Here is a 72089-nt window from a genome sequence, read left to right on the forward strand (position 1 = left end):
TAGAATGAAGACTTCTACTTCCCAAACCTAGGCTTATGTGCCTCTGCTGTGCAGGGCTTTTTAAAGATATGTTTTAGGGTATCTTGTAATACAAACAAGAAATCTTGTAATATAAAATAAGAACACAGGCCGGGCGCGGTGGCTTATGCCTGTAATCCCAGCACTTTGGGAGGCCCAGGTGGGCAGATCACCTGAGGTCGGAAGTTCGAGACCAGCTTGACCAGCATGGAGAAACCCCATCTCTACTAAAAATACAAAATTAGCCGGGCATAGTGGCACATGCCTGTAATTCCAGCTACTCGGGAGGCTGAGGCAGGAGGGTCGTTTGAACCCGGGAGCCAGAGATTGCGATGAGCCGAGATGGCGCCATTGCACTCCAGCCTGGGCAACAAGAGCGAAACTCTATCTCAAAACGAAACCAAACAACGACAACAAAAAAGAACACAGAGAAAAGGGAAAGTAAAAACTGAAAAAAAAAAAAATAGCAAAGAATAAATGAAAATTGTAATGCCTGATTACTTTTTATGTTACTTCCTGTCTCTGAGCACATAGTAGTTCGAGGCTATAAAATTAATATAAATACCCAGATCCTGATCAGTGGCTGATGTATAAGCATGGAATGTTTCATTCTTAAAACCACTTGAGGAAAGAGCTATTTGTGTAATTATAGCTGTGCTTCCTGTCTAACACTGGTACAGGCAGAGATGTGGAAGCTTTTTCCTTCAGACACTAAGTACAGAACTGAGTTTTAGGAAAGAACATGTACCCGTATTGTGAAAACACTTTACTCTCAGAGTGAGTATTCTCAACACTAACCCTTTCCAAGTAACTTCAGCCCTTCTGGAGAAATTGTTAAATATTAGAGATAACACTGGACAGCTGGTCAGAAAACCTAAGTTCTTGCCAACTAGAATCCATGAGACAAATAAAAAGACAAGTGATGGAAACTCATGTGGCCCATTTCCTTTTCCGTAAAGTAAGAGGTTTGAATTAGCCTAGTAGTTCTTGACTCTGGTGCATGACATATAGCACAGCATTTTACGAATGCTGGTGCCTGATCCAAACTCCAGAAATTCTGATTTTATTGGTCTGAGTAAATTTCTCCAAGTAATGGCGATACCAGGCAGTTTTAAGAACCACTGGGTTAGGTGACCTCTGAAATGCCTCTAGCTCTGAGATTCTATGTTATTTTGGTTCTGTTTTTCCTTCCAAGAGCAAACCAGGGAGGGGATACAATATTCCACCTCCCGCTTTCCTCCTCTCTTAGTATAACTTGCTGACTTGTAATCGGGGTAGTGATTTTCAAATTTTAGTGACTAGTAAATAGTTAAAATGCAGATTACTAGGCTTCACTCCATGAAATTCTGATGTGGTAGACCTGGGGCATTGCCCAGAAATCTGTATTTTTCACAAGCATCCACATGATTCTGAGGTCATTGATTGAGAACCAAATTTTGAAAAACACTGTGAAAGGCATGATTTGTAACCTCATGGATAAGATTTTGCCTGGGGAATCTCTGGGATCCTGATTCACTCTGGAACACGACTTTGGCTACATTGAGAAGTAGGTGCAGTGACTCGAAGACCCAAACCTCATAGCTCCGACGCCCCTCTTCTTTTAAGTTTCAATCAGGTAGCTAGGGTGCCGGCTTTCATCAAAAGTTGCTCTGAATATTCAAGTAACAATAAGAGGATTAGAATCCAGAGTAGACAACACCTTCTATAAACAAATAGAGACATAAAAAATGATAATGAAAAACTGGGCAAAAGATATGAACACGCAACTCAGAAGAACGGACCCAATGATGAATATGCATTCACCATATCAGGGAAATAAAATCAATAAAAAAACATGGTATCATTTTTCACCAATCAAGTTGGCATGCATTTCAAAAGTTTGGTAGTGTCAAGTGATTACTAGGGAAACTAGTGCTGATACAGTCATGGTGTAATACAAACTGGATGAGCCAGTTTAGAAGGTAATTGGGCAGTGCTCTTAACTAAATATGCTCTTTTTCTTGATGCTAAAATATAATTTTACTTCTTAAAATTAACCTGAGAAATACTGGAACATAAACAAAATAAGTATGTTCAAGAATGATTTTAAAACAGAAAAATGATAACCATGTGTATCTCCATAAAGGAGCAAGTGTCCAAATAAATTGTGGAAAAATCTTACTAAATATTACACAAGAATGAGAAGAAATGAGGTAGATCCATATGTACTAGCTTGGCAGATCACCTAGAGCTATTGCTGAGTGTAAAACCTAGTTACACAATGGTATTCATCGTGATAACTTGTCTCCAGAGTGGCACCATTAATTCTTTCCCTTGCCATTTCCCCCATCAAGAGGCTGCATCTATTTCTATCCTTCCTTTGAATCTGGGCTGGTTTCAATGAATTCCTGGACCAGAAAAGTGTGGCAGAAGTCATTCTGGGTCTTAAGCTTTGCAGGTTCCACCTGGCTCTCTTGGAACACATTATTGTAACTCTTGCTCCAAGGGAAAGTCATCTGCTCTGTAAGAAGTTCTGTTGTCCTGAGAATGTCACGTGGAGAGGAGATCACAGCCAACCTTGGCTATTCCAGCCATTGATGTCACCCCAGCACAGGCAATAGACATGTGAGTGAGGCTGCATCCTGGACATTATGGTCCCAGCAGATGCCATGTAGAGGATAGCCAAGGTCCTGGACATATGGCCCCAGTCAAACAATTGCAGCCATCCTTATCCTTCTGAGTCACCCAACTGAAGTTCCAGACGTTGTGGAGCAGCCACACTGTTCCTGCTGTGCCTTGCCCTAATTTTTGACTCACAGAATTGTGAGCATAAGAAATGTCAGTCTTTTTACAACAGTAAGTTTTATGTGGTTTGTTATGCACCAATAGATAAACAGAACACTCACAATAAGACCATTGTGTTTTAGAAAAAAAAAATACTAAAAAATATAATATACCATTATATTTGTGTCGCTATATGTATATATACAGTCTAAAAGGACAGACACTAAATTGATGACGGTATTTACTTCTGGGTCAGAGAGGAAGTCAAGCAGGAATGAACAGGGTGGTCCTTTCAAAGGGACTTTAACATTACATAGAGTCACGATTCTGCCAGGAAGAGAGACACTACTGGGTTGATTTAAGCAGGAGGGGTTTGATTTCAGGTAGGTGTTTACAAAAAGGACAGGAGTAGTGAAGGTCACAGAAAGCTGACACTAGTGTTCAGGTGTGCCCCTGATTCAGTGAGTTGCAGGAAAAAACCTGGGATGGTCCCCCCTGCTTGGAGGGGGAATGTCTGGAGGCTGCGGCAGAGTCTCCTAGCTATGGGAACCTAGACACCTGCCCTCACTGCCGAGGAGCAAGGATCTGAGTTCCTTCTCCCTTCTGCTTTCAAGCCTGGGCTGAGTGCCTCCTATTGATGAAATTTAACCCACCAGTTGTGGAGGTTTAGGGGTTTTTCTTTTTTTTTTTTTTTTTTTTTTTTTTGGGAGACGGAGTCATCGCCTCTGGTCGGCCGTGGGTGCTGGAGTCCAGTGACCGGACTCAGCTCACTGAAAGCCTCCGCCTCCCGGGTTTATCTATTCTTCCTGCCCCCTCAGGCCTCCCGAGTAGCTGCGGACTTACAGGCGCCCGCCACCGTCGGCGCCCGGGGGCCAATTTTTTGTATTTTTTTTAGTAGGAAGACGGCGGTTTCACCGTGTTAGCCAGGATGGTCTCGATCTCCTGACCTCGCTGGAATCCGGGGGGCCCGTCTCAGCCTCCCAAAGTGCTGGGATTACAGGCTTGAGCCACCGCGCCCGGCCAGGGGTTTCTTTAGAGCCTAGTGGAAGTCCATAGGGAGGAGGGCTCACAGTAGCTGCTTTACTCCTTCTTTCCTTCATTTGTAGTGTTTCGTGACACGTGACAGATGACATGTTCCCAGTACAGTGGATGTATGCATTATTTTACCTACTTTAACAAAAATCATCTTTTCCAATGGATCAGTGGCTTAAAAGAATTCCTACAAAGCAACTATAATACTAATAGTGCGAGCATAGCTGATCTGTGAGAAAATGGTGGCACTGACACTTTTTACTTGAACTTTTTTACTAGAACTTTTCCTTCCACATTATGAAATTCAAAACAGTGATAATCAAATCTTATATTAAAAAATTTAAAATTGTTAAATACACTATTTGAAATATAGGGGGATGCACATATTATAACATCTTTCTCTGGAGTTACTTTTTCTAACTATTATACCCATTAAAACCAAGAGTCGAAGCATCCAAGTAAATTCAACAAAGATTTAGGCCTTTAAATTACAGTAAGCCAAGAAAAAATAATAGGAAAACAAGAAAGGTGGTCTTGTAGCATTAAAAGAAGATGTACAATTATTGAAAATATTTTATCACATCTTTAGCTCTTTTAAAACTCTATTCTCCTATATTTCAAAATGTTCCTAAATACTTACCTATAAATAAGTTATGAACATGGACATAAATGTTCAATCATATTGAAATCACAAATTATAATATAGCAACCAAAAATATTTCTGTGCCATTATAAAGGAAATAAAATATATAATTAAATATATTTAAGTTTCATCTTCATTTCATAATATCCATTTTCTATTTTCAGTCAATATTAATACATATACATATTTGTAGTTATAAAAAGTATCTGTATATTACAGATGAGTGCTTGTATGTTTCTTTTGCTGGAGTACAAAATCAACTTGTTTGAAGATCTATTCTAGTCCATGAAAATGCCTGGTTGTGGCCTAGAATATAATAGGTGGATTTCTTTGATGTTGTTTAGGCTTCATTTAAATGCAAGTAGGCACTTCTCCAGTTTGGAGTGGATGCCCACCATTGCACTCGTGTGTGTGTGTGTGTGTGTGTGTGTGTGTTGTGTGTTCGTGTTCTACAGAGTGTACAAGAAAACAAACAAACAAAAACAAATTCAATTTAGTTATTTGGTTAGCAAATTCAATTTTCTGATTAACTGTACTCAAGTCATGGTGAGGGGATAGAGGACACTGGATTCCTGCCTCAAAGGAGGTTACAATGTCACTGTCATTGTGCAGAAAGTCATAAACAAGCACATGTGTGGTATAATAAAGATATTTTTATATCTTTATTATAAGTATGTGTTTAGTCTAGAGAGGGTAAATATATTGAAAGCTATGGGTTAGAAACGAGACTCAGTCTAGTTACACAGTGCTGTGTGTTGCTTTCCTCCTCTATAAACATAATAACATCTCCCTATACACCTCACAGATCACTGCAAAGTTAAAATAACAGTTGAGAACCTAATGTAACATATACAAATAACAGGAATTATATTTTAGCTTAGAAACCTACTTTCTTTTAAAGGTTTTAGTTTGATTTTTTTCTTTTTTCCTGCAAATGGAAATGATGATGGTTGGATCCCTGTTTTAAATCCAGGCTTAGTCTATTGGAGCTTTTGGAGACCTTAAATTTTAAGCTATTTCTATGTAAGATGGGGTGGCAGTGCGGGATATCTTCTGCTCATGAGCTGAGCACACTTCAGGTTTCTTTTGAGAATTGTTATTTTTTTACTTCTTTAAAGATTGAGGGAAAACTCTCTTAATAATGCATGTTAATTAATTTATAACTCTTCTTGTTTTAGAAAAAGTTTTCCAAAGGAAAATATTGAATAAGCTGGGGTTTACTGACCTCTGATGGCTGGACTTAAAATTGCTACTTTTATCATGCTACTTAAGATGACTATGTAAAGTTCTTTCTGGAAACTGCCCAAGTCTAGGTTGTAAGGCAGTCAAGAATCACCAGACAAGAAGAGGGACACCACAGGATGTCAACTAGTTAACCTTTTTTTCCTCAAGCAGGATTTATTTAGTTAATTTTAGGCTGAGGCTTTGTTAAATCAATGGTAATTTATTGAAAAACACTTCAGTGTATAAGTCAGAGTATTTCTGATCAGAAATCCAAACTCCATAAGTGGTTAATTAGCATTTAAAAGACTATCCAGAAATGCACACTAGAGAAATGGCTGACTACAGCATTTCAAATATTGCTATCTAAATCTGCAATAGAGTTTGTTAATTAGCATAGTGATATTTAGAACAGTATTTCTTTGGAGATCTGAAAGCTTCAGAGAAATGTAGTTGGCTGGAAATATTGTATAGGCATCTTAGCTCTTGCATGAACAGGGTGTAAGAATCTGACAATAAATGTTTGTACATGGAGCAGAATTAAGTCTAAGCCTTGCTTTCATTATAGTGTACCTGGTAGCAAAGATATAAGGGAGCAGATAATAGCTCTCACCTACTTCTAATATTTGGAGGCATCCAGAGTCACCAAAGAGAAACTGACTATTGTGAAGTGGCTAGATTGACTTAGCTCAATTGTAACAAGCCATCCATCATATTCCTAAAACTTTACAGAAGAAATGATTACAAAAGCTGATTTGTACCATTTCCCTATGTTTTATACCATATTTCATCAGGATATTCCTCCTAATTTTCACCCCAAATCACATGTGTTAGAATTTAAGCATAGCCCCATTGAATACAGATAAGGAGAGAAATGAACTATCCCCAGCCAATATTATATTTTTCTGGTAGAATTAGCTTAAAAAATATATCTATGGCCAAAGACACTTAATTTGAATAGTAGTTAAGAAGATGACATTGCTTTTTGCATGGCTAAATATAGCTGGGAAGTTGTTCAGATGTCCTAGGGGACACTACTGATAGCCTAAAATGCAGTCAGCATTTTGGTACACAAGAAGCTTGTATTATGTCAGTGTCACTATTCTGTCAATTTACTGGAAGGGAAATAGCAATAATAAACTTGACATATTTTATAAAAACTTTGTTTCATATAAATAAGTATATACTTTAAACTGGAGTTATATCACATTTAAAAAAAAAAATGGACTCATACTGCTTTGAAACCAGGATCCAGTACTAACAAGTTGACCTTGAAGGCATTAGATTAGGTCTCAAGGGATCTCGTGACCTCATCTCCACTCCTTTCTCCTAATTTTGTCTTCTCTGCCGTAGCCTCCCTAATTTAACTTAATAATGTCACATGAGGTTCTTACAATGTCTTCAAGCAAGGCAGGAGTAACCACAGCAAAGACAGAAGAGACCACTTCTGCTGCCATGCTAAGCTGCTTTTGAGGCAGCCCCCAATAATCCCCACCTCCTGGTATTTACACCCTCTCCTTGTGTGTAGGCTGGGCCTAGTGACTCACTTATATTCAATAAAATATGGAAAAAGTGATGGAATGTCATTTCTGAGATTAGGTTAAAAAGAGATTGTGACTTCTGTCTTGGACAACCTCTCTGGCTCTTTTGCTCGCTTGTTCTAGGGGAAGCCAGCTGCCATGTTGTGAGTTTCCCTTTGGAGAGATTCACGTAGCAAGAAACTGACCTCTCTGGCTAACAGACAGTGAAGACCCAAGGCCTGCCAACAGCCTTGTGAGTGAGCTGGGAAGTGAATCCTTCACCAGCTGAAACTTGAGATAACTATAGCCCCAGCTACAGCTTGATGGCCACCTTGCAAGAGACCCTGAGTCAGAAGCGCCCAGCTATGCTGGGCCCAGATTCCCAACCCTCAGAAACCACGGCATAATGAGTGCTTGTTGTTTTAAGCCACAAAGTTTTGGGGTAATTTGTTATGCATCAGTAAATAACTAATGTAACTGCTAAAGGAGACTTAGGAAGTTTGGGGAATTCCAAGTGCTCAGAGTCATCTAAACCCAGCCAGCAATCCTATTCCAGTTCTTAAGCTTTAGTTTTCCCAATCAATCTCTTTATATTTCACGGAAAGAGCACGATGAGCCTCCAAGTTAAACTGAAATTCTAATTCTGTACTCTTCAGGGTCATATTCTGATTGATTTTCGTGTACACAGCCCTATGGTTATGAGAGATTTGTTGAGTCCAGTCAAAGGAGGAGGTCTTTGGTTTTCTGATCATGTTTTAAAATGAAAATTAAAAACCTTAGCTTGTTGTCTTCTAAGCTCTTTAGGATGGTTGTTGTATTCCCCATTCCCACTTTAATTGCTAGATAATCTAGTAAAGCCATGCTGGCAATAGGCACTTCATCCTAGCAAACCACAGGTGAATAATTTAAGCAACCATCTTGCAAACACATGGCCTACAGATGTCTCATTTTTCATGGTATCCAGACAATCCCTGTCTTCCAATCCAATCAGATCTGACAATTAATTCTACATTTCTATCCTTGAGAGTCTAGTCCTTGCAACTGCTTCTGGTAAAGCCTGTCTGTGTTTAGTGCAGGCATCAGTAATCACCCTAGGTATTTACAACAGAAAGAGATTAAGACAGGGTATAAGGTGCTTAAAAATTATTGGAGAGTCTGAGGAAATGGAAGCCAGGAGGCACTGCTGGGGCTATTGAGTTCAAGAACAGACTGGGCTATTTATTGCTTAACTTAGTCATTCATACGTGCAACACATATTGATTGAATATCTGTTAAGAGCCAGGTACCCAGGTATTCTAGGCCTTAGGTGAATACGACTGAAAAGTCCTGTAATCTCATGGAGCTTATATTATAAATAGAGATATAGCTGCTTTATAGGTTGATGTGAAATTAAAGAGCAGAGGTTTGGAGGGGTTCCTTAAGATTGGGTATTCAGGGAGATTGCTTTTGAGAGGGTGACATTTGATAAAATTTCTGATCAATGAGAAAGAGTCAGCCATGTGAAGATTTACTAGAAGGGCATTCCAGGCAAACAGAGCACTTTGTGCAAAAGCTATAATGTAGGAATGAGCTTGCCATATTCCAGAACAGAAAGGAGGTGATATTGTCTCAGTAGGCAAGGGGCTGGGAAAATGGCAGGGAGGAAAGTCAAGGGTTTGGCAAGGAATACAACATGTTGAGCTTTGAAGGCCATTATAAAGTGAGTTTTGTTCTAAGTGTAGAGGGACGTGCTGGAGGTCTTTAACAAGGGGAATAACATGATCTGATTAACCCTTAGAGACCATTCTGGCTCACTTGAGCTCTTATGTCATTTTTAAAGTACTCGCATTTGTACTTGTTCTCATCGCCTAAAGAGTGTTACTTTAGCTACTTTAGTTTAAATAGTGATATATTAGTATGTTATTTTCTTCTATGAGAACAACTCTGATATGCTTCCTGTTTTTAGACTCATATGTGCTCTGTTTGGTCAATTTGCTTATAACATTTCCAAAATTGCGTTGTTTCTACTGTTTGCTTTGTGCAAGTATTTTATAATGGCTCTTGGCCAAAAGCAATGTCTTTTGTTGATATATGGTGTTTGAATTTAGGACTGGAGACTGTAGTAGTTGCCTAAGATCTCTAACAAATGCTCAATACAAATTTCAATGAAACTGAAATGATGTGGGATTTCTATTTAGCATCTGTTATTAAAATCTAGAGTGAGCTAAGAAAACCTTTGAGGTGACTTTACAATAAACTTTACTAAATGACTTCAGAATTTGATAATTCATCATCAATAACCATCAATAGTTAATTGATTATATTTGAAAATCAATTTCTTAATTATTGCCTCCTCCCCTTCCAATTACACGTGTACATACAATTTTACTTGATTTAACTCACTACTTCAATATCAATTCTTTAGTTATTTCAAATGTCTTATCATAATGTAATTTGGGTACTTGACAAATATTTTTGAGTATATACTGCTATATTCCAGGCACTTTGCCAAAAACAAGACAAAATCTCGCATGAAGTTTACAGTCTAATGGGAAGAATAGTTACTCAAGAATATTAGGTTGCTGCAAAAGTAATTGCGGTTTTTGCCATTTTTAAAAGTAATGGCAATTACGTTTTTTAAACCAACCTAGCAATTAACTATAATTGTTGAGCATTGTATTGGGGAACCTGATGTGGTCCTGGGGCTCCTCTGAGGAAGAGATATTTACCCTGAGATCTGAACAAGACTCACTGGCCTCATGAAGAGGAGTGTGGAGTGTCCACGCAGTAGGGGCCCAATGGTGAGAACTCAGAAACCCGAAAGCATTAAGGTTTTGAAGGACAAAAAGAAGACTGTGTAGTGGTGCAAGGCAATGTGATTTCTTTGATGTCCTTTAGAGCAGAAAAACTTTTTGGCATTTATTTTAAAATTGGTATGCACCTGGGTGTGGTGGCTCACACCTGTAATCCCAGCACTTTGGGAGGCCGAGGCAGGTGGATCATTTGAGGTCAGGAGTTCGAGACCAGCCTGGCCAACATAGCAAAACCCAGTCTCTACTAAAAATACAAAAATTAGCCAGGCATGGTGGTGGGCACTCTAGTCCCAGCTATTTGGAGGCTGAGGCAGGAGAATTGTTTGAACCCAGGAGGCAGAGGTTGAAGTGAGCCGAGATTGCACCACTGCACTCCAGCCTGGGCAGAAGAGCGAGATGCATTTTTGCTAAATTTAGCATTTGGAAAATCAGTTTTTCTGTTAATTTTATGATCAACTTAAAAATTGACATATGAGTCTAATGAATTTAAACTACTACTTTAGAGAGGCTTTTAAATACTTTAAGTAAATATCATCAATTTACATTTATTTTTTAAGTTCAGGGGTAACAGTGCAGGTTTGTTACATAGGTGAATTTGTGTCATGGGGATTTGTTGTATGGATTATTTCATCACCTAGGTATTAATTCTAGTATCCATTAGTTATTTTTCCTGATCCTCTCCCTCCTCCCACCCTCCACCCTCCAAAAGGCCCCAGTGTGTTGTTCCCCTCTATGTGTCCATGAATTCTCATCATTTAGCTCCCACTTATAAGTAAGAACTTGTGGTATTTGGTTTTCTGTCCCTGTGTTAGTTTGCTAAGGATAATGGCCTCTAGCTCCATCCGTGTTCCTGCAAAAGACATGATCTCATTTTGTATGGCGGCATAGTATTCCACAGTATATATCCAGTCTATCATGGATGGGTATTTAGGTTAATTCCATGTCTTTGCTATTGTGAATAGTGCTGCAATGAAGAATACATTATGCATGTGTGTTTATAATACAATGATTTATATTCCTTTGGGTATATACCCAGTAATGGAATTGAGAGGGTAGAATGGTACTTAAATTTACAAGAAAATAACAAACGGCTCCATTAAAAAGTGGGCAAAGGCCATGAACAGAAACTTTTCAAAAGAAGCCATATATGCAGCTAACAATCATATGAAGAAAAGCTCAACATCACTGATCGTTAGAGAAATGTAAATCAAAACCACAATGAGATACCGTCTCACACCAGTCAGAATGGCTATTATTAAAAAGTGAAAAAATAACAGATGCTGGTGAGGTTGTGGAGAAAAAGGAACGCTTATTCACTGTCGGTGGGAGTGTAAATTAGTTCAGCCATTGTGGAAGACTGTGTGGCGATTCCTCAAAGGTCTAAAGCCTGAAATGCCCTAAATTATTGAACTGCAGTTATAAATTTCATTTTTTCCATGTTGCCCTGTAAGTAACTGTTTACTCTTTAAGATCACTGTTTAAGATAACTGTTTATCTCAACAGTATAAACCTGCTTAGGATTTTAACTATTTCTTGACAAATTAAGCTCTCAGATAAAGGTGAATCTCAAATTCACCTTAAATTTCCAAAACTGTCTAAAACTTACCCTAATGGTCATTGTTCAACTAAAATTATAAATCTAAAATTAATGATTCAACCATAGATGTTATCCAGAAATTCCAAGTTGTGTTGGTCAATAGTTGGCCCATTTTCTTCCTTGCTCTGTGCCTGAGGAAGTTGCCTGGCATGGTCTACATCATTAGGCGGCCACGTCCTCTGGCTTCTGGTAGGTTTGACTAATGGAGCGTACCTGTTGGAGAGCAGCTCTAGAGAGAAGAATAAGGTCTGAGTACATATTTCCCCAGATAGAGCTCTTTCTACAGAGTGACTTCTAGCTGATTTCCTCAACTTAAGTTCCCTCAACTGAGACTCTCAGATCATATCAGAGGAACTCTCCACAAAGCCTTCTCTGTCCCTTGGCTGCTTTTGCAGGCTCAAAGGTTACAGGACTCCTCTACTATTAGCCTTACAGTATTACACAAATCCTTGTGAGTTTCATACACCACAGCCACACCACTGTAAATAGTCTCTTTATCAAGCTGTCAAATTATTCTATTCTGCCCTTTGTTTCCTGCCAGGATTTTGACTAACACAGCAATTGCTACAAAGAGTGACCCTCAGGAAACAGACCTTCAAATACGATTGTGGAGTTAGGTTGCTCATATATTTAAGGATTTCCTTATTGGAGTGAAATGAAACAGAACATGTGATGGTACATGCTTATTTAAATGAACACGAGTGAGATAAAATGTAGGCAGAAGCTGATGTGCTGAAAGATCAAGTGGCTGTTACATTAGGTCATTATGAGGCATCTGTTGGCTTCTTCTGGTAACCTAACAAGTGAACCGAGTTGTAAAAGGAGAAATGGAAAACTAACTATCTAGTTGAGAGCATGCATGGAAAATCAGACAGCCTCATGGACCTTTGAAGAAGTCCCTCAGCTCCTGTAATTGCAGGGTAGATATGGCTGAGGACTAAGAACCAGACCTGATTACAAAGGTTGCAGAATTGCAATGCCAACACATGCTCAGCTCTGACAGGCCTCTTACATAAAGGGAAGTGAAGGGAAGGGAAGAAAAGAGATTTAAATTCACGTAGATGAAACTGAGAACTTCACACCCTTGGATCGCCCTGAATCTCCCTTACTAGCAGAGGCAGCCTCCCCAACTCCCATCTGAGGGAACTAGCCTTCCCCTGTATAATTATAGTCTACAAATAATTGCCTAGCAAGCCGATACCGATTCACCTCCATCACTCTCTAGGCCCACGATGAGAGTTAGATTTCACTATATCCCAAATGGTGAAACATAGGCCTATTCTGGGAAGAAGGAGACTATGTACTGAAAAAGTTACAAGTACTTATGAATCTGTATCAGCAAGAGTCTGGGGAGCATATTAGGGAGTGGATTTCAAGGGCATTAGACCAAAAAGAATAAAACTTAAAGCTTGATGAGACAGAATATATTAACCTGGGAACACTCACCTGGGATTTGGGATTTAATGTGAAAATTAAGCAGCCAGGAACGGTGATAATTGTCTCCTAAGCTGATTAATTGAAGCCTGCACTCAAATGGACCTGGAGATAATGGACAAAGATGCTGCAATGGAATTGGGTTCCCTGAGCTCAGTGGGAACAATGGGACCCCAGAATGGTGGAGACCAGGTAGTGCCGCTTAAACTTCAAGGAAAAGATGAACACAACCACCCTAAAAGCTACAAGAACAGAGTGATGAAGCATTCTTACCTGAAAGGATCACTGGAAAATAAGTAACAATTAATCATGGGATTTCTAGAAGCAAAATGGGCTGCTACTCAGATGCTCTTTAACATAACAGATTTAAAAAACTCTATCTGGTGGACAGAACTCTAACTCAAGTTGCAATAATGGTGATCCATGGAACATTTGCCAGTTTCTAGTCCTAAAGTAGTTAAGATACAAAACCTCCGGACTGAGGGGAAGGTCAGTCTCCTCACAGGCAAAACCCTGCACTGTGGCCATAGGTGCATACATGAATCTTCCTTTAAGATGTTACCAGAGGTAAGGCCGGGCACGGTGGCTCACGCCTGTAATCCCAGCACTTTGGGAGGCTGAGGCGGGCAGATCACGAGGTCAGGAGATCAAGACCATCTTGGCTAACATAGTGAAACCCCCTCTCTACTAAAAACACAAAAAATTAGCCAGGCATGGTGGCGGGAGCCCATAGTCCCAGCTACTTGGGAGACTGAGGCAGGAGAATGGCGTGAACCCGGGAGGCAGAGCCTGCAGTGAGCCGAGATCGCGCCAGCCTGGGTGTCAGAGAGAGACTCTGTCTCAAAAAAAAAAAAAAAAAGATGTTACCAGAGGCATCTGCAGCCATTTACTATGGGGACTGTGCCCTGGAGAAAAGGAGACACCTGGAATTCTAGGGGTTGTTTTATACTGGCTGATTGATGATAATCCTTGGAGGCCCCAAAAGCCTCTGAGAGTCTTCTTATCGGCGTAGGTTCTTGTGGAGGTCTGGCAATAAATGCAGTTGTGACTGGAGTCTGTTTCACAGTGGTGCCAGTGGGACTGTGAATCTGTCTTGTAGTTATTAAACTAGTCTTGGGATCTATAGAGGAATAGCTATGGTTAGCATCTGGCAGAATCCCAGCAGTGGTCCTCCGACCAATGAAGTGACAGTTAACAGTTAGAAGGGCCAAGCAGTCATCCTGGAACTGCCTCCATCCCCACTAGAATAGAAATTCAAAACCATATCACATCCTTGGGGGAATTAGAGTGCCACTATCAAAAAACTGAAAGACACAGGGATCATGTCCCCATTTAACTCACCTGTTTGGCTAGTGCAAAAACCAAGCAGATCATGGAGAATGGCAGCAGACTATCTCACACTTATTCAGAGGGTGAAGCCTATCAAAGCTGTGCTTTTGGATGGGATAGCTTCACCCCAAATAAATACAGCCTTTGGCATCTGAACCTAGAAAATGCTTTTCATTCTCCAAATGTATCAGTCAAAACAATCAGAAGCAATTTGCTTTGATGTGGTAGTGACAACAGTCTAACTATATGGTTTTACTTAGGAATGTGTCAACTCTCTAGTCCGTATTAAATGATCTAGAGGAACACTGATTGTCCTAAAAGCCCATACCCTATTATTTTGGCCCATTACATTGATGACATGTTAATTGGACTTTGTGAACAAGCAGTAGCAAGCACCCGTTATAAGACACATTTGTACCATAGGGTGGAAGATAAACCTTGCAAAAGTTCAGGGGTCACTATATCAGTGAATTTTCTAGGGGTCTGGTACACATTGGGATATCCCCTCTAAAATGAAGTACGTCTGTACTATTCATTGCCCACCGCAAATAAGAGTCATGATGCTTATCGAACATCTTTGCATTTCAGAGGCTGATTTACCACAATTTGAACATGATCTGACGCATTTGCCTGTTAAGTCTGATATTTTGATTGGAGTCAGAGAAAAGAAAAGGCTCTATTGCAGGCCTAGGCTGTGTTAGAACTTACTTTTCTATTAAAGCCTGATGAGTCAACCCAGTGATATTAGAAATGTATTCTTCATCAGAGATGCTGTATAGAGCCTCTGGCAAGTCCCAATAGAATAATCCCATCAGGGAACCCTAGGACTTTTAAGCAAAGCCTGTTCTTTGCTACAGACAACTGCTCTCCATGTGAAAGGCAGCTCCTAACTTTCTATGGACTTTGATAGAGACTGAATATCTGACTAAGGACCGCGAAATCTTATGAACTTGAGCTGCTCCTCAGAAACTACTTGTCATCTATTCAACAAAATGAAAAGGTAAATTGTGCTGTATCATTTCATTATTAAAAGGAAACAGTGGCCGGACGTGGTGACTCATGCCAGTAATCCCAGCACTTTAGGAGACTGAGGCAGGAGGATCACTTGAGATCAGGAGTTTGAGACCAGCCTGGCCAACATCTTGAGACCTCGTCTCTACTAAAAATACAAAAATTAGCCAGGCATGGTGTTACACCTGGCCTGTCATCGAAGCTACTTGTCATTGAAGCTACTTAGGAAGTTGAGGCAAGAGAATCGCTTGAACCTAGGAAGTGGAGGTTGCAGTGAGCCAAGATTGCACCACTGCATTTTAGCCTGGGCAACAGGGTGAGACTCTGTCTCAATAAATAAATAACAAAATTAAATAAATGAAAATAGCAGCTATGTGATGCTAAGTCAGAAAATACAAGACACTCAGATTTTTATGGTATCTCCTACTGTTTTATCATATTTTTTAAAATGCAGACTGTGATAGTTAATTTTTTTTTTTTTTTTTTTGAGGCGGAGTCTTGCTCTGTCGCCCGGGCTGGAGTGCAGTGGCCGGATCTCAGCTCACTGCAAGCTCGGCCTCCCGAGTTTACGCCATTCTCCTGCCTGAGCCTCCCCAGTAGCTGGAACTACAGGCGCCCGCCACCTCGCCCGGCTAGTTTTGTATTTTAGTAGAGACGGGGTTTCACCGTGTTAGCCAGGATGGTCTCGATCTCCTGACCTCGTGATCCGCCCGTCTCGGCCTCCCAAAGTGCTGGGATTACAGGCTTGAGCCACCGCACCCGGCCGTGATAGTTAATTTTATACATCAATCTGACTGGTTCAAGGAATGTCCAGATGTCTGGGTAAGCATTATTTCTGGGGGTGTCTGTGAGGGTGTTTCTAGAGGAGATTAGCATTTGAATCTGTGGACTCAGTAGACTGCCCTCCCTAATGAGGGTACGCATCATTTAATCTGTTGAGGACCTGAACAGAACAGAAGGGGGAATTCCCACCCCCCACCCTGCCCCTTTTTCTGGTTAAACGCTTGAGCTGGGACATCTCATCTCATTTTCTCCTGCCCTTAGACCAGGATTTTATACCATTGGCTCCCCTGAGCCATACATACATACGTGTGTGTGTGTGCACGTGTATATATATCCATATCCTATTAATTCTGTTTCTCTGGAAAACCCAGACTAATACATTTACCTGTTATCTCAAGGGGAGTTCCCAGTAGCTCATTCACAGTCAAAGAAAAGTGTGTTGCCATTCACATGTGTTAGCACCAGCCAGAAATGGATGACCACTGCTTCTCAGTGCTCCTGACAGACAGAGGTGAGGGCAAGACTTCTTGTGCAGACTTTTGAGCAGAATGTCTAGTTGTCCAATTTGTTTGGAAAGAAAAATGACCTGGTTCTATATTGATCCATGAGCAGTGGCTAGTGGATTGGCTAGCTGTTCAAAGACTTGGCAAGAAGGGGCCATTTACCTCCTTGTATCCAATTACCAGAAGGGCACCGTGTTACTGTTTTATCATGGGGAGAAAGATTTTATCATGGGGAGAAAGGGAATGCATAGTATTGGACTACCTTGTAGGACTCCTTTGCCCGATAGTTCTGGTCAATGAAAATACGGTGCCAACCCAATAGAAAGACCATCAAAGATGCAAATCCCTCAGGCAAATGACTCTGTGTAGGGAAGGTGCTAGCAAAGAGTAGGGTAAACATTAAATGGGCCACAGAAGGCAGCTGTGATCACCACCTTGGGTCTGTGAGCAGCTGCATAAGCAGGGACTGTACTAGCTACTGTTTATATTCATTCATTCTCCCCTCCCCTTTCTCTCCCTGTTGACTAATATGAAGCATATTGATAGTGGCAAATGTTTTAGATTCCATGTGGGGGTACACATGAGTTAACAACACCATATGTTGATATTTCACATGTTTTCTATTTGGAGGTACAAGCTTTTTACAAGATGGAGGTACAAGCTTTTTACAAGATGGAGGATAAGAGCCAATCCTGAGGCACAAAATAGGTTGGCTGCTTTCTGTTTGCCTGTTCACATTCCCTTTCTACCCCTTTCCACCATATACTTTGTCTTGATATGCATCAATTACACCAGGAAGAACTCTTTGTCCTCTGGTGTCAGGTTCCTGTTCAGTCAATGAGAACAGGCAAAACATTTGAGAGAGGGAGGTCTGGGTCTTTATTTCCTGGCTTCCCTCTTCAGGATCACTTCTGGCTGAGTGCAACCTTTAAAAGTTGCAGTTTTGCTCAGGGGGCCCTCCAGACAGTCCTCTCTGCTTCTAGATTTCAGCAATGACCCCTTCTTCATACTCTTCAAGCCTGAAAAGGCACTTGCTACTGTTACTAGCTTCAGAGTACTGTTAACCCCCTTACCATGACCCCTTCACTAACCTTCCTCAGACTTTTCCAGTGTGAGTCAGCTAGGTGCTTCCTACTGATTTACAAGTCTAGTTTTTTAGTTATTCTAATATGCCAAATTCTCTTCAGTATTACAAATGCTTTAAGTAGTAACTATATCAAGATTAAACCAATGACAATAAATATTTATTCATGATCTTAACACAAAAGTATTAATATTCTTCCTGGAGGAAAAGGTACTTATTCATGAAGTCGGCTATATATGGCTGCATAGATGGTTTCCTAAACAACTCTGGGGACAACACTCATATTAACTAGTATGAAAGAGGCACATCCTGTAGTTGGGTGCCACACAGCTCCCCCACAATTGCATGTGGTGGCCCTGGGTCTGTCAAGGATATGTTTTGGTTATTCCAAGAATTACAAGGTTACTCTTTCTTGCAAATTGAGGTAACTATCCCAGCACACTGAGGGTGCTCATTGGCCACATAATTTTGGATTGGTCTTAGGTATGATTCTCTCCTTGTCACTGACCTATATGAGCCATTTATTTTTTATTCTGTGACTTTCAAATGGTGTGATCTTCCAATACACATGTCCCGGATTCACATTGAGCATTATCTAATTTTTCTGTCTGATTTTGAGTCTGCAAGTCTCAACCCAGGTGATTTCACCAGTTGATTGAATTAAACAAATCTCTTTATTGTCTGCATCATCTCAGCTCTTCCTGGCCAAGCCACAAGCCTTAAGGCTATCTAAATGTCCTTAGTTTGAATCCTGAATGTCTGTATCTGTGAATGTAGCACAATAATGGTCACGGATGAAGGTACAGTGACATAAAAAGAGGCTGAACAGGGTCCCGGCACTGAGAAAGGTGGGTAAGATTTTGAAAGGCTTGAAACAGGAGGCCAACTTGATCTACTGTGAGTTCTAAAAAGATCTTCCTGGCTGAGGTGCGAAGAATGAATTGGAATGGAGCAGGTGGGAATGCAGGGAGATGAGTTAAAAGCCTATTGCCAGGTCCAAATAGAGAAAGAGTGGCTTGGATTACTGACAATGGAAACAGAAAAGTGGATGGATTTGAGAAAGATTTTGGAAATAAAATTCATGGAACTTGGTGGTGACTGGATCTAGGGAGTAAGGAAGGGGAGATGTAAGGAAAGATGGCTGAATAGCTGGTAGATTGTGGTGATGATGGCTGTGCACATTGGTGGTAGCAATGATGAGGCAGGGAAGGGAGAGAATAGGAGCAAAAAAGGACCATGAATTCAATTTGAGGTGCCTATAAGAAAGAATCCAAGTGATGAGACTGAATAAGCGTGAGATGTTTGGTTGGAGAAATGCTAATGGTAATCAGAGCAAACATAGAGTACTTAATTTTTTTAATGTAGTCCTTAATAAGTGAGGGTGGAGTGCAAGAAAACAAGGTAAAATAAAGGCAAAAAATCATTTGTTCATCTCTCAATGCCTATGTTCATTCAAATAGATATCGTTCAATTATCCAGAGTCTTGTGTATGCAGATACTATTCTAGATTCTGAGTAAAGTGGTGAACTAGAGAAAGTTCCTACCCTTAAATTTCCTATTCTCAGTGGAAATAAATTCACAACATTGAGATTAAATGGTTAACACTAACTTTAGGGAAAAATATACATATCATATTTGGTTTTATTTTATTTTACTGTTTTAGACATGTCACATTTATTTTGATTTTCCTGTTATTTTGTAGGACTTTGTCTAAGTGTGCTATTGGCTAATAGTTCATAAGTTCATAATTTTGCTAGTTTCTATAAGATGTTTATATTTGTATATCTAGAAATGTTGATTGGTATGGTATTTCTCTTATAATTCTTGTTTTTTTTTTTTTTTTTTTTGAGATGGAGTCTTGCTTTGTTGCCCTGCCCAGGCTGGAGTGCAGTGGTACGACCTCAGCTCACTACAACATCCGCCTCCCAAGTTCAAGAGATTATCCTGCCTCAGCCTCCTGAGTAGCTGGGATTACAGGCACCCACCATCATGTCCAGCTAATTTTTGTATTTTTGTAGGGACGGGGTTTTACCATGTTGGCCAGGCTGGTCTTGAACTCCTGACCTCAGGTGATCTGCCCACCTCGGCCTCCCAAAGTGCTGGGATTACAGGTGTGAGCCACCCAGCCTATATTCTATCTTGAACTTTAATAGCAGCAAAAATCCTCCTAGATAGTATCTACTAGATGAAGAAATATGTCACCAGGAGAGGTGATAAACACATTTATGACCCAGCCTGAAGGTCTTTGTGGGACAGGTAGACTTTGAGACTTTTAGTGTGATAATGATACATTGTTGACTATTGTTGATAATATTAACTATTGACTATTAAGTTGTTAATAGTAACTGGACAGGGAGGGATTCATCCTGCCCAGGCAAATCCAAATGCTAAACAAACATTTATTGAGCATTCGGGTGTGCCAGGCATTAGGACAAGAACTTGGTCTACGAGAAAACTCAAAAGTTCATAATTCAGACAGAATTTCTTTCCTCAATATCTGTCCACTAAACATATAGCAATGAACCCTATCATGTGATTTATAGTGCACATGGCTGGAAGCACTCGCTCATATCCACTCACTCCTACTTGGTTTAGGAGCATCACTTACTTTTCATGTCTATATGATCCTTTTGCTTAACATTGCTCAGAAGTGAGCGTCTCATATTAACAAATTTCCTAATTGTTTGGGTAACTGATGCTTAGTCATGTATCAGTCAGTGTTCATTCAGGCAAATGGAAGTTGTTCTTTGTATTTCAATACAGGGGATTAAAGGTTTCATCCCTATCAAATGGGCTAGGGAAAGGGCAGGCCAAGAAGCCCAGTACCTACAATCTCAGCCAGCAGCACTGAAGTGGGTTGTCCTCAAGACCTTGCCACAGACACAGACACTGCTGTGTGCCTCGTATCCACCATCTGGTCAGTGTCTGCCTGCAACTGCCACTCAAGAATAATGGCCTGTCCTTCCCTTTAGAATCTCCCCAAGTGCCCTGTTCCAATTTTCATGTCCCCATTCTTTTCCAGGCAACACTTTAACTTTTATGAAACAGGCTTGATAAGGCTCACTGTGAGTTCAGCTTTCATTGTTATCCAGTCACCCATAGGATCCAATTTTAGATTTGGCTCTCAGAAATCTTAGCTCTGCAGCTACAAGGAATAAAACTTTCTTTCAGAACATAGAAGCTTTTTTAGTTCCTTGTTTGCGAATTTATAGATCTTCCTTCCATAAGCTTCAGTCTTAGATATCCAGCCAGTTCCATTATTGTTGTCAAACTTTCTGCTCGAACATTCTCTTGAAGAAGTCATACGGTCTTTCAACACTTAGCTTTCTTATAGGCTTATAATTCCAGGAAACTAAAAGTGGAAATTAAAAAATTATTTAGCCTCTGCACATTGTGTACCAACAAAGTCTCTTTCTTTTTTTTTTTTTTGCTAGCAATGAGGACATTACATTCTTTAACTCTATTCAGATCAGAGAACTCATCCCGGATTCTCTTCTTTGAGGTTCTGTTTTCCTGAAACTGCTGCCAGTAGCAAAAATTATAAGAGTCAGACTTCAGTCATTAAATCAGAAGTCACTCTGTATAGATGTAACTCATGTGGCTGAACTTATTTACTCGGTTTCCATCTCCTCCAGAGGTCAAACTGATAATGCATGGCCCAAGGTTTCCACCAAAACTATGACCATTAGCATAAACTATCTGGATGACCCAAGGTCCAAGGTAGACGAAAAAACTCTTATCAAGCAGGATATTCCAGGTTCTTAGAGGTTATCTTCTAGGAGTCAGTCAAGGGGCAAACTTTTCTTTGAAACACGCAGGGTCTGTGCAACTCAGGTCTACTGAGTTAATCCTTTAATGCATACACAGAATCACTGAAATTTTTATCTTAAGGAACCTCAGAGATTATCTGGTTAAACCTCTTTTTTTGTAGGTAAGAAAATCAGATGGATGTGGATTTAAATTCCAATTTTACTACTTATAAACTGTGAGGCATTGGAGAAATTGTTTAACCTCTCTGAGCCCAATCTTTTGCACAGATTCCTAGTTAACAAGAGTTATAGTCAAGATGAAGTGAGAACTTATCCAAATGCTTAAGCTAAATTAGTGGTTAAAATATAGGACTAAAAACAATAATTTTTTTCTTATTCAGTAAGTTTATCAAGAGTATGTTATTATACTGATGCAGGTAGGAGAAAAGTTGCTATTCTATTAAAAATAAGCATTTTGATAACTAGCACTGTAGAAAAATTTATGGAAGAAGAGATGTCACTTTGTTTTGGAAAATGCCTTGAAGGTCCCTTTGAGAGTCAAGAGTGAGGCTCTCCAGGAATTAGTCTGCAAAGAAAGAAATGAACTGTTTTGCAAAATAATTGGATGAAATACAGCAAGGTAGGAGGGAAAAAGGAGTGAGAAAGACTGGAGTGAAGGGTAAAAATGAGGAGTTGAAAATATTTTTTGAAGAAGTTGGTCAGTGCCACGTTGTTAAAAGCCTTCAAATCTACATAAATTAGTTTCCCAGAGTCTCAGAGCTTGTTAATGAAAGAGCTGAGATGAAAGATCTTTTTAGAAAACCACATTGCCTCTTTAAGAACCAGTTTTTTTAAAAACCCACTTTTAATATTTAATAATACCTTGGGGTATTAAACAGAGTATACAACTCTTTTGCTAATATTTGAGATTCTCAGAAGCTGCCCACCAAATATCTGGGTTAATACTGTATTTCACATAGTTAATTAAATATTTACTCACCAAAAAAGAAATAGTTTTCAGCTAAGTTTCAGAGAAGGCTTATGGGAAAACAGTCAAGAACCACTGATTACAAACATTGCAAGAGAAAACAAAATAGTGCCTTATGCCTGACTACTTTTGGTGATTATAATAAAAAAATTAAGTTTCCTGAGCTTATTGTTATTGCTTTGCATTGATAAATGCCCGTGGTTTTGTTCAGCTGACATTTTTATGTAGTAACAGGGAAATGTACAACTCTCTTAGTTTTTGGAAACCAACAAAGCCTGGATTTGCAAGTGTGGAGTCGTAATATGCTACACTTCAGTTGAGCCTCACTTTAGTCACACATTTAGAGACAGAATCCAAACACAGAGGACACAAACGATGAAGAAATGGAGACATTTGAAAAACTGTTTTTTTCTTCTAATTTTCTGTTTGGGACAATGAGCATTTTCAGCCCCTGCTTGCTGTGTCTGGAATTGCCGCAAGGGCCAGGCTTTTGAGCTTATATATTAGAAGCAAATCCTCATTTTGGACCTCCAGAGTAAAATGCAGGGCCAGCCCAGTAGAAACAGTTGTTTTCCTTCTAACTGGCTTCCCTTGGAATTTCTCACTCCATCTTTTTCAGCACTCCAATCCCTTGCTGCTACAGACCTTCATCCGCTTCTTTGTTTGTCTGAGGTATGGTGGGTATGTAGCTTAAACTACTGGTCATAATTCTTTACATCTGTTAGTATCCTACATCACTTGCTGTGCTTCATGGTGGATTGACTCTACTTCCCTGCTTGAAGTTGGATTTGGCTATCAGACTTGTTTTGGCCAATGGGATGTCAGCACATGTGACATGAGCAGAGGCTGCAATATGCTTGTGTGATTAGGCTTGTTTTCTACCACTCTTGTCAATGCCATGAAAAGATCACATGCCCCTGGTCTTCTGGTGTGGGGTGACCTGGGCCATCCTGAGCTTAGAGTGAAGGCTAGCCAAACCTAGCTTCGGTCAGCCAAGCCCAGCTGACCCGCACATGTGTGCACAAGAATACATGATTGTTGTTTTAAGTTACTGAACTGTGGGGTGTTTGTTGTTGTTGTTGTTGTTGTTGTTTGACTGTTATGGTAGACAATACCAGAAAATGTAGGAGGAAGGGAAAAGAAGGCAACAAGAAAGAGAAAAAGAGCAAACTGTCCTCAACATCTACTCTGTTCTTTCTTTGGCATGTTGGTTTTACTTTCTAGTCAGCCAGCTGCCACTGGTTGCTGACAGACAACACAGCATTTGATCACAGTCATAAGACTTGTGATTCTATTTATTGGCTTTAGACTAGAATTTTGTATCTGAAAAGTAAAGACAATAGAAGTACCTACTAGGAGCTCATATGAGCATACAAATAATATAAAGCATCTGGGTTCAATAAATGAGAATAGTATTACTAGCAGCAGCAGCATCACCACCACTAGTAGTTGTAGTAGCAGCAGCAGAAGTAATAGTAACCTTGAACTCATCTTCTACATCATCCCACACTTACCCCTGCCAGAGAACTGTGTGGCATTTTCTTACAGGGTTCTTGTAACATCTATGAAGAAACACTGTGATAAAGAAAGATATCCATAGAGTGGTTGTGTGAAAATTTCTTTGAAGTACATGACAAGTTTTCCTTTATCTCAGTCCCATCCTATATTTCTATTTACGCTGAATCTAGGCAGAAAAAAGACAGGAGCCATGTTCGAGGGGACCCTCTTTATCCAACAGAGAGAGACTCAGGACCATGTATCCCAGAATAATGAAGGTCTGGGGGAGGTAAACAGTCAGAAAATTAATAAAAACAACGTTGTGTAATGGGAGAAAGATCCAGACTTGTGTTTGCAACTCTCCCTGAATGCCTATGGCAAGTTGTACTGTAAATCTTTAATAAGATACTGAACCTTTACCACTTTCCTTGTTTTCTCCAATATTAATAACAGTGAAAACTCATGGAAGGGTGGTGATGATGGCTCACGCCTGTAATCCCAGCACTGGGAGGCCAAGGCGGGAGGATCACTTGAGCCCAGGAGTTTGAGACCAGCTTGAACAACATGGAGAGATCCCTGTCTCCATGAAAAAATTAAAAAAAAAAATTACCCGGGTGTGGTGCACAACTGTAGTACCAGCTATCTTGGAGGTTGAGAAAGGAAGATTACTTGGGCCTGGGAGGTTGAGGCTGCAGGAGCTGAGAGCACGCCACTGTACTCCAGCGTGGGTGACAGAGTGAGACCCTGTCTCTAGAAAAACAAAACCCAAAAATCCTTATGGGAAACCTGAAAGGAAGCTCTACATTTTTAGAGGCAGAGGAGGGGAGATACTGAGTGTGTGTGTGGGTTCTCAGTGAGCTGGGGGAAGTGGGCTGAGTCAGAGCTATGGTGATAACAACGGAAGGGAAGCAAGACACCCAGGGTTGGGGTTTTTTCTGGAATAAATACCTACTGGATAGGTAGCCTGACCTCTTACTCTTCTCTTACTCTTCCTTCTCTTGCTCTTCTGTTTCCCTTTCCCACTAAAAATCCAACCTCAGACCATAAAAGCATTCGCCATGGACTGAGAATATGAGAAACCATAATCTCCTTTCTCAGCACCATTGCTAGAAAAACAAGTTTGATTTTCAAAGTGCCAACTGATAAGTATTCTTTTCATCTTTACTGTAATTCTTGAAAATCAAGATCTGCAAAATACTTTGGATGGCATTTGGCCTGGAATGACCAAGAAAGAGCTCCAGGCTGTCCTTGTATCAAGGGGTAGCAACCCCTCTTTAGGGAAGCTTATTCACCGGCAGTTAGGTTCTGACTTATAAAGAATGTCCTTAAAATTAGGCCCCAGATGCCCACTTTGTTGAGTGACTAAAGAATCTCCTGGGGGCCGGGCGCGGTGGCTCAAGCCTGTAATCCCAGCACTGTGGGAGGCCGAGACGGGCGGATCACGAGGTCAGAAGATCGAGACCATCCTGGCCAACACGGTGAAACCCCGTCTCTACTAAAAAATACAAAAAACTAGCTGGGCGAGGTGGCGGGCACCTGTAGTCCCAGCTACTCTGGAGGCTGGGGCAGGAGAATGGCGTAAACCCAGGAGGCGGAGCCTGCAGTGAGCTGAGATCGCGCCACTGCACTCCAGCCTGGGTGACAGAGCGAGACTCTGTCTCAAAAAAAAAAAAAAAAAAAAAAAAGAATCTCCTGGGAATGAGTATACCTCTTGGTACCTCTAGCATGACCTAGAAAGGCAGAAGGGAGGGGTAATTCTGGGCACCTTGTGTTGCTGGTTCCCCAGCTGTCAGCCCAGAGGAAGCAAACTGTACATAAAGAGCATTTAACCTTAGTTTCTCCAGCTCTCACAAATATGAGAGTATACATGAAGGAATGAAGGAGAGGGCTCTGGAATCAGATTGCTCGAGTTGTAATCCTGGATCCTACACTTGCTGTCAAGTGACCTTGAATGATTTAATTCAATTACATCTGCCTCAAAAGTCTATGGACTAAGTAGGATTCATTGCATGGAACTGTGATGGTAGTATATCACCAGTGAAACCTAAAAGACTATTTTATGAGAAATTCTGTAAGACCTTAAGAGCCAGGATCAACGTCTTGATATTTCCTACCACACTTCCCCAAGGATTGGGTGGCAATGCCTGGGAGCTACCATAGCAGCATTGATGTCTTGGGGGAGACTGTGGTGTCTGGAGGACACTGAAGTGAATGGGTAAGTTGTAGAGGAACTGGAACAGAAGGAAGAAGCCAGGGCAGCTTCACAGCCAATTCACTTCACTTGTTTGCGGCAGGTAGTGGAATTCTTTAGAGAGCTGGAGTCCCGCATAGGAAGACAGGAAAAAGAACATGTAAAAGGTAATATTTTGAAAGTAAAGTCCTTCATTTAATCCATATGACAATCTTATGGATTACATATTGATATGGTTTGGCTGTTTCCCCACCCAAATCTCATCTTGAATTGTAACTCTCACAATTCCCAAGTGTTGTGGGAGGAACCTGGTGGAAGGTGACTGAATTATGGGGATGGGTCTATCCTGTGATGTTTTCATGATAGTGAATGCGTCGCATGAGATCTGATGGTTTTAAAAAGGGGAGTTTCCCTGCACAAGTTCTCTCGTCTACTGCCATGTGAGATGTGCCTTTCACCTTCTGCCATGATTGTGAGGCTCCCCAGCCATGTGGAAGTATGAGTCCAATAAATCTTTTTCTTTTTTTTTTAAATAAATTGCCCAGTCTTAGGTATATCTTTATCAGCAGTGTGAAAACAGACTAATATACATACTAATCTTATCCTCATTTTCCAGAAAAGATGTCTGAGGCAGATGCAATTGAATTAGTTCAAGGTCACTTGACAGCAAGTGTAGGATCCAGGATTACAACTCAAGCAATCTGATTCCAGAGCCCTCTCTTTCAGTCATTCCTTCATGTATACTCTCATATTTGTGAGAGCTGGAGAAACTAAGGTTAAACACTCTTTAGGTACAGTTTTCTCTAATAAAGTTCAGAGTTGGAAATATCTACTTTCACAATGGATCTCTGCAACAGAATTAACAATATCCCCAGAAAAGTACATACACATATTAAGAGTAATCACTACCCAGGGTATTATAATATCTTGTGGCCAGTTGATCGTTTTTAAAGACATGCTCTTTGGGGAATACGCATTACACCAAGGGATGCATTAACACAAAAACAAAAAATAAGTTTAGCAGCTGTATTTTTTTTTTTTTTTTTTTTTTTTTTTTTAAGTTTTTAAAAAAAAAAAAAAAAATTTTCGCGGGTTTTTTTTTTTTTTTTTTTTTTTTTTTTTTTTTTTTTTTTTTTTTTGCTATGAAAGTCTTAGAAAAATAAGCACAACTTTCCCATCCTCAAATTTTTCCATATGGTATGACATCTGTGGATTAGGGAATAGATAGGCAGAGAATTGAATGACCTCTTAATATGATGAGACGTAGAAGAAAATAAATGAAGGGACTGTCCTATTTTGTGAGGTGGTGCTTCTTACCTAGAAGGCTGAATCAAAAATAAGTCCCAATAAAACTTAATTTATACATTGTCTTTCTCCTGAATAATTAAAAATGGCTTCATAATTAGGTTATGCATCATGTAGTCCTTTAAATCTATTCATTAGCTTTTCAGGCAGTGGATATTTTGAGCACATGTTCTGTATGGTTAGAATCACTGTGTTAGGTGCTGTCCACATAAAAATGAAAAGACACTATCACTGTCTACTGGCTTATAGAACTCCCATCTAGTGGAAGAAAGAGGCCAAAAGGCAGCTAAATATGCTAGGAACAATGTTATTGGTTTGTACAGGGTATTATCAAGTTATTTAACTTCACCCTGAGGGGTGCAGACAGGAATATTGGAGGAGTAAGAAAAAAGCTTTCCACCCACTTGAGGATGGAACTCCTTTTCTGAGTGCTACAGCATGCATGAAGTTAAGTCAGCCAAGCAAAGGACTGGCATGTGGTGGGAGGCAGCAGTCCCTTCATGCGCAATGCATGGAGACAGCCGGAGCCAAGGGGGAGGTGAGAAGCATGTCAGTGTCTCAGTGTGTGGGTGAACTCAGAGCCACATAGAGTCTCTGGAGCTCAGGCTGTGAGGGATCCGGCTAAAATGGCAGCAGCCGGGAGCCTGCTCGTGGGAGGTCTTGTGTACCATGCTAGATGCTGCAGACTGAAGCCCAGTGGGAGGCAATATTTTCACTGCTTTGCGGATGTGTGGAGTATTTTTTTCGCAAAGTTCAATTTATTCAATGGAAGGAACTGGCCATTTTTTTCCTGAGATTACAGTACTGTATATTGTGCGTACGTAAGGTTTAAAATGATCTTTTCTGAAAGGATTGTGATAGAAGATGGCATTTTAAAAAGTAGTCCTTCCTTAGCAAAAGGTAAATTTGGCATCTTCCTGTAAGTTTCTAATATTAAAAAAAAATTATCCTGGTTTGTAAATTGAAGAGACTGAGAGCTACTGCTGTAGGGAAGGGAGTAATTGAAGAGATTTAGCAACAGAATAGTATAGCTGGATCTATACTTTAAATAGTTTTTTCAGCTGTGTGGAGAGGAACTTGAGGGAGACCAGACCAGAGGTAGGGAGATCATTGATGAAGTCAATGATCTATCCTAGGAGAGACATGATGAAGGTCTAATCTAGCACTGAGCAGTAGGAAAGATGGGGTTGGGGGACAAATTAAAAAATATATTTATAAGATAAAAGCAGGACTTGGGGACTGGATACAGGAGGAAGGGAGAGGAAAGAATATCACCATCCCCTTTTGCACCATATCAAGTGGTGAGTGAGATTTTTCATGTTCACGGAGTGGCGGAGGCTACTTGGGGGCAAACATAGTTGTTTGCTCCCATTTCTCTGTCCAGTACAATTGGCAGAAAGACGGAGGAAGGCAGCAAAGTGACCTTCAATGCAAGACCAGATACCTTCAGGGTCAAATCACTTTGGAAAAAATCTCCATAGATACCAGCTTTCAGTTTGCTGGACATAGATACCAGCTTTCAGTTCGGTGGAAACAGAAGCTTTTGATTGTGAGAGGGACTTGGTATAAATAAAGTGGCATGGTGTGGGGACTGAAGGGATAGCCACATAGGAAAGACATTATAAAAGCCCAGCAATGGACCAGGACAGATGTGAGTCATGTGTATGATGCTTGCCTTGCTTCTTTACATAATCAATGCAAGTGCTAATGCCTTATCCCTTCTTCTCACTTCTAATTCCTACAAGGAATTGAAAGTGGCAGTCAGTTCCGGCCAATGGTCATAGCTCAGATGAATCTTGGTCGTAAGGGCAACCATAGACCTTTTGCCATCTTAGAGAAAACAGATTTAACTGTGTATTTGATTTCCATTCAATCACAAACTGTGTATTGATTCGCAACTTGTGAAACTACACTGCTTTCACTGTTGAGGCACAAACCACACCCTAAAAGGTAGTTGAGTGCTCTCTGGAAAAAGAAATGTCCTGTATTTATGGATGGTGAATTAGTTAAGAAACTAGAATTCAAATTGCAGGTCTTCTGACCATGGATTGTGATCAACAGAACTTATTACAAGTTAAAATGCTGAAGCCTCCTAAGGAGCTGGTAAAATACACAACACAGTCTTCAGAAGACTGCTGGGAAAAGACTTGTTGAATGATAATAGAAACTCAGGAGACAAGGCCATGTCTCTTGAGTTTTGATTCTACTTGACTCTGGGAAGAAAGTATGTTTGAAATGTGGAAAACAGTCAGGACTTGAATTTCAGAAGGCTGCATCACAGCATATTACAGCAGGAAATTAACTCTGAAGGAATTATAACGTGGAAATAAAATTAAGAGAGAGGCACTGAAGATGAGGCTGCTGAAATGATCTTGACTTCAGGGAATGGCATGCCTTTGATTTCAACAACCAGTAGTCACACTGAAATATTAACAATCATTCTTCACAGTGTGCACTTATGGGGCAGGATGTAGAATTGCATTATTTTCTCTGAAATGACTCTACCCCATTCTCTTGGAGTATTAATACTGTTATGAGGTAATGGGAGCTAAGTGACTTTCAGTTACATTTACTTTCAGAAAGTAAATAGTGGACTTATAGGAAATTAGCTGATAAAAGTTCGTGAAACAACACATTCATCAGGGACATGCTGAGCATTGATACTCTGTGGGCAATCCCCAGCTGTGGGTGCAGTTGACCCGTTACCTATGCAACATCAATTTTTTTTTTCTTCCACCTTCTAACAGTGTCCAAATGTCTCTTTGGGGCATCACTGTTCTCCCTACTGTATAGTAGCCCTAGAATTCTGCTGCATTGACCCACTTCCAGCTGCTTACCCCAGAAGGATACTCTCATCTTCCATGACACAAAAATTAGTTGAGGGAACCCAGGTCTAAGCCAATCAGTGCATGATATGACCGTGACCACATGGGTAGTTCAATCTATGTGAAGTTCTAGGGCTTCCTGGATGTGAAAAAGGAAGCTTGCAGTTCTGGTTGCTGTTGGCAGCCATCTTTTGATCATGACAGCAGCTAGTTTGAAGACTAAGCCCATATAAGAAGGAGAGAGAGCCAAGATAGCTGCAGACAAATAGAGCCAGAGTCCTGATCAAACCAGATTCACTGCCTGCCTTTCCCGGGAACTTTCCAACTACATGATACAGTAGATCCCCTTTATAGTTTGCTAGTAGGTTTGTTTGTTAGGTCATTGGTTGGTTGCTTGTTTGCTTCGCTGAGGTAGGGGGGTGAACAAGTGTAAAGCTTGGTTCTATGTCTTCACATTTACACAAGTATTAACTTTGGTTCTCTATCCTTTAATTGTGGACTAACTGGATTTTTTCCCTTATCCCTTTTTAGCAGGCAATACTATCAAGCTAATTTGTTCTTTTCCTTTTTAATTTGTAGATATTTCATGCTGAAAAATCTGACATTCTTTTTCAGGGTCTATTGAGGGGAAAACAAGATGGCGCTTAATGCCTGAGAGAGCAGGGAGAAAGACCTTTAGACTGTGGGGAGGGCCAGAGCTTCCTCTGATTCGTTCCCCAACCACAATCCTGTCCCAAGGCTTCCCGGGATGTCAAGACATCATTTTACGTATATTATTAAAAGGTTGGTCCTTGAGCTTAAGACTTGTCCATCATTGTGATTCAGACCAGTGTAAAGATACCTGAGTAAGTTATAAAGTGTGTCTGCCATGAACTTACATACACAGAGGGCTGAGAGTCTTCTAGGGGAGATCTCATTCTCTGGGAAGTCCAGGAAACAAGCTTGATATAGTGAAGAAAACCGTAATTTTTAGAGCAGAGCCATGATTCAGAGCATAGCTCCGTGTGGACTCACATATGGTTCCTGAGATGGGAAATTAAGGGCTGTGGGTAAGAAATGAAGGAAGCTAAACAGGAAGAAAGGGGGAGGTGTGAGGAAGGAAGGAAAGGAAAAAGAATGTGGCTGGGTGTGAGCGATCTTCAAGGGCTGAGATTCTGCTGCTTTTCCAGATGTAGCTGTGTCTCTAGCCTAGTCAGGGTAATGGTGAACCCAGAAGTGCAGACAATTAGTTTAAAAAAAAGCAAACACCCCCAAACTCCATGATAATAAAACAAAAAGAAATCAGATAACAGCAGAAAATATTGCTCGAGACTACAGCAGAAAATACAGCTAGAAACTATCACCTAGAAGAAAGGTTGCAATTTCATATAAAATTACTGGTTCTTCAAACATTTACCAGGTATCAAAACTGCTCTGGGGCGGGCGCAGTGGCTCACGCCTGTAATCCCAGCACTTCGGAAGGCCGAGGCGGGCGGATCACGAGGTCAGGAGATCCAGACCATCCTGGCCTACACGGTGAAACTCTGTATGTACTAAAAATACAAAAAATTAGCCGGGCATGGTGGTAGGTGCCTGTAGTCCCAGCTACTCGGGAGGCCGAGACAGGAGAATGGCGTGAACCCAGGAGGTGGAGGTTTCAGTGAGCCGAGATTGTGCACTCCAGCCTGGGTGACAGAGTGAGACTCCGTCTCAGAAAACAAATAAACAAACAAACTAACTAACAAAACCACAACTGTTCTCACTGGAAAAAATATGGGAAAAAAACTTTATTCCCTTCTAGTGCAAAATGCTTACAATGTAATGTTTTTGTAGAAGAATACCAACTGTAGGTGATTTATTTTTCTCTTTTCTTTCTTTTTTTTTTTGAGATGGATCTCATTCTGTTGCACAGGCTGGAGTGCAGTGGCGCAATCTCAGCTCACTGCAACCTTTGGCCTCCCAAGTTCAAGGGATTCTTCTGCCTCAGCCTCCCAAGTAGCTGGGATTACAGGCGCCCACCACCACACCTGCCTAATTTTTCCATTTTTAGTGGAGATGGGGTTTCACCATGTTGGCGAGGCTGGTTTCAAATTCCTGGCCTCAGGTGATCTGCCCACCTTGGGCTTCCAAAGTGCTGGGATTACAGGCATGAACCTTCACACCCAGCCCATGATTTTTCTTCAAAAGCAGTTCTGGTGCCAAGGAAAAATAGATCCCAGGGGAAATTACGTTGGTGTGATGGTAGCTTCCAACTTTACTCCAGTGAAGCTATCCTAGATGTCACAGGACAGAAAGGCTCAAGGACTAAATTTAGATGTTCAAATTGCATGGCGGATTGGATCTATCTAGAACATTCATCAAGGTGTAAGGGAAAAGAGATATGAGGTGAGTGATTACAGGGTAGGGTGGGAGCAGCATGGGAGGACTGATACTAAATCCTGTATTATACAATTGCTCACATATCCCCTTTTTTCTTTCCCTCCAACTCTACCTTTTCTTCTCTTCTCCCCCTAACTCCCCTTCATGTCAGTTTTTTGCTAATGGAGCTGTGGTTACAAGGATCAGAACTTCAACAAGGGACATAGAGAGCCAAAAATGTCTGAAGTCAGTGTATGTTTGTTCCATTGGAGAGACAGGAGCAAGAACACTTGGCTACAGCTGTACTCACCAATTAGTTTGCTGGGGAGCTGTTAACTTTGTCTTTTTTTTTTTTTTTTTTTCTGAGAGAGATCCCACTCTGTCACCCAGGCTGGAGTGCAGTGATGCAATCTCCCAGGTTCAAAGGTTCAAGTGATTCTCCTGCCTCTGACTCCTGAGTAGTTGGGATTACAGGCACTCCCCACCACGCCGGCTAAATTTTTCATTTTTAGTAGGGATGGTTTCACCATGTTTCTCAGGCTGGTCCTGAACTCCTGACCTCAAGTGATCCACCCACCTTGGCCTCCCAAAGTGCTGGGATTATAGGCATGAGCCACCGTGCCCAGCCTGAACTTTGTCTTTTGGGCAGAGCACATGCTAGCCCAGAATAGGGCCCCAGTGGCTGGCCAGTTTAGAGATGACAAAACCGTCACTCTGGAAGTGGCTTGATTTATACCTTATGATTTAATCCTTCCACCTTTTCTCTCTATAATACTTGAGTGTTCCATCTTTTAAAAAATCACATAATCCATTCTACTTTAACACATCTTATTGGTTGTTGGCTATCTGCAGTGAACAAATCTTGTGAATTCTGCTCATGTCTCACATACCTGCTCACTCACTGTCTTTGTTCAGCACGTGGTCTAAGTTTTATCCATCCTACTTGCTTTTGTTTGTGAAAACAGAACTGAATATTTACAATTAATAGTGAGCACACATTACAGAGTAAGCTTTGCTTGCCTCACACAGAAAGCCAATTCCCATTTTCACCATCACCTATAGTTCAGTGAAAGAACTGAGTGAAATGAACTAAAAACATGGCGTCTCTCCTGTAGCATCTTAGGAATCAAGAACGACCATGACTACTGCTGCTATCATGTTTCATTGAGTCCTTACTCTTGGAAAAAAAATGTTTGACATGCATTATCTTACCCAGTCCTCATAATGAAGCATTAGGTAGGTATTATAATATTGAGTATACAGGTAACACAACAGAGGCTCAGAAGAAAGATGATTTGTCAAAGTCAAGTGGCATGTGGAGAGCAGAGCAAGAAAAGGAACCCCAAACTCTTTTACCCCCAAATCCCTCTTCTGGTCACTGGGCTAGGGTCTTCCATTCCCAGAGCCCTGTCAGGGGTCCCAGGTATTCTCCTCCGTGCCCTGCTGTCATCTCCTCATCTTTACTTCTGTGAATGATGTACACCTCTGAGCTCCTACAGGAACCTCCAGGATGGCTTATTCCTCATGTGCTCATTTAAATAATGATGTGACATTAAAATCCAGGTCACATATAGAGCAAATTAATAAGGATTACTTATTTAAAATGAAGTCAAAGATCCACACAGTATATTTAATCAGATAGTGGATGTAAATAGCTTGTGAACACTATATGTGAGAAGGAATGACCACATTGTTTAGTCAGACAGAAAAAAAATACAGCTAGAGAGAGGCAGCATGACATTCATAGAGGACAGTGCTTATGTGATAAGAGACACACACGAGTGTTATGAGCCAGATGCTGTACATGTATTATTTCAAATCCTCACAACCACTCTGAACGATGGGTATTACAGACAGGAAAACGAGGCACAGCCTGGTTAATAACATGCTCCAAGTCACTCAGCTAAGAAGCAGTGGGGCTGGGTTTTGATTCCAGTTTGTGGCTGTTCTTTCTGCCATATCAACATGTACCATACGGCAACATGGAAGAGAGAATGTGGAGGCTAGAAGGGAAACTAGAGGACTGTAGAATACTTTTCTTATAAAGGAGGAAACGGAAGTCTTTGAAAATGGAAAATATAAAATCAGAATTGTAAGTCTCCGACAAAAAAGGAAATTATATTTGGATAAACGAAAAGAAAGCAACCTCTGTTTACCCAAGTTTAGCCCAGTTCAGTACAGTATGTTTTCCATGTCCTGAAATGTTAAAATACCTCGGTGCATTAGAAACATCATTAGCTGGATTTATTAAGCTAAAGACAAAGGCCTCAAGTCAGATTGCTATTTACTGAATGTTCTGTGCTCTCCCACCCATAGTCTAAAAAGAACTCTCAAGTTTATTTGGCGTATACTCACGTGTTTACAAGTACAAATCTTAATTTATTTGCATCCATGGACATCAAGTTTTGTAAAACAAAACTTAATTGTAAAATGCCATAGAACATGACTAGGTTAGAAAACAGTAATATTTTATCAGTTATATCTACTATAAATCATTTCTAATCTCTTAACCGCCAAAGTTGAATTTTCTACTGGGATTCTTATTTTTTCTTTGTCTGCCTTGTATTACATTCCCTGCCCCCTGCTGAGTATAATATTGTAGTTTAACTTCTGATGGTTGCAGTAGTTGTTGTAAGTGATATCTCCAGACTGCAGCTGTTTTTGACAAGCTTAAATGAAAGAAAAACCTATCCGACAGCTTCTAAATCTGAACGCATTATGAAGTTGCATTCATCTACAGGTTACAAAGTGAGTTAGTGGCAGAATGGGATTGAAACTGAGGCAGGGGATGTGTAGGAGAGCTGCCATAAATTTGTCTCCACAGATAATTGGTCTTGCGTCTAATTTCTGACAAAGAGAATGACCTAATATAGCACTCTAAAGCAAAATAATCATTTTGTTAGCAGCCTTTAATTGGCTTATGTAATTGATCAGTATATTTAGTTACCTGGGAGTACATTTTTTTCTGTTAAATTATGTTAAAAGACTCATCATAAAGTTTCATTGTTTAAAATTTGACATTTCAAGCATTTACGAAGTTTTAATGGCTGTGGTGGGAAATTGTTAACTGGTACTTTTAGAAATTTCAGCCTAAAGAAATATCTTGAGCTTTCATTGTGTAATTGTGAATGGGACCAGCACCAGAACTATTTTCTAAGGAAAGCTGGACCCAGCCCATGGGGACTCCCTCAGCCTATTTCTGTGCAAAGGTAAGGTAGGTCTCCATAAAGAACATGAGCCCTGGCTTGACATCTTGATTTTTGCAAGATAACATGCTTGTGTTATCTTCTCCTCAGCTGCTCAATCAATCTTTTTCTTCTTCTTTTAGATGAGGGTCTCACTATATTGCCCAGGCTGGAGTGCAGCCACAATTCACAAGGATGAGCATAGCACACTGTAGCCTCGAACTCCTGGGTTCAAGTGATCCTCCCACTTCAGCCTCCCAAGTAGCTGGTACTACAGGCATGCACCACCGTGCCTCGCTTTGATAAATCTTACTGAACTATTTTTGCCAGGAAGCATAACTCCAAATTGCTGATGACCAACTCTCAAAGGAGTGCCATGACGACAGGAGCCACCGATTCCCCTTGTGTTTCAAATTCTATCCCAGAAGCAAGCCAAATCATGAGGACCAATGTACTGTGGGTCTTCACCTAGCGCACTTTCTGAATTGATCTCAGATGCCCTGGCTCTTGCATCTTGTTGGGCTAACTAAATAGCTGTGAGATGATCACTGCTGAATTTATACCCACTGGCAAGGCTTCTCCTTTCTGTCTTGTATAAAGCTGATTTTGCCATTTGCTTGGTGAGTAACAGTGGCAGTGGCAGAAACCAGGGGAGTTTGCCTTATGTTCTCTGGTCTTGGTGGCCACCTGCTGGTTGGTTATTCCCTCTGATTGGTCACTTGCCATTAAGTGGGTTGGTGACAATGGATATTTGTGGAACGGTTGTCCACCACCTTCTGCACACCTACACAAAGATCTGTTACTGAACACCAGGGGTTTGGTCTAGGTCCCATTGCTTGCCCCACAAAAAGAAACAATGTGTATTGCCAAGGAACAAGCCTTTATTATTTTATGGGTGATGTCAACCAGGGAGATGGGAGCCAAGTCTCAAATCCATCCCTCCTTCTCAACTAAGGTCAGAGGTTTACATAGCTGGGAAGGAAAACAGAAGGGGCAAGGAAGAGGAGTTGGTCAACAGGCAGCAGGTGGTTGAATGAAGGGTCTGGTGTCTCATTGTGACCACGTGTAAGAAAATAGGAATTAGGGAGAGGTAAGAAGGGGAATTGGTCAACAGTCAACAGATGCATCTCATTGTCTGGGTACAGTGATCTAGAAAGCCTCAGCTCCCCGATGGCATCTGATAGGCCTGGCAATAGGTTTCCTGAGAAAAGATGGAAGTGTAAAATTGAGCTGGCTTCGGATCTTTTCTTCTGATTGTTGCCTTGTTTCCTAAATATCTCCTCCCACGGTCCTCCTTGTGGTTTCCTTCCACAGTCCACATTGCTCAGCACTGCCTCTTTTTTCTTTGAGACACAGTTTCGCTCTGTCACCCAGGCTGGAATGCAATGGGACGATCTCGGCTCACTGCAACCTCTGCCTCCCAGGTTCAAGTGATTCTCCTGCTTCAGCCTCACGAGCAGCTGGGAGTACAGGCACACACCACCATGCGCAGGTAATTTTTCTATTTTTAGTAGAGATGAGGTTTCACCATGTTGGCTAGGCTGGTCTTGAACTCCTGACCTCAAGTGATCTGTCTGCCTCAGCCTCCCAAAGTGCTGGAATTACAGGTGTGAGCCACCAAAGTGCTGGGATTACAGGCATGAGCCACTGCATCCAGCTCAGCACTGCCCTTTTCTTCCGCAGAACATCATTCATGAGGGATAAAAGCATTCTTGTCCCAGGCCCTTCTGCTTTCTCAGGCTTCTCTCTCCTGGCTCTTACCAGTCTCTGTATCCACTCCCACTTCTACTCACTTCTCAGGAGGGAAAGCTGAACGCTAGTCTCAGTTTAGGTGAGGAGGTGGCCGTGGTGGAGCTTTAGCTCTATTTGAGTACCTAAAGCCAAGCATGTCTCCTTATTAGGCTTAACTACCCATTATGTAGAAACAGGACTTCAATACACATGTCAAGTACAGCCAAACCAAACGTAGTTCAACCTAGGCTCAATTCCAGTTGGAAGTGAGGATTCTACTTTCATATGCTTCTTCCTGTCTCAAATCTCAGCTCTAGATCTCCTGAAACCAGTTGTTCAAATGGCTTGGGGCATTGTTTGCAAGATGATTTCCACAGGAAAAATTATACAATTTTGATAAGAGATTTAAAAGAGAACCTGAATTAATTAATGGAGACATATCATGTTTATGGAGGAAGAAAATATAATAAAGATAACAATTGTTCCCAATTTGAATTATAGATTCAATGCAATTGAAATCAAAACCATAAAACTTTCTACACTTATTTCACCACTCATGTGGAAGGGTAAAGGGTCAAAAGTGGTCAGAATGCTTCTGAAGCATCAGGTGTCAGAACTTAATATGAAGCTGTTGAAGGAAACTAAAATATTTCACTCCCAAATATATTTTTTTGACCTATTTTGAAAAGGCTGCTGCAGGGCCAGCAGATTGAGTTGGGAGAATTTTGCATCTGTAGAGAATCCTCATTAACATAGCCAGACCTTCCCTTTCTAGGCATTTCCTAGACCTCGGTGAGGTTAACTGAGTCTGGCACCTTTAAAGGTCTGAAAAGAGACATTTACCATCTATTCTCTGAGGACTGCTATCTATGAGGCTTCAGCTACTGTATAACAAGGCCACCTTTGCTAGCCAGGCCACCTACTTTTAAGCCTCTCATTAAACCTGATTTACCCACATAAACTGTTCTTGGCCATGTTCTGAATCCTCATTCTTTCTATAACCTCAGGATGGTATATAAGCTTCTGTACCTTATTGTTGGGTTGGGTCTTCCTTCTGAAGACTCCCATGTATTCTGCCTTTTGCAAGTTGATTTTTCAGTGAAACTTCAGAGGGTCAAGATTCCCCCTTGGCTCCCACACTGTAGTGATTAAGATAGTGAGATAACAGCAGAGGGATAGATATATACATCCTATCAAAGTACTCCCCAAGTGCTTATTGATTAGATATTAATAAGTTCAAAATTCTTATAAATGTATAGTAGAGAAGTTTGGCCTACACCAGATTAACCAGGTATTAAAAGTTCACTGCACCACTAATGAGACAAATCAACGTCATGTGTCTCCTCATATGCTGCACTGGGAAGGACACAGTATCACTTCAGTGGTGTTCTGGGGCCAAAAATGCAAAACCTCAAGTTACTTATGAGTAAACCCCAGACAAAGTCAAAACAATGGACATTCTACAAAGCAGTTGACCTGTACTTTACACAGGCGTTGAGGTCATGAAAGACAAGACAGAAGAGCTGCTCCAGATTGAAGAAGACTGAGGAGAGCAAAGACCACGGGGTGGCCATCAAGCAGATCATCCAGAGGCAAAACTCCTTTTCTGAGGAATTCAGGAGTAATTAGACTTCCCTATAATCTAAAGCTGACATCTGGTAGCAGACTTCTTTCACCCTAAATGTATAAGTAATTAGAACTTCTCTACATCTCTGGAATGTATGCATGTTGAAACTGACTATGTGGCCGTTGATGACATCAAGGCACCCAAATGTCTACAAATGTAATCATTTATCATGACCTATGTGGCTAATATGGTTTAAATTACCCTTAACTCCCACTTCAAGGTCCATAAATACCCCTAAGGAAAAATCCACCATGGTGTGCTCAGTGCTCTTGCTGAGATGCCTAACTGTACTCTTCTGTAGCATTCTATCTATCAAAACTTTCCTTTTCAAAACTATGCTGTTGTGGATAAATTATTCTTACTACCTATGAGTCAGTCACTTTCCATTGCTGAGGCTCTAACACCTTGCCTGGCAGAGACATGGAACTCTTTGAAGAGTTCAATCCTGGACTACACCCTGGACCATGAGGGAAACAATTGGCAAAATCTAAATGGAGCATGTGGATTTGATAGTAGTATTATATCAATGTTATTTTCTTGATTTTGATGGTTGTATTTGCCTGTGTAGAAGACCATCTCTATTTTTAGGATATACATACTTAAGTATTTATGAATAATACCACCTCATATTTGAAACTTACTCTGAAATTGTTCAGAGAAAAAATTATGCATACACAGGAAGAGAAAAGGATGAGACAGAGAAAGGGGGGTAAGAGAGAGAATAAGAATAAGGTAAATGTGATAAGATATTAACGGCTATGGAATTTGGGTAAAGGGAAGAGAGAAATGCATTGTATTTTTCTCTCAACTTTTCTGAAAGTTTGCTGTTTTAAAATAAAAGGTTAAAAGAATATATTGAGAACTCTTACAAATAAGAAAACATGAATGATACAACATAAAATGGAGGTGAGACATGAACATTCTGCACGAGAGGATATACACATGGCCAATAAAGCCACAATGACATTTTTGGCATCATTGGCAATCCCAGTTAAGACCATAGTGAGGTACTATGTACCATTTTGCATTTGTTTAACTGCCAAATGTTTTAAAATCTGAAAATACCAAGTGTTTGAAAGGCTTTGGCCTCAAATTATTTGTTATAAATTTCTGAAAGGAGTGTAATTTGTTGCTGTCATTCTAAATGACATTTTGTCACTCTCTCAGAGTTGAACATTTGCATACTGGGTGTGACCTAGTAATTCCACCCCTAAGTATATATCTAGGAAAATCTCTCATATACACCTACACCTGGGGATATGTACGGCATACTCACAGCAGTGACACTTATAATAGGGAAAACCTAAATGCCCATTGGTGGAAGAGTGGGCAAAAGAACTGTGGTACATTCACACCACAGCACATTGTAGAGCAGCTAAAACAAAAGAACTCTAAGATGGAAGAATTTTAATATAATAGAAAATGCAAAAGGAAGCCATTCCCCAATTACCTACAGTATGACACCAGTTTTGAAAAGTGAAAACTAAAATACAAAAAATTATGCATTTATAGAGATTCATAAAACTGTATAAAAAGAATGCCAAGCAGAGAGTGGCCACGTGGAATGTGTGGTTTTATTGCCACAGAGAACATTAGGCCCTAAAGGTGAATTGATGTTCCTAACTTTAGAAACTGAATATTTTTGATAACTTAATTAACAAGCTTCTTCCTCAGCTTTTATTTATCAAGTTTCTAATGTCTTAGAGTTCACTCTTATCCAGGATACCTGTTACACAGATTTGGCCTGTAGTTTTTCTATAGTGAGCAAAATATGAAATTTTATACTTATACACTAAAATATACGCTCCATGAAGACAAATATTTTTTGAGTTTCATGTTTACTATTGTATCTCCAAAATCTAGCACAATACCTGGTATACGGAAGACAATCAATACATAATATCTACTAATCAATAATAATGAATGCAGATCTGTATTTGTCAGTTAAAGGGTAACATTGCAGTAACACAAAATGTCCAGTGGGTAGAGCCCACGTTGCATTTTGTAAAGTGAAAATTTTTGATGAATGCTTTCTTGTCCTTGGGAGAATTTTAGGTGGTTCAGCGGGACCTCTGTAGTAAGTTTAGATTTTCTTTGAAGTGTACTAATTGTCACAGAACTACAACCTTTTAAGTGTGGCATATTTGTGTTTAATGAACAACTTTCTAATATTTAAACCATTTCGTTCTTGAGTTAATACTCTTTTTCCTCTCCACACAGTTCAGTTAGGTTGCTAAGTTTATTGTACTTATTTCTAGGCAAAAAACTAAAATGTTAAAGAATAAGAAAAATCTGTTTAAAATAGAATGAGTGGTAAAAAGATGGTAAACAATGTAACATGAATGCCAACTATGATGATAATGTCTAACGAAAAAAGAATCAAAGCAATTTTCCACATTATTTCTATACCCAAAGGCCTGACACTGTTGTAAGCTCAGGGCATTTGTCTTACCTTATTTAATTTAGCTTCCTTTCTTGAATCACTTGCAGAAAATCATCAGTTACATAGGGGATCATTCCCACATGGCTCTGTGCATCTGCTAACCTGACCCATCTCTCTCTCCTCCCTACTTTGGAAAATTTCCACCATGCTCTCCGGAATTCAAAATCTATCATCTGCAAAATCCCTACATTCTTTATTTCTTCTCTGAACACTGTTGACTTTTTGACTCAATGGAAACCTGGCTCTAGTGTGAAGAGCCTGCTGTCTTGCACGTAGCTTTTGCTCCCACACCCTCTGACTACGAGGCCTTGGGGGCCAGTAGATGCCGGCCAGCCCCTCATCGCTGTCTCCAACCATTCTCCTCTCCACCTCTCTAACACCCAGCTTTGAAGTCTTTGTCGTCCGACGATTGCACAACCCCTTCCTACTGCAGTCATCTACTTCTATTCCCTCCTCTTCATTTCTATACTATTTTTAGATCCTGGCTCACTGTCAATTTCCCCCTAAAACTCCTGTGACAAGTATTGGTTATTTCAGTATCCAGATAGATGATCATTTCAAAACATGGGTTCTAGGTTTCTTAACCTCCTCTCCTTTGGGGATATTCCCCTCTACCTTACCTCAGTCATTCTTTCCCATGGTCACAACCCTTGCCTTTGTGTTTACCAACTACTACATCCCTACCTTAATCTCGGTTTCTAGCATATACTTCCTTACCATTGCATTCTATCAAAATACTCTCTCGGATGCCCTGTCTTCACTTTCCCTATTCCACTGCACCTTCAGTCCATTGCTGTGATCACCTTTTCTCCTTCTCTCACTCTTCCTCATCACCTCACTTTACAGCCTTATGTGGAAGGGATTCCATGCTTTCACATTGTTATAACTTTCTTGCATACTTCCGTATGGCCTTGCTTTGTCCTTTATTACAGTGCCTGGAAAACCTCAACCCAGTCACATCTAACTCTCTGCCTATTCCATGCCTGCCTCCTTGCAGCTGGATATGACTGGATAAAAACCTATAGCCATGACTACCAGGCCCATGTTAAATTTATATTATGCTAACTCAAGTAGAATCTTTGGGCTACCTGGCAGTTCTGCTTCATCATACTGTCTATTCATTCTCCCATTCTCTAAAGCAGTGTTTTCAAATTGTGCATTTAAAACTTAAATGAAGCTGCATAGAATTTAATAGGGTACACAGCATAGAATAAGGATAAACACTATTTCATCAAATGCTTGTTTCATTTATCTGTGTATGTACATTTATATACACATGTGTGTGCCAGTTTGGGATAGAAAAGGTGGTGTGAATTTAAAAAAAAGTTCTAGGCAACTTTTTCACATTTTCTTCCTTCTCCTTGAACTTCCATAACCTTTTTCATCTCTTCACTCTCATCTGATGATTCTGCTTCCTATGTTACTAAGAAAATAGGAGGACTCAGAAGAGAGCTTCTGCACCTATCAGCCTATGCATGCCCACATTCTTCTCTCCTTCTTGTTACTCTCTGCATCTCTAAGCCCAGCCCTTCCACATGTCTCCTAGATCCATTCCATCATTTCTCAACTTCTAACTGAACCATCTAGTTCTAGTAATTACGAACCTCATGCAAGTTCTTTCTAATACATCATCGATTTCACCCTCTCTTAGTGCACCTTTCTTCTTAATATCAGGCATTCTGCAGTAGCTCCCATGTTAAAGACCAAATCCAAACAAAGCCTTTGGTGATTCCCCTGTAGCTACTGTGCCATTTCTGTTTCTCTTTACAGGAATAGTCCTCTAAACTGTTGTCCACACTTTCTGTTTCTGAGGATTCTCCTCTCACTTTCCTCTGCCCTTACTTCAACGGGCTTTTTATCCCCACTATTCTATCAAAACCTTTTAATCAGAGTTATCAGTGACCGCCACTGTTCTCTAATTTCCTAAATTCAATGGGCTTTCCTCAAAGACATCTCTCTCTCCTCCTTGTAATACTTCCCCCACTTGACTTTCAGGCTACCAGGCTCTGCTTTCCTGGCTTTCTTCCGACTTTCCTACTTCACAGGTCATTTCTTGTAAATGTTGGGGTGCTCATGTCAGACTCGGAGTGTCCAAGGTCTCCCTCTTGAAGCTCTTGTCTTGTTTATTTATACCTATCCCTTGATGCTTTCATCTAGTCTTCTTGGGTTAAGTTCTATTTATATGACAATGATTCCCAAATGTATAGAGCCCAGACCTTTCCCCTGAAACCTTTTTGGCATCGTGGACCAGTGTCTATGGAAGACAGTTTTTCCACAGACTGGGGTGGGGAATGGTTTCAGGATGAAACTGTTTCACCTCAGATCATCAGGTATTAGATTCTCATAAGGAACATGCAACCTAGATCCCTCACATGCACAGTTCAAAACAGGGTTCACCCTCCTATGAGAATCTAATGCTGCCACTGATCTGACAGTTGGCGGAGCTCAGGCAGTAATGCTCGCTCACCTAACCACCTCTCACCTCCTGCCATGCGGCCTGATTCCCAACAGGACATGGACCAGTACTGGGTGTTGGGGACCCCTGTTGTAAGGGTTAAAAAGAGTCAGTGTTTATGTTCCTAAGGGGCTTAAATCTTTTAAGGAGTAATATGATAATAAAATAGACCAGAAGGCCAGAAAAAATATATTTTACCTTCCTGTAAATTTATTTTTAAGAAGCATTGAAACAGTAAATAAAACAGTAACGCATAATAGTTAGCAGATTCATAAATACTCACATTCACCAGACCAACAAATTAATTTATCAACGTGAGAGAACTCTGGCAAGGAAATCCATTTTTCCCTCCCACCTGACCTTTCCAGAAGTGTCTTTTTTCTTGCTGAAGGTCAGGTCTGTCACCCTAGTCCCTTGATCACTTTCTGCAGTTTCCTCCACTGTGTTGCTTCATCATTTATTCACCCATGTATCCATTTAGCAGACATTTATTGGATACCCAGGTGTCGGGTAAGTCATTAAGACTAGGGGAGAAGAAAAGAAAAAGATACAATCCAAGGCAGCAAGGAGGTCATGGTCTAGTGAGATTTCCTTTATCTTGCATCTTTTTGTTGTGAGTGGCTTCTTCTCTGCAGGTTCCAACCTGTTCACAGATCCTCTTTCTTAATTTTTCCTCTGGCCATGGAACTACCAGTTCTCCTCCCTGCCCACTTCCAGCATTGCCCTACTTTTCTTCCCTTCTCATTCAGGCCCCTTTCAGGGTCCTCGTACTCTCACTGTGTCCCCCTCCTCACCTGCTTTCACTTATCAACTCTGGATTTGGCTGCGGTCCTATCGTTCCACTAAATCCTCTGCCAACGTCAGCATCCATGGCATTCATCTTGCCAAACCCATTGGTTATTTTCCTGCCTTTATCTTTTTGGACTGCTCTGCTGCATTTTCTTTCTTCTTCACACTCTGTGCCTTTGGCATTTACGAACCTCTCCTCTCAGCCCCCTTCCCGGCTGTTGTTGGGTAAATTCTTCCTGCTTCTTTGGTCGTCTTCCTGAGCTGTTACTCCCTTGCCTCTCCTCTGTCTCTCTGAGCTTCTTCCTCAGTACATGCTCTCCTTAACAGATCCCATTTGCTCTTATAGTCTTAGATTCCCATCCTGATTAATAGAGCTGGCTATTAATCAGGTTGTATATCAAACTTCCTGTTGTTTATATCTACCTCTATATCAACCTGTCTACTGGTTATATTGACTTGATGTCCCCCAGGTATCTAAACTCCGCGTGTTGAAACTAGAACTCATTTTCTTCCCCATCCTATTACAAACCTTCTCCTTCTCCATGATTTCGTTACCTTCCTCTTTCTCCTTCTTCCACAGATTCCATCAGTCACCAAGCCACACTGATCCTCTGTGTATTTATTTCTTGAATTGAGCCCTCCACCTCCATCGCTAGTACCATTGCTGTGATTCAGGCCACCGTCATCCCTTGTTTACATCACTTAGAGCTTTTCAGTCAATGCCATACTGTGTCACACCTCCACGCCTTTAGCTGTATTCTTTGCCTAAGTGTCCTTTCTTAAACTGGTAGGTTTCTTCATCCTTCAAGATTTGCTAGGTAGTCGTTCCTAAACTGTGCAAACTTTTCTTTCACTACATTGATTTAGAAAATAAAAAAATCTATGTGTCTTAAAAAAATCCCAGTAGATAGTAAATTCTGTGAGAATAGGGACCATGCTTTATTGGTTTTTGTTCTCCTGGTCCCTAACTCAGTGCCTGGCTATAGTAGGCTTTGAACCTAAATGCAATTAAGATTTTTGCATTTGGTTGCAATCTACAGGCTTTAGTACAGCACAAAATGCTTAGCCTTTTTCACTTATAAACAAACTGAGAGCTTCCTCCACATGGGCACTGTGCAAGAATGAGCCTACTGTGTGCTGGGAACTGTGAGTGAATTACTGTGGCCATAGTGTGGTGTGGAAAGAGGGAAGTGGGAGGAAAAAACTGGAGAAGTAATCCAGGCCAGATCACAAAGGGCTTTGAACACAACAGCGTTGTCAGAAGGAATATTTGGTAGCAGAGTGGAAAAGGATGATGGGAGCAAGATTGGAAGCACAGGAGTCTTTTGTAAAAATAAATTTGTTGTGTAGATTACATTTCACTATGACGTGTCCATTTGGGTTGTACTAACTTTTCAATAGTTTTTAATTGTTGTTTTAAGTATTTACTGAATTGTATTGATTCATGTATTCACTCTACAACCCTTGGTGACTATTAGGGCACATATTATATATACAATATTTTGGGGGTCTCAGAATAATAGATACTGTCCTTGGCCTCAAAGAACTCATTGTCTGGTAGTAGCACTGGACACAACAATGGAAAAATGTGATTCAGTGTCAGTTCTATGGGAGGGGTGAGCACAGGTTATGGAACATTAAAGGGGAATGACCTCTTAGATGGGAGCCCGGGGAGTCCGGGGAGGCCATCCAGAGCAGTGGTTCTGAGCTAAATTTTGAAAGGTAAGCAAGAATGGACCTCTTGAATAATCCGGAGATCTGCCAGACTACTCCGGGCACGGGGAGCAGCTTGTGCAAAGGCCCAAATGAAAAAACTGAGTTTCTAGTGGCTGCAATTTATTGTGCTCATGGAAGTAGGACCAGGGATGAGCTAAAGAGGTAAATAGGCACCTTATGTTAAAGCTTTATTTTTTTTATTTTTTATTTTTTTGAGAGGATCTCACTCTGCTGCTCAGGTTGGAGTGCAGTGGTGCAAACATGCACAGCTCACTCCAGCTTTGACCTCATGAGCTCAAGTGATTTTCCTACCTCAGCCACCCTAGTAGCTGGGACTAGAGGTGTACACCACCACTCGGCTAATTTTTGTATTTTTTGTAGAGATGGGGTTTTGCCATGTTGCCCAGGCTGGTCTCAAACTCCTGGCCTCAAGTGATCCACCCACCTTGGCTCCACAAAGTGCTGGAATTACAGGCATGAGTCACCGTGCCTACGCAAAGCTTAAATTTTATCTTGCAGACGATGTCATAGAAGAAAAATTCTGACCCACTTTCATTAATGGATTAGATAGAACAAGGTAATAGCTGTGCTACACATTTAAGAGACTGAAGTATAAACAGAAAACAAGACAATGACAAAATCACCACAGCTTTTTGGGAGAAATATTCTTAGGGAAGAAAAGTTAGTGGATATTTTTCTGGTCACCAATCCATATTTCTTAGTTTGGATCTGTTTCTGGCTGATACTCAAAAATGGAATCCAAGAAATCCTGCCATTCCCCAGAGGGCCAATAGTTCCTGTAATAACTACTCTCATGACATTTCCTGGATATGATAAACTCCCTAGTCCCATATTTACAGATTTATAAGTCAAAGCCTTTCTTTAGAGATTTTCTTGCATCCTCATTACAATGTGCAATATGCCTCAGAGCAAGGTAACAACTAGCCTAGTGGAGAAAGTAAGGGAGTTTCTAATGGGAACATTTCCTAGCGGACACAGTATCTTCACTCATTACAACAGATTTGGTCAAAGCTTATTTTTTGTTCCAGAACAACTGGAGTTCCTCAGAATACTGTATAATGTACTTCTAAACAAAATAATTACTCACCTAGCAAAAGTGGCCAGGATGTCTCTACTGGTGACATACTTCCATGGGGCTGAGAGACGTAGCCCTATCAGAGAAGGAAGAGGAAAGAATATATTTTAGAATTTAACACCCTCAATATGATTTTATTTTCTGTACTAAGATTGTTATGAATTAGATCATGTTCTTTTCAGATGGAAAGAACATCTCTTCCTGAGTCGTTGGTGGATGTTTCCTGTAACTGACCTTTGGGACCATGGAAGAAGCCAAACACCTTCCTTTGCCATATGATAAAGCATTGTATGTTTAGATTCTCTGAGTGGATTTTGTGTATATTTCTGTCTGGATGACTTTTTTTAGACATACATTAATCTATCTTTATTGAGTACTATTACCTTGTGCACATGCAGTTACAAGCAGCCCAAAATGTAGAACATATGCTATTTAAAGAACATATATATATATATTTTTATTATACTTTAAGTTCTGGGATACCTGTGCAGAACGTGCAGCTTTGTTACATTGGCATACACGTGCCATGGTGGTTTGCTGCACCCATCAGCTCTTCATCTACATTAGGTATTTCTCCTATTGCTATCCCTCCCCTAGACCCTAACTCCCTGACAGGCCCTGTATGTGATGTTCCCCTCGCTGTGTCCATGTGTTCTCATTGTTCAGCTCCCACTTATGAATAGGCTCCACTTGATGAATGAGAACGATGCTGTTGTTTTTGGTTTTTCTTTTCCTGTGTTAGCTGTTGCTGAGAATGATGATGTTACAGGCTGGTCATCCAGTTTTCGCCGCGAAAGACATGAGGATCATCCTTTTTTATGGCTGCATAGTGAATCCATGTATATAGGTGCCGAGCATTTTCTTCATCGCGAGTCTGTGCGATTGAGCGAGGTTGGTTCAAGTCGTTTGCTATTGTGAGCAGTGCTGCAGTAAACATACGTGTGCATGTGTCTTTATAGTAGAATGATTCATAATCCTTTGGGTAGATACCCTATAATGGGATTGCTGGGTCAAATGGTATTTCTGGTTCTAGATCCTTGAGGAATCGCCACACTGTCTTCCACAATGGTTGAACTAATTTGTGCTCCTACCAACAGTGTAAAAGAAGGAAGATAATTCTTTTTTATTCAATTTTTAAAAATATTATTATGCCTACACATAAGCTGTCACATTTTCCTAAGCATATTCATTATACTTTGTCCAGTGGAAACCAATCAGTAAATGAATAATAGATAATTGAAAGCATTTTTAAAAGTCATCTTTATATCTCAAAACAGCTGTAGATTTACAGGAAAAAATTGTGATGATAGAATAGAGTCCCCAGATTTTCCCCTCATTCAGTTTTCTCTATTATTAACATCTTAGTATGGTACATTTGTTATAATTAATCAGTGCTGGCACATTATAATTAAAGTCCATAGTTTATTCAGATTTCCTTAGTTTTTACCTAACAACCATGTTAGTTATTTTTACATTGACACGTAACAGATGTACATAGTCCTCAGGGTATATGTGATAATTTTAGGATGTTCATAAAATGTGTAAATATTAAATCAATGTACTTTAAATAACTATCATCTGAAATATTTTTCTTTTGTTTAGAACCATTTGAATTATTCTAACTCTTTTGAAATAATAGCTAGATTATTGTAAGCCATGGGCACTTTACTGAACTGATACTACGTCTTACTTCTTCTATCAAACCATGTATTTGTACTGATTCATCAACTTTTCTTCATACCACTCTTTCCCCTACCCTTCCCAGGATAATGTCCATTTTCTATTCTAGGATCCTTTCCTAGATACCTCATTACATTTAGTTGTCATGTCTCCTTAGACTCCTGGCGGTGACAGTTTCTCAGTCCTGTCTTATTTTGGATGACCTTAATGTTTTGAAGTGTTTTGGTAAAGTATTTTGTAGGATGCCCCTCTATTGGAATTTGTCTGATGTTTCTCTCATGGTTAGAATGGGGTTATGGGTTTTGAAAGATAAAACACAGAGGTAAAGTACCATTCTCATCACATCATATTCAAGGGTACATACTATCAAGATGCCTTATCAGTGTTTTTGTTCACCTTCATCCCCCAGCTCAGGTAGTGTTTGCTAGCTTTCTCCACTGTAAAGTTACATTTCCACATGCGCTCTTTGGAAGTGAGTCATTCCGCACAGCCCACACTAAAGAGGTAGGGATTTATGCTCTCTATCCTTAGGGAAGATTTGTTTCTTCTCCCCCATCTGTTTATTTATTAGTTTGTTTATTTTTGTATTGACTTATGGAAATTTAGTTCCTACTTGGGCTTAATTTATTGCTAAAGTTGTTTCTGCATTGGCCATAGTGAACTCTCTCAGCTGGCTCCTGTGTCCCTTTGATTCCTAAACCTGTATGCTCCTGCCTATGCAGGGGTGTTTTTTTTTCTTTCTTTCTTTCTGTTAAGTACTTCCTAAGTTTCAAGCCCTATAAGAGGCTCCAAGCTCATTTTATATATTTCCCACCCAAGTTCTAGAATGAGACATTTCTTCAAGGCACCCTGATTTCTTTCACTGGAGAACAGTACTAGAAAACTAGACCTACATGTTCATTTTGCTTATTGCTACCTTGGTATTATTGCTTTCAGACCCTCTCAACTGAAAGAGCAAGGAGATACATGTTTGCATACTAATCCATGTGCATATAGGTATCTATACACATCTTCATATGTAAATGTTTATATTAAGTTAAACATGAGCTCATACAGATGTCTCTAACTGTTCAATTACCTCATAGATAACTGTACCCTTCTGACCGTGCTTATCTGTAAATTCCCACTCCAACACTGAGAAATCTGTTACCTACCCTCCATTGACCTAACTGTTCAATTTTAGTGTAAACATACATGGGTGTCCGAATTGTTAGCCCATACCTTATGGGAAATGCTTTTATCAACTAGTGTACAGTGCACACGTGCAGTTGCAAAAACAATGGCCTCCAACTCAGTCAGTACCCTTTCTGGTTACCTTCTTCATGGAGGTTGTTTCACACATTTCTGATATAGTTAGATTCTCTTGTTACAGTCTGTATTCCTTCCTGGGTCTTCCAACTTGCTAAATGATTATTTTTAATTTGCATGCATTAAAGCTCAGTCTTTCTGCTGTAAAGTTCTATAGGTTTTGATAAATGATAATGTCATATACTCACCATGGGAAAAATCCCATGCTTTACCTATGTAAATGTTCTATTGAATATTCCACCACAAAACTGTAGAATATACACTTTTCTTATTTGCACATGGAAAATTCTCCAAAATCAGCCATATGCTTGTTCATGGCAAGTCTCAATAAATTTTAAAAAATCAAAATCATATCAAGTATTTGCTTGGACCACAGTGGAATAAAATTAGGAACTCTCAAAACCACACATGCACAAGGGAAGTAAACAAATTGTTCCTGAATGACTTTTGGGTAAACAACAAAGTTAAGACAGAAATGAAAAAAATTTTTTTAAATGAATGAAAATAGAGATGCAATATACAGAAAGCTCAGGAATACAGCAAAAGCTATGCTAAGAGGAAAGTTTATAGAGTTAAATGCCTACATCAGAAAACTAGAAAGATCTCAAATTAACAATCTGACATGGCACTCCAAGGAACTAGAAAAACGAGCGCAAACTAAACCCAAAGCTAGTAGAGGAAAAGAAATATCAAATATCACAGCAGAACTAAGTGAAACTGAGGCAAAAAATATTGTACAAAGAACCAACAAAATGAAAAGTTTATTTATTGAAATGATAGACAAAATTGATAGAACTCTACCTAGAATACTCAAGAAAAAAGAGACAAAAGATTCAAATGATACAATAAAAATAATAAAGATGATATTACAATTGATGCCACAGAAATACAAAGACCAGAGACTACTATAAACATGTCTATGCACACAAACTAGAAAACTGGAGGAACGGGATAAATTACTGAAGACACAACTGTGCAAGATTGAACCAAGAAGAAATTCTGAACACACAAATAATAAGAAATGAAATCAAATCAGTAATAAAAAATCTACAAAAACGGCCCAAGACCAGACAGATTCACAGCCAAATTGTGTCAGACATACCCAGAAGAACTGTTGTCAATCTGACTAAAATTGTTCCAAAAACTTGAGGAGGAGGGATTCCTCCCTAACTCATTCCACAAAATCAGTATCATCCTCATACCAGAATCTGGCAAGGACATAACAAAAAAAAAAAAAAAGGGAAATTAGAGGGTGATATCTCAGATAAACATGGATGCAAAAGTCTCCAAGGAAATATTAGCAAACTGAATTCAACAGCACATCAAAAAGATAATCCCTTTGGGAGGCCAAGGTGGGTGGATCACCTGAGGTTGGGAGTTCAAGATCAACCTGACCAACATGGAGAAACCACTTCTCTACTAAAAATACAAAATTAGCAGGGTGTAGTGGTATATGCCTATAATCCCAGCTACTCGGGAGGCTGAGGCAGGAGAATCGCTTGAACCCAGGAGGTGGAGGTTGCAGTTAGCTGAGATTATGCCATTGCACTCCAGCCTGGGCAACAAGAGTGAAACTCTGTCTCAAATAATAATAATAATAATAATAATCATCATCATCATCCATCACGATCAAGTCAGTTTTATTCTGGGGATGCAAGAATGATTCAACATATGCAATAAATGCAAATCACCACATAAGCAATTAACAAAAACATAATTGTCTCAATAGATGCAGAAAAAGCACTCGATAAAGTTAAATATCCCTTCATGATAACAGAACCATCAAGCATCAAAGGAATATAGTTCAAAATAATAACAGTCATGTATGACAAATCCATAGCCAACATCATGCTGAATTGGGAAAAATTGAAAGTATTCCTCCTAAGAACTGGAAAACCAGGTTATCCACTCTCATCCCTTCTATTCAACATGCTACTGGAAGTCCTAGCCAGAGCAATCAGGAAAGAAAAAGAAATAAAAAGCATCCAAATTAAGCCAAATTATCTCTGCTGATGACATGATCTTGTACTTGGAAAACCCTAAAGATTACTCCAAAAAGCTCCTAGACTTGATAAATGACTTAAAGTTTTAGAATACAAAATTAATTTACAAAAATCAGTTGCATTTCTATACATCAATAACATTCAAGATGAAAACCAAATCAAGAACTCAATCTCATTTACAATAGCCACAAATAAAAATAAGGGAATACATTTAACCTAGGAATACATTTAACCAAGGAGGTGAAAGACCTCTACAAGGAGAATTACAAAACACTAATGAAAAAAGTCAGAGATGAAACCAAGAAATGGAAAAAATCCTGTGCATATAGATTGGAAGAATCAATTTCATTAAAATGGCCATACTGCACAAAGCAATCTACAGATTTAATACAATTCCTATCAAATTACCAATGCCATTTTTCACAGAATTAGAAAAACCCTAAGCAACCAATAAAAAATCTGAATAGCCAAAAACAATTCTAAGCAAACAGAACAAAGCCAGAGGCATCACATTACCTGCCTTTAAACTATACTACAAAGCTATAGTAACCAAAACAGCATGGCACTGGTACAAAAAGAGACACACAGTTCAGTGGAATAGAATAGAGAATCCAGAAACAAAGTCATGTACCTGCAACCAGCTGATTGTCAACAAAGTTGAAAAAAATAAATAATGAAGAAAGGACAACCTTTTCAATAAATGGTTCTGGAAAAATTGGGTAGCCACATGCAAAATAATGAAACTGGACCCCTGTGTAGGGTAAAACTCTCTCAAACCATGTTTTTTCTCTGCTCTCATGCCACAACAATCAACACAGAAGATTTCTGTAACCAAATGTGTGGGGGTTTTCACACACACTCAAGCAGTGGACACCAGCTGGTTGTCCTCTAATTTGATTCCAACACTATCTACCTGGAGATAGTGTCAGATCCGAAAGGTTGAGGGGTCAGTCCCCAAGAATGTCTCCCCAGCCTCCAGACACAAGTCACAGGTCTGGGCCTCTGGAACTTCTGACTGACTGGCTTCAAGCTGGGGTTTCTATGACCCCCTCCTTGGGATCGGTTAATTAGCTGGAGTGGCTCACAGAACTCAAGGAAACACTTAACATTTGTTGATTTGTTATAAAGGCTATTGCAAGAGATACATATGAAGAGATGTGGATGTGTAGGTCTAGCTATGGAAGGAGAATGGAGCTTCCATGCTCTCCCTGGGCTCCACCCTCCAGAGCCCTCTATGTGTTCAGCTACCTGGAAGCTCTCTGAATCCGGTACTCTTAGGTTTTTATAGAAGCTTTATAACATCTGCATGTCTTCCCCTCAGAGTATAGGGTGGGATCCTCTCTGGGGAGGGTCTTAAGACCCACAATCAGAGAGGTAGGGGAAGAGTAAACTCCAGCCTTGGGGCAAGTGAAAGGAGGGCAGGAGAAGGTCAGAGGCCTGCCCCAAGGTGTTTCAGTCTAACACACCCAGCGTTATAACAAAAGACTGTAATACGGGCTATGGGAGCTATGAGTCAGGAACCATGGCTAAAAACCAATATATATCATAACACCACAACGCCTATGTTTTGCCATATACAAAAATTAACTTGAGATGGATTAAAGACTTAAACATAAGACCTCAAGCTATAAAAATTCTAGAAAAAAACCTAGGATAAACTCTTCTGAATATTGGCCTAGGGAAGTGATTTATGATTAAGACCTCAAAAGCAAATGCAACAAACCAAAACTAGACAAATGGGACCTAAACTAAAGAGCTTCTGCACAGCAAAAGAAACAATCAACCGTGTAAATAACCTGCAGAATGAGAGAAATATCTGCAAACTATGAATCTGACAAAGGAGTAATATCGAGAATCTATAAGAAACTCAAGTCAAAAAGAAAAAAAAAAATCATTAAAACGTGGGCAAAGGACATGAATAGATATTTCTCAAAAGAAGACATACAAGTGACCAATAAACATGAAAAAACGCTCTATGAAATGCTATGTGAAAACATCACTAATTGTCAGAGAAATGCAAATAAAAACTACTATATCATCTCACACCACTCAGAAGGGCTATGATTAAAAAGTCAAAAAATAACAGACATTGGTGAAGATGTGGAGAAAAGGAAACAGCGATACTCTTGGTGAGAATGCAAATTAGTACAACCCCTATGAAAAACAGTATGGAGATCTCTCAAAGAACTAAAAACAGAACTACCATTCCACCCTGCAATTCCATTGGTGGTTATCTATTCAAAGAAAAGCAAATTTTCTGTCAAAAGACACCTGCACTTGTACATTTATCACAGCACTATTCACAATAGTAAAGTCTTGGAATCAACCTAAGTGCTCATCAATGGTGGATTGTATAAAGAAAATGTGGTATATATACACCATGGAAAACTATGCAGCCATAGAAAATGAAATCACATCTTTTGCAGCAACATGTTGGAGATTGAGGCCGTTATCTTAAGTGAAATAACTCAAAAACAAAATCAAATGCTGCATGTTCTCACTTACAAGTAAGAGCTAAAGAAAGGCTACACATGGACCATAAAGATGGAGAAAGTAGACTCTGGGGACTTTAAAAGGGGGAAATTGAGAGGGAAATGAGGGTTAAAAAATTACCTACTGGATACAATGTTTACTATTCAGATGATGGGCATACTAGATGCCCAAACCTCATCATTACACAACATATCCGAGTAACAAACCTGTACATACACTCTCTGGACTTATAAAAATAAGTAAATAAAAGCACAAAGTTGTTGTACCATTTTGTAGTCCCAATAGCAATAAATGAGTCCCTGTTGCTATGCATTTTTGCTGGCATTTATTATCAGTTTTATTTTATTATTATTTACATTTAGAGACAAGATCTTGCTCTGTCACCCAGGCTGGAGTGCAGTGGCGTTATCATAGCTCACTGCAACATCCAATTCCTGGACTCAAGTGATCCTGCCACCTCAGCCTCCCAAGTAGCTATTGTCGTCATTTAAATAGGTATAGCCATATATCATCGTTAATTTGAAATTCTCTAAATTTCAAGACAAATGACAAGTGGCTATCTTGACTAATGATGTTGACCATCTTTTTATATGCATATTTGCCATTTGTATGTCTTTTTTGGTGAGGTGTCTGTTCAAGTGTTTTGCTCCCCCTCCCTTTAACTGTTGAGTTTTAAGGGTTCTTTATATAGTTTGGATATAAATACATCCAAACCTTTATCAGATAGGTAATTTGCAAATATTCTCTCTCAGTCTGTGGCTTGTGTTTCCATCTTAAGTGTTTCACACAGCAGTCATTTTCAGTTTTAATAAAGTACAACTTATCAATTTTGTCTTTCATGGATTGTACTTACGGTGTTGTATCTAAGAACTCATCATTAAACTCATGCTCACCTCTCTGGACTGACTCAGGTATTCTGAGTCAGCCCAGTGTTCTATCTATGATACCATTTTTGTCTGGGCTATAAGTGCCATTTTGCCTATCTGTAGGCCAGCATCTTCTTGGAGCCTCTCTGTTCTGAAATCAGCAGAGATGAGGAAAAAATCTGGAAACGTGGATGGAAATGTGGCTGCATTTGCCAAGAATTGAGTCTTGAGACTGCCTATTTCGGGAGAAGGGTAGCAATGACCATATCTACCACCATCTTCTGAACTGTGCATGAGGAATCCCCACATTTTCTGCCCCTTTTTCTACTCCTGCCTGGCACCATACCTACAGGTGTACCTACCCAGCCAGTAGCACCTGCTCAAGTTCTCCATTTAACCTTTGTGTCTTCACCTCTTGAGAGAAAATCTCACTAGAGAGACCTTGCTTCTGCAGAACTTTTAAACTTTTGTCAGTTTGTTCTCTGGCTAGGAGGATTAGGTGGTACAGTCTGCAGTAATAAGCATTTTGGGACCAGTTTTTCACCAGGTGCTAAAGAAACACAGATTGGTAAGACTGTCCTTACCCTAAAATGGGTTTGGAAGAGAGAAGAGGGTGAGAGTGTTCATGATAGTGACAACTATGATTTTTCTGTCGCTATCATTTGAGTGCTAGCTTCTTTATGACAGACTTGTTTTTCATTATCCTTGTATCACTGGAGCTTAGAAAATACCAGCACATAATCAAGCAACAAATAATAAGTACTTGTTGAACGAATTTTAAAAGTGATTTATAAAATTAAAGGCATTTTAAAAAAACCAAAAAAGGCATTAAGAATTTTAAAATCTCAGAATAAAAATTTTGCATTGTCTTTCTTATTTTCTCATTGCCATGAACGCAGAGAAAATGTTTTTGGAAACCACTGAAATTAACTCTGGAATCCTGAAGAGCAGTTAAATTGTATGCATGAAATTAAATAGACTGTTTCTTTAAATTAACAAGAGACAGTACTTTTTCTTTGTATCAAATTTTTATATGAATTATCTGTATTAATATGCATTTAATTATTATTATATATGTTTAAATGATTTAAACAATATTTACTTTATTCTCACTAAATCAAAGAGGGTAGTAATCAGGATAATCCAGAGGAAGAGTATGACCTTACATCTATTAAAAATTGCAACTAACAGTAACCACAACATCCCAAAACAAACACACTTCAATGCAAAAACAAAAGTTGTGTCTGTCAGAAAAGCTAATCAGAATAAAGAGATTTAAATTTCCAAAGACTATTTCATACTTAAAGGACTGAGCATGCTGTTGAAAATGCAGATATAAAAGTTCCTAAGAAATAATGATTAGATTTTATGACTATGTAATTCTCATTTTTTTCAGGTGCCATGTCAAAATATATTTGTTCCTCTTCTAGTTTTATGGATAATGAGACTGCTATGTGATATAACTACTTGGATGAATATTATCAGAAATCTAGATTTAACAGTAAGAGTCTATTGAGATATAAAATTTAACAAAATCTCTCAAATGTTTCACATTTTAAAATGTGAAATATAACCTATCTCTTTTATTCATATTAGGTTGGTGCAAAAGTAATTGTGGTTTTTGCCAAAAAAGGAATGACCAAACCGCAATTGCTTTTGCACCAACCTATAGAACCTTAGATTTAATAAAAATGTCAGGTCAATTAGTTCATGCCAAGTATCTCCAAGTAGCTGCTACTTTGTTAATCTCAAATTTAGCATGTTCCAAGTGAAACCAATTGACTTTTTTTTTTTCTTAGTTTCTCCCTCTTCTTTGACAAAGGCATTAACATTTTTCCAACCTGCCAAGGAAGGACATACAATAATTAGAGATGTGTATGGCCTTTCTGATGGGCAGAACTGGGTTGGATTACTAGCTTTAAGACCCTTGCAAGTTGCTTAACTTCAAGTTTCAGTTTCCTTACCTTTGAAGACAGAACAATAATTCCAACCTTACAACATCATCATGAAGATTAAAGCTCTCAGATGTAAAACAAACAATTAATAGTAGTAAATATCACTGGGCACAGTGGCTCATGCCTGTAATCCCAGCACTGTGGGAGGTTGAGGAGGGAGGATCAGGAGGTCAGGAGTTCGAGACCAACCTGGTCAGCATGGTGAAACCCCATCTCTACCAAAAGTACAAAAATTAGCCGGGCATGGTGGTGTGCACCTGCAGTCCCAGTTACTCGGGAGGCTGAGGCAGGACAGTTGCTTGAACCTGGGAGGCGGAGGTTGCAGTGAGCCAAGATCGTACCACTGCGCTCCAGCCTGGGTGACAAGGCGAGACTCTGTCTCAAAAAAAAAAAAAGTAAATATTATGAGACATTCTGGTATAATCTATTCTCCCTTCTTTTTCTTCCCAATATCCAGTCTTTGACAAAGTCCTGTAATTTTTTTTGTAAGTATCTCAGATATCTTCCTCTATATTCTTATACTATTAGTTTATTATATTGCACTTGGATTACTGCGAATATCTCTGGGCTGGTATCTGTCTCTTCTCTTCCCTTCTTCCACTAATCATTTTTCCTCCTTGATATTGAAAGGTAATTCTGAGATTCTAGAACACTAATTTCCATGTGCCATTTCCTTGCTTTAGATATTTGACCTAATTTTTTCAGAATCATGTTTAATCACCAGTTTGGTTTTCAGGACCCTCTCTAGAGGTGGTCGTGTGTTATTGTGGAAAGTGCAGGGTTTGGATTCAAACAAACGCAGATTCAAACCTTGGGTATACCATCTAAGATATTGAAAAGTAACCTGACCTTGCAGTCTGTTTACTCAACTATAACATAATGTCTACTTGTGTGGTAAAGGGTTTGCACAGTCTAAACCCTGCACACTCCAAAGAAAGGTTTAGTCCTTACCCTACTCCTGGGAGATAACCTCTAAGCTTCTAGAATATCCTGCCTCTTAAGAGTTTTTATCTAAGCCCTTGGGCTACACCAAACAGTTTAAGTTATGAAAGTGGGGAAATGTGTGATTAAATCTGAGAGTGGTCTTGGTGACTCCAAAACTACTTCTCAGAATTTTCGTAAGAATTAAATGAGATAGTTTATGTAAAGCATTTGGACAGTGCATAGGGTGTTTCTCTCCTTTACAGGCTTTGTAATCACTCCCCCATCTATCCAGACTTATACTGTACCTGCCTGCTTTCCTGCTTTTACCTTCTGTGTCATTGAGGCTGTATTTCACACTCGATACTCATGTGTTCTTGCCCATGCTGTCCTGATTGCCTGGACCACCATTTTTTTCTTCTGCCCAAACAAAGCCTATGGGTTGAAGTCCTCTTTTCTGTGGATCCTCCACTGATTACTGCAGTCTTTGCTAATTTCTTTCCTGATTTTTAGTTGTACTTTTAGCTGGTAATAGGGGCTGGGTGATACCTTATGCATTTATTGGGTCTTTAACTTGGAGGGAATGGAGTATGTTTTATTCTTCTTGGCCTCCCCATTGGTAGATGCTCAGTAGTTGACTTATAGATTTACTCTAAGCTTCCCATTTTGAGCTCAGACACCATCAAGAGTATGCAACTTAGGTTGATGATAGTTGCCCTTGTTCTGCATTACCTAGGTACTTTTAATGTCCTAGTCCTTTTCCCGCTACGTGCTCTTTGCCCCTTCTGCTGTGGGCCACACGAGTGTTGGCAGCAACAAAGATCACCTTCTCTCCTCTTCTTCACTCATTGGGTCTAGAAGGCCCTGAGGTTGCACATGCCTCACCTGTGCAGGAATGTGCATACTGTGTGAGTCCGGCTGGGCCACTGTGACAAATACATGTTGCCAATTTATTGAAACATCTCACTCCTTAGGGCCCAACCACGAAATGCCTTTTGTTCCCCAATAACTGCTTTCTAACTGGGCGATGTTTAACCCATTTTCCATTGGGAAGCAGTTCATTACAAGTTAGCCAGATTTTGTAACTTGCAGTGATTTTTTAAAGTAATTTTAACCCTCTGCAGTTTAAAATTTCAATCTCAGCTTAACTCCCCTTCCACTAACAAAGACCAAACCTGTCACTGGCTTTAACTGGTGGTGAGGCGGTTGTCTCCTTACACACTTATCCCTCCTCCCTTTTTGAGGTGTAGCTCTTCCAGTTCTTCGGGCAGGGAGAAGAGAGCAAAAAGAGGAAACATCTCTTACTCCTCTGGACAGGGTTGCAGTCTTCTCCCCGATTGGTAAATGGTTTTCCTGCTTACTACTGATTTGCTATTGATCACATTTCTGAAGCGCCTGTCCAAATGCTGACACTCTCATGGCAGCCATCTCCAAGTACTGTGAAGGGCCCCAAAAGGCTTCCTGCTGTGAAGTTCCCTGACATGAGAAAGGGCTGGCTTCATTGGTATGGGAACTGTGGGAACCTAGGGACAGAGGGCCTCAAGTTCAGAATTCGTCCCATCCCTCTTGAAGTTTAATGGTCTGCAGTTGCCGTCTTAAAATTCTTAATTTTACCTCTTAAGTTCATGTTTTGTAAGTGAAGTCCAGCAGGACAACAGAGCATGTGTGGGTAGCTTGGAACCTCAGCTCATGTGTGGCTCTGTATTTGTAATCTCCCTGCCTCCCTGGGCAAGGTCACCTTGCTTCCCATTCCCTATTTCCTAGGGCTCTGCCTTCCCTCCCTCTCTTGGCACCTGCCTGGCTACTGCTCCGAACATTTGCCCAAGGCCATGAGGGAATGGCATGGTCTTGGTGAGGGGGAAGACCAAAGCTCCACCATTTCCTGGCCTCAGGCACAGGGAGGGTCTGGGTGGAGTGAGTCAAAGAGGTGCCTTGTGCCTTTGGCGGGTGATTCAGCAGGGGCCTCTTGGCTCCCAATACCTGCTCCTATCCAGGCATCCAGTGCATCTCTGTATAGAGCTTACAATCCTTTGGTGGTTGTTCCTCAGGTTTGGGTTGGAGCCAAGAAAGCACATGGGAAGGGGATGTTGACATTTCCCACCCCTGCATTTTCTTTTTGTGCCAGGTTGCAAGTCATGTAGCTGGCCCTGTAGGAGACCTGGCTCCATCTCTGCCACTCCTACAGCCTTACTTCAGTCTCTACTAAAGGAGATTGCTTCCCTACTGCCTGGGAGGCTAATTAGGGATACTTAGAAGTCATATCAAGTCCATCAACTTTCTTTGGGTGTCTACTCAATCCCAGGAAAACTCAAGTACACTTGTTATGCTAATTGAGAGAAGTGCAGAACTTCCCAGAAGGCTACCACCCATACCTCTTCTCCTCTTTTTATATAGCTGTGGTGGTGATGAGGGGTGGCTGGTGATAGGGCACTGCTCAGTGATCCCTGAGGGAAGGTGATTAGCTGTCTCCAAGATTTGGTGACTACCAGAATCTCTCTGAACCTCGATTATGGTGTAACACCTTGAGCCTTAGTTGCAATTTTGGGCCAAAGGAAAAATCCCTCTTGTCACCCTGTTTACAAAGAATGGAAGATAGACACTGGATATTACCAACTTTATTATCAAAGGTATCTTATGAAATTCATCAGGGAACTCACAAATGTAAATAGTCTTTGAAGGGCAAATCCCACATAAGCTAATGTTAACATTAATAACTTCCATTTATTGCATGCTTACTACATGTAAAATATATTATGCACTCCACTTTTCTCTCCACACACACAAAAATGTTCACACACTTATAAGAATGTGAGGCTTAAGCACTTTGCTCTATGTCTCATGGGTAAGTGATCCAGCCAGGAATCATGTCCCAGACCCTCTAATTCTAAAGCTCCACTCTAACGCGTACATGATGCTACCAAAGACAGAGCTTGAACACTTACAATTAGAAGCATTTGCTCACATAGAGAAAGACAATGGTAGCCAATTAAGGATGTACTTTTTTCAAGGCAGGACTAAAAATATCACTCACATAAGCTACTAGTTACATTCAATGCATATAGCCTTTATGGAATATTTTTCTTCTTAACCAAAGGATTTTGTCCATAAAAAACAAGAAATTTCAGCAAAAGCTTTAGATGTTTCTTCTTTGAAGGAAATACACTTCAGGAATTGTCTGAAGAAAGCATGAACATGAAATTAGCATAGTAATAATTTCTCTAGGAAAAAAAATCTAGAGTTTCCCTGTAGCAAGAGTGCTTCGTCTTTTAGAGCAGATACTTTACTGGGGATAGAGACAAAGTGGGTGAGCAATGTATTACAAAATCTAAGTGGTCAAATGAGTATCTGGTAAACCATGTCTATTTACTAAGTACTACATTAACAATAGCTTTTTGGCATATTTCTAAAGTTGCTTCTTGAGTTCTGCAAGAATTATTTACAACATTTGTTTTCTCAACCAGGGAGTACAAGTGACTGTTTTAAATTAGCCTGTGTAGATTGATACTATCATCTCGTTTCTATTAGTATGAACAATTGACTACTCTCTACTTGAGACCTTTTTTCTTAAGAATTCTGATTTGTACAGAACGTGTTCACAGCTTGGCCACTAGTTCCTATATATGCCCTTTGGGAAGCAGTATAGCATGGTGGCTTTGGCATCAAACCCAGAGTCAAGCACTGGCTCCTTTAATTGTATGAGAAAAACCTGAGATTTCAATGTCCCCCCAAACAAGGAGGAGCCGATAGTCCAAAGAATGACTCAGACAAGTCCAGCTGAAGAGTGGATGAGCTCATTCACTTGCAGGGCATTCCTGGGCAGCAGCAAGACATCTCCAGACTTCTTCCCCACCTCACATCTCTAAGTTGCTCTGAAGCTAATTTTTCTGGCTCTTTGATTACTGCATGTGTGCAATGAGACTGTTTTCCTAGGAATGTTCCAAGCTATGCTCCAGGATGTTGAGGTTCTCAGGGACACTTGCTCTGCTGCTGGACACCATGGCCTTGGCTCACCACCCGGCCTTCAGGGTTCAAGCAGTGGATATACACCCTTAAATAACCTGGTGGGGGATCCATCATTGACTTGATACCTGTGTGACCTTGGGCAGGTTGCTTCTGCATTCTCAGCCTCATTTTTAGCCTCTATAAAATGGGGTTAATAGCTCTTACATAGGATTGCTAGAACTAGATAAAACAAAGCCTATAAAGCACTAGCACTGTACTTAGCACAGAGTAAAAACAATATAGTTCTCACATTCTTATTTCACTAAGGAAAAAAAGTGTGTTTGGCATGTTTTGCCCTGTATTAACTTATTTGCCCTGATTCACTTTAAGTTATCTTTATACTAGTGCTGAGTTTTGAGGCTAAAGCTGGTATCAGACTGGTGAAGCCCTCTGAATGGGTTTTCATGGAGAAAATGTGCTAAGTAGGTTCAATTTGAAGAATATTGATGCAATGCACAAATAAAACGAAGTTGTGGAGTTTTGGTATTTTTTCTCATGGTGTATGCAACAGAAAGGTCCTTCAAGTTTTACCTAAGTTAAAAGATATGGGAATTTTTTCTTACATTCTTTAAAAGAAATCACCTTTAGTTCCAAGAATGACACTCCCGTATGAAGACAACAATGAGAAGTGTTAACTATATAATTTTTTTTTTTAACAAAACCAGTAAAGCCATGTACACTAAATGACAGTGTAAGAGAGGAAATGTAGCATCCAATTTGAGTGAACTAGGAGATTCATGATGTGGAGTGGCTGGGTCCGTCTCCACTTTGTGGAGCTGCCCATCCAGAGCCTGCTATAATGTGGTTTTCCACAGTGCCCTAGTCCTGTCCACTTTAATTGGCTTCTTTATCCGACACATCGTGCCGCTCAGTATTCTTGTTTATATCTCCTTCTCCACCTGACCAGTATCTACACGGTAGCCAAGGCACAACTCAAGTACTACTTTTGGCACAATGCCATTGATTACTGCAGCTCATATTTGTCTGAATTTGTAAATTGGCTGTTTATACAGAGTTATCAAACAACGGAGAGGTCCATTACCTGGGGAACTTCCCAATCAGTCACAGTCGTAACTACAGTTGACCACTGAACAATATAGGATTGAATTGTACAGTTCCACTTGCACAATTTTTTTTGAAACAGGATCTCACTCTGTCACCCAGGCTGCAGTGCAGTGGTGCAATCATGGCTCACTGTAGCCTTGACTTCCTTGGCTTAAGCAATCCTCACTCCTCAACCTCCCAAGTAGCTGGGACTGTAGGCACACACCACCATGCCCAGATAAGTTGTATTATTTATTTATTTATTTATTTATTTATTTATTTTTTAGAGATAGGGGTCTCCCTATGTTGCCCAGGCTGGACTGTACATGAATTTTTAAAAATGAAAGTTACGCTGAATTTGTCTGCCTCCCCTTTTGCCTCCTTCACCCCTTCCATCCCTGCCACCCCTCAGACAGTAAGATCAACCCCTCTTCTGCCTCTTCCTCCTCAGTCTACTCAACCTGAAGATGAGGATGAAGACCTTTATGATCCACTTGCACTTAATAGAAAGCACTTTCTCTTATTATTTTTAAATAACATTCTTTTCTCTAGCTTACTTTATTGTAAGAATACAGTATATCATATATAATTCACAAAATATGTGTTAATTGACTGTTCACATTATTGGTAAGACTTCTTGTCAACAGTAGGCTATTAGTAGTTAAGTTTGGGGGGAGCCAAAATTTATACACAGATTTTTGAGTGTATGGGGGTCAGTGTCCCTAACCCTTGTGTGGTTCAAAGGTCAACTGTATATTATCCTCTATGGCCTTCCCATTTCAACTTCTGTAGTTTGCTTGGGTATCCAGCAGCATAATGATAGGGTGACAATAGGCATTTGAGCACCTACTGTATGCTAGGCACCATGCCAGGCTTTTTCTATACATTATCTTAATCTTTTTAATAGTCATATGAGGTGGCTGTCAGTATATTATCTCATTGTACAGATGAGAAAACCAGTGCTTAGAGATGTTCAGTGATCTCACACTTGCCCAAGTTTACCTAGAGAGTAAATGACAGATTCTGTATTTGAAAACAAGTCACCTTGTAGGTCGCCAGGACCAGGCTTTATCACTCTTGGCTTCTCTTGAGATTTTGGGAAAGTAAAAATCTTCTATGTGAAAAGTAACGGGTTTCCTGGCTTGTACCAATCCGTTATTTATCCCCGTGCTGCCTTAGATAATTAACTTTTCAAGACATATTTTCAATTTATGACAAAATTCTGTGGGGAAAGACCCGCTTTAGTACCTCATATTCTCTACAATGACTAGCTAAGTAGTCATTGACTATTTTCAATAACTTAAAAATAACTGAAAACACATTTGCTACTTTCTGCCTTATATTGATTTAATTAAATTGATTTTGAAGATACCTGTTTACCCACCTGAGGTTTTGGGCTGACCCTAGTATGAGTTTAGTGAAGTCCTCTGTATGACTCAGTACTTGAAAAGTTACCCCTGACTATTGCTATGGAAGTTCTAGATGGTACAATGCCAATTAATAGATATATCTAAACAACATCTTTTTTTTTAATGGGCTAAGATTCTCTAGAAATCTTTTGTGTGAGAATTGAAAAAAATCCCAAGAATTAGGCACACTTCTGAGGCTTGCTATGAGAAGTGACTTTTTATTTTAACAATCACCATAGGATTCAGATCACACACTTTATGATACCATGAGGGCTTGCAATTTTTAAACAGAAAGTTACTGTGCAGAACAGAAAAACTGCTTTCTATAAAATATCTAGTTGCACAGTGTATAGTCAGTTGGGTGGTTCTCTTCTACTTCTGACCACCAAATTTAGAAAGCCAGCGATAGGCTGGGCGCGGTGGCTCACACCTGTAATCCCAGCACTTTGGGAGGCCAAGGCGGGTGGATCACGAGGTCAGGATATCCAGACCATCCTGGCTAACACGGTGAAACCCCGTTTCTACTAAAAATACAAAAAAAAAATTAGCCGGGCATGATGGCAGGTGCCTGTAGTCCCAGCTACTCAGGAGGCTGAGGCAGGAGAATGGCATGAACCCAGGAGGTAGAGCTTACAGTAAGCTGAGATCGCGCCACTGCACTCCAGCCTGGGCAACAAAGCAAGACTCCATCTCAAAAAAAAAAAAAAAAAAGACAAGCCAGTGATAAAGATGAAACCAGCTATACATAGAGATATGCCTGATGCACTATCGAGATGGTAAGTACAAGAATAACAAAAAGTTTTCCTCTGATAGTAATTGAGAAGAATTCTGAGGCTTTGCCTAGGCTCAGAAAAGGAAAGCCATAATTGATTTGTGATTCCTAACATACATGGAGGAAGGAGAGTGGCAGCTTTTATGCTAAATTATTGTTGTAACTAAACCAGTGTTTTGTATTTCTTAGTAGTCGAAATAGCTTTTCCCTGATTCACGGTCTTTCCTAGTTTTCCTTTTTTGGTAAATGATGGATATGCCTACAAGATGGTTCAACAAGTACAGTTATCAAAGGAAGCAGAGGTAACAATTACAACCAGGGGACCAACTCCTGACCTTAGTTTCCTTTTGACTGAACTTTAATCACCTAAATTCAACAAAGATGAGCAAAGGCAATTATTCAAGAAGTAGAAGAGAGGAGTTGGATCACGAAATAGCACCTTAAAATAACATTCAATTACACTCCATGTGGCTTGCAAGTTAGCTTTAATGCTAATAAAACATATTTTGATGGTAAAAACCACTGCACAATCCGCGTGTTGTGATAAAAACTGGGGCAAGAATAATCTGTGCATTGTTCTTTATTGTGTGTTTTGATTCAAAAGAAATTGTCATCCAAATCCAATTTCAGAATCATTATTTTTGTTGAAAGAGTACTAAATATGAAAGGGAGGGGTCACAGCTTGAGTTTCTGATATAGTGCCACACTTCTCTGGCAGAGCAAAGAACTGAAATTTGGAAATGTTCTTGTTTACCTGTCCATCTAGAAAACATTAGAAATCACTGCCGAGAAACCCTAGAAATCACTGCCAAAGAGACCTTACAGTCCTCAGTTTTTGGTGCAATATTTATGGTCACAATAAGGATTCATTCCTAAGATTCCAAAGTAAGTAGAGTTCTGTAGGACTAGAAAATATTAATTTATCTACTTACTTTATTTAAAAATATTTTTTCAACCTCAACATTTAATCTTTACATTTCTGATTTTATGGTAATTTCAGATAATTACTATCAGTGAAAGCATTTTACAGACTAATTTTATATATTTTTTATACTTTCAAAGTCTGCTTTTGAAATGTATGATACTACATTGGTTCTCTAAAGAGGGAATATACTTCTGATATTCCTTAAATATTTTTTTTTATTTTTATGTGCTCCTGATCTTTTCTAACCCTCCCTATCCTATCCTATTTTAATTGAGTCTTATTTACTGTTAACTTACTGATAACACATTTCTTCCACTTGGAGTTATTTTCTGGTATCCTATTGTTCCAGGTATTTATTGCTGCTCAACAAACTTCTCTAAAAGCTAGAGGCCATAATTTCTCTTAGTTCTATAGATGAACTGGGTTGAGTGAAATAGTTTTTTCTTAGGGTCTTCCATGCAGTTGCAGTCAGCTAGCTGAGGCTGCAGTCATCTGAAGACTCTTCTGGGCTAGTGGCCTAAGATGGCTCACTCACAGAGTTGTGTTGATGCTGGGTATTATCTGGGAACCCAGCTGGGGTTGTGGGCCGGGGTTTCTACAGTCTCTCCGTGGTATCTTGAGTTTCTATCTGCATGGCAGCTGGGATCTGAGAGGGAATGTCTCAAGTACAAGGGTTCCTCAGATAACTGGTAGCATGTATTGTTTGTCCTTCTGTGTCTGGCTTAATATTTCATGTGAGCTTGGGAAAATGTGTACTGTGCTTGTTGTTGAGTGAAATATTTTATAAATGTCAGTTAAATCTAGTAATTTTAAAAAGAGAAAACAAGTATTCAATGAGGCCCAAGCAGAAGCTGTGACTTTTTATGAACTGAACTTGCAAGTCCAAGAATGTTATTTCCACCATAGTCTACTGGTCAAAAAAAATCACCAAATCCAGCCCAGATTCCAGGGGGTGGGGGGCAATAATTATAATACATCTTTTGTTGGGGGAGAGACAAGGTCACATCATAGAAAAATATGTGGGGTAGGAGGTTTAATTTACTTACAGTTCCACATGGCTGGGGAGGCCTCATAATCACAGCTAAAGGCAAATAAAGAGCAGAGTCATGTAGTGGCAGGCAAGAGAGAGCTTGTGTAGGGAGGAACTCTTTATAAAACCATCAGATCTCGTTAGATTATTGACTATCACGAGAACAGCATGGAAAAGACCCACCCCTATGATTCAATTACCTCCCACTGGGTCCCTCCCATGACAGGTGGGAATTATGGGAGCTACAATTGAAGACACATTAGAATCACCTGCCAATGTATTTGTTCAAACTCTGATTTAGTTTGCCTGAGGTTGGGCGCAGGTATTGGTGTTTGCAAAAAGCTCCCCAGATTATTTCAATATGAAGTTAGGGTTGATAACTCAGGCCTCAGAAAACATGGTTTTTAAATTTTAGTGTGCACCAGAATAATTTGAAGGGTTTGTTAAAACACAGATTGCTGGGCCCACTCCCAAAATTTTTTATTCAATATGTCTGAAATAGGCCTGGAAATATGAATTTCTAATGGGTTCCTAGGTGATGTTGATGTTGCTGGTTTGGAGACCACATTCTGGGAAACACTGTTTTAGAGAATTGCTATAGTGTTGAGCTATATTAGTATGAGTTGGTTGAGGAAACCTCTCAGGGGTATCGAAGGGAAAACTCACTTGAACAGTGCACTTCTAACTTGAATGTGCACTACCCGGGGATCTTGTTAAAATGAAGATTTTGCATTTCTAACAGGTGTCTAAGTGGTGCCCATGCTGCCCACCAAGAGAATACTGCATAGCAATGCACTTGCATAAGTATCTGTAAAGATCATTACAAGCTTGAAATGGACCATCATGGGGATTACAGTAAAAAGACCAGTTAGAAAGCCACTTGTGAGTTAGCAATGCAAACAAGGTTGAGAAATGGCAGGAGGCACTGGAATAAACTGAAGTCCAGATGTAGAAGCTGTATGATAAAGATCCTGTTATTTTCCACACCAATTGAGTCTTTAATGGGCTTTTTTTGCAAGCATCTTGCTTTTTAAGGTATTATGTTTCTTGTTATGAAATCTATTGTGTATAATGTACGTGACAGACATAGAAAGCATACAGAAGAAAACAACAAATGTGGCCTCATTTGAAAATTACTTTCACCTAGAATTTAAAAGGAGTTTTCTCCTAATGTACGATCTAGGGTTGTCTCTACTTCTATAAAATGGGTATGATAAATAAATGCCTTATAATGTTATTCTCAGGGTTGAGCTATCAAGTGAAAACATCTTGTAAATTTCTTTCTTTTTTTTTTTAATCTACAAGATGATTTATTCATGTCACAGTAACAAAGGAAGAAAACACTTGGAAGGAAAGATTTTTTTTTTTCGAGAAATATTTTGATGGGTGAAAGAGGAAGTCCCACAACATATTTGCAACGATGAAATATAAGTTTGTGTTTCATTTTCTTCTGTTGAAATCAGTTTCTATTGTGAAGTTCCATTTTCTATTTCCTGTCTTAAAACAGGTGAAAATAGCAATCATTTTGAGTAACTGAGAGGCTTCACTAGCAGAGAACTATTCCTAACATGCTCAAAACTTGCTCTGATGCCCAGGATACCATTAAAGATCCATTTCTTTGGATTGAGAAATGTTAACACCAAGATCCCCATTGCTATACTTGATTTGTGCTCTGAAGCAGAGGGCAGGCCAGAAGAAGATTTTTGGAAAATATACGTGTCTTGGCCCTATCCTTAGTGATTCAGATATAATCGATCTGATAGGCCTTTAATTTATATTTGAAAGTCTCCCAGTGACTCTCATGTATACCCTCAGTTGAGATCCATCGCCTGGTGGGACTTAGGTGATCAGGTTCTTTCCACTGAGAATAGCACGAAACCGAATGAGGGCCAGGTGGAGCAGCAGACAGAGGAAAGCAAGTGACATGCAGTATTAAAAGGTTTTGGATTGAGCCTTAGTTTTTCTCCTAATGTACGATCTAGGGTTGTCTCTACTTCTATAAAATGGGTATGATAAATAAATGCCTTATAATGTTATTCTCAGGGTTGAGCTATCAAGTGAAACATCTTATTTCATTTCTTTCTTTTTTTTTTGAATCTACAAGATGATTTATTCATGTCACAGTAACAAAGGAAGAAAACACTTGGAAGGAAAGATTTTTTTTTTTCGAGAAATATTTTGATGGGTGAAAGAGGAAGTCCCACAACATATTTGCAACGATGAAATATAAGTTTGTGTTTCATTTTTCTTCTGTTGAAATCAGTTGCTATTGTGAAGTTCCATTTTTCTATTTCCTGTTTAGGTAGTAGAACCTGGACTTTTGCCATAGTAATCTGTTTTCTATTTTGTGTGACATCTGAATGTTAGATTTGGTTAAAAAATAACTGTGTGAAAATAATGAAGCATGTTATTTACACAGGTATCATTATTGTATAACTGAACTGTACAAAAATTAGGTACAAAACTGTACAAAAAACGGGGGAGAGAGGGCAGATATGCTGTTAGTTTTTTTTTTTAATGAGCTATTTAAACATATATTTAATAACAGATTTAAAGAAAATAGGTATTAGCCTCTAGAAACAGAGTTTCTTAATCTCAGCACTACTGACATTTTGTGCTGGCTAATTCTTTCTCATGGGAGAGAGGAGGTACTGTCTGGTGCATTGTAGGATATTTTGCAGCATCCTTAGCCACTACTCACTAGATGCCAGAAGAACCCCCTCCCGCTCCCTGGTTATGATAACCAAAAATGTTTCTGGACTTACTAGAAGTCTCTTGGGAGGTATAAAACTGCACCTCCCCATTGAAAATCACTGCTGTAAAAGCAGTTAACAGTCTTCAATTATATGATTGAAAAAACAAATTATTAACATCACAAATACCTGTTTTTCAACCCTACTCTATGAAACAGTAGAAAACGCTATTCAGGGTATTAGGAAGGAGATAACAGCCACATATTGAATACTTGGGATAGTTTGTCAAATGTAGCCCTTTGAACAATGTGTCATGGTTTGCCAGGATGTTAGCCCTGAAAGTTTTACAATCTGAGAAATCCCTTCCTACTCTTTATTCTCGTTCTCTGTGGAACTCGGAGGAGGGGGATCATTCCACATTTGTTGGCAATGAAGGTAACTAACACTGGTTGGGGGCCTGTTATGTATCAGATGTCTTACCTGTTTGCATCACTTCATCCTCACAATAACCATCTAGGTAGGTGGTTCCATATTACAAATGAAGGAGCTAAAACTCTAATGCAGAACCTTGCCTCGTGCACATAGCTGGCAAGGGGTAGAGCAAGGTTCAGCTCCAAGTGTTTCTCAATCTTAAGTCTGTGTTCATTCTGCCACATCACTCCACTAGTAGGCTTGGTAACTTATGAAACTTTAAGTCACTATTTGATTTTCTAGGGTCTTTGAAAAGTGTTTTTAAAAAAGAGATGTGGGAAAGTAACTTCTAGTCCAACAGTCTTTTGCATTTGAGCTATGGTTAGTGAGTGTCCAAGATTAGAGTCATTTGGAGTAAACTCTCTTTACCCTCTTGCTTGTCTCCCAGTACAGGATGAGAACCTACAAACACTAGAGCATCTTATCCTGTAACTAGAATCAAACTCAGTGCTACTGTGAGAATCTGTGTTCACTAGGGACCCAAGGACTACAGTTGGAATGCCATTAGATTCCAGTAAATTCAAATAGCCTCCTGCAATTCCATCTAACTCTCCAGGTAAGACAGTAATATTTATGCTTTTCAATGTGTCTTGGTTAATTATATTGCACAGTGGTCCATCTGTTGTAAAAGATACATTGATTAACAGCAAAATTATATTAGGCATGTCTCATTAGGTTAGGAATGCTATTATCTGTCTCAGTTCACTGTAATAGAACAGAATATAGTCGCTTAAAATTGTTCTTCAGTCACAGGAGAACCTCAGGGGAGAGAAGTTCAGAAGAATAATGTAAATGGGGAAGTAAATCACTGAATGTAGCTATAGGGTCTGGAGTGCTACTAAAAATAGGCTGA

Source organism: Rhinopithecus bieti, unplaced genomic scaffold (genome assembly GCF_001698545.2).
Source record: "Rhinopithecus bieti isolate Rb0 unplaced genomic scaffold, ASM169854v2 scaffold_14700, whole genome shotgun sequence".
NCBI lineage: Eukaryota > Metazoa > Chordata > Mammalia > Primates > Cercopithecidae > Rhinopithecus > Rhinopithecus bieti.